General features: G+C 37.6%; 2 protein-coding genes across 2 annotated transcripts in view; both read left to right on the top strand.

Moving 5' to 3' along the window:
* Nucleotides 1–11532: 11532 nt before the first annotated feature.
* UBE2D1 (ubiquitin conjugating enzyme E2 D1) lies at nt 11533–41378 on the top strand. The gene is made up of 7 exons (XM_046654166.1): nt 11533–11776; nt 33218–33281; nt 33375–33406; nt 35478–35555; nt 36614–36719; nt 39694–39787; nt 40498–41378. Exons 1-7 carry the CDS (start codon nt 11753–11755, stop codon nt 40541–40543), a joined length of 444 nt encoding a protein of 147 aa, XP_046510122.1. The 5' UTR covers nt 11533–11752; the 3' UTR covers nt 40544–41378.
* A 23926-nt stretch (nt 41379–65304) lies between these two features.
* TFAM (transcription factor A, mitochondrial) overlaps nt 65305–72089 on the top strand; it is a 16591-nt gene continuing 9806 nt past the window's right edge. Inside the window, exons 1-5 of the mRNA XM_046654573.1 lie at nt 65305–65542; nt 66112–66230; nt 67498–67568; nt 67984–68133; nt 71559–71654. Coding sequence (XP_046510529.1) covers nt 65442–65542; nt 66112–66230; nt 67498–67568; nt 67984–68133; nt 71559–71654 — 537 coding nt within the window. The 5' untranslated portion in view covers nt 65305–65441. The remainder of the gene's footprint in view (nt 65543–66111; nt 66231–67497; nt 67569–67983; nt 68134–71558; nt 71655–72089) is intronic.

Below are 72089 nucleotides of genomic sequence, written 5' to 3'. Positions count from 1 at the left end.
GGCATTGCTACTTATTTATCTCATATGTTTTTTTGACATCTTCTTCCCACATAGATTTTAAGTTTATAGAAGGTAGGAGAAAATCTAATCTTTCTTTTGCGTAATCCTTATCACCTAGCACAGTGTAATGCCCCAAATAGAGGTAATTCTAGAGACAGAGATTGTTTATTGACAGTGTGGGCTAATGACTAGAAATCTGCATTTCTAATAAGACTTGCAGCCCTCTCCACTTCCCATAAGGTTTTGATGTACTGTTTGAGAGCAGAGATCTTATTTACTTTCTTTATCATGTGTCTTCAGTGTCTGGCATACAGTAGGTATTAAGTAATGTTTTTTAATTGATTATGTATTTGACTACAGACTACATTTTGAAACTGTGGCCTGGAAGAAAGAACAAGAGACTAAATAAAAACTTGAAACTACTATATGTTGCCTATGTACTTGCATGTTGCGAAAATACATGTGAAATGTTTTGAAAAGTTTAAAGCAATCCAAAAGTGTAAACTATCATTATAAGATGTTAAAGTAGATTTTTTTTTTAAGTGTGATTTCTCTTCTGTTGGGAGGTAAATTTGCCCTGGGAAAGACAAAAATAAACTTGTAATCTTTCTTTTTAGGTTTCTTAATATTTACAAAGAACAGAAAAATCACCTCTTTTGGTACAAATCATAGACCTTTGAGTTGGAAGGGCACCAAAAGTTTCAGCTGCATTCACTTTAAACAAATATAACATTTATTGACTTTAGTTATAAATGAGGAAATTTGGGCTTAGAGAGACTTGAGGATGTGCCTAAGGTGGAGAGTCTCTCCAAGTGTTTGTCCTCAGGCATCAAAATATCCTGGGAAGCTTGTTCAAAAGTATAGACTCCACAACTGTACTCAAGACTTACTAAATTAGACTCTTTGAAGGAATTTGCATTTTTAGAGGTGTCTTGTATATCAGTGGCTTCCAGCACGGTGCTTCTCAGACTCTAATGTTTATCTAAATCACCTAGGGATCTTATTAAACTGAAAATTCTGATGCAGCATGACTGAGTTGGGCCCTGAGATTCTTCACTTCTAACAAGTTCTCAGGTGATGCTGATGTTTCTGGTACATGGACCACATTTTGAACAGCAAAGATCCTGAGCAGCAGTTTTCAAGGTGTGGTCTCAGAACCAGCAGCATCAGCATCACCTGGGAGCTTGTTAGAAACACAACTTTTGGGCCCCCTCTTCAGACCTCCTGAGTCAAAAACTCTGATGCGTGCTAAAATTTGAGAACACATTAAAACTTGACAACCATTGATTTAAGAACTTTCATCGAAAAGCCTTTGCCGGAGCTTACCAGACAGTCTGATTTAATTACCCCTGGCTGAGACCTGGACATTGCTATATTTGGCAAGCTCCCTAGTTGATTCTAATATGAATTCAGGATTTCGCACCGTAGTTTGAGAATTCTGGCCTATCGTGACATCTGTATTTTTAGCAGGACCTAAGTCTCTTGCTTGTTGGTGACATCCTCTTTCCACCTTTTCTGTGGTTCCTAAACCTCTTTCCACCCTTTCTGTGGTTCCTAAACACAGGCTCTTCAGAATCTTGACCTGCACTCAGATGCTGCCTGAGAATCTCACCTTCCTCCCACACCCACTCATAGGGACAGAGAGTGAGAGGGGAGAGAAAGAAAGAGTTGCTTCACCCAGAGAGCTTTTTTTTTTTTTTTAAAGATTTTATTTTTCCTTTTTCTCCCCAAAGCCCCGTGGTACATAGTTGCATATTTTTAGTTGTGGGTCATTCCAGTTGTGGCATGTGGGATGCCGCCTCAGCAGGGCCTGATGGGCGGTGCCATGTCCGCGCCCAGGATTCGAACCTGCAAAACCCTGGGCCACCGAAGCAGAGCGTGCAAACCTAACCACTAAGCCACAGAGCCGGCCCTAGAGAGCTTTTTTAAGATTCAGATTTCCAGCCTGGGTTGGGGTACATAAATTTGGACTTTCTTTAAAGTTCCCTAGTTTTCAAGCACCTTGCCCTGCATGACCCTGTCTACCCCACCCGTCTTCCTTTGCACAGACTCAGATCGTTTCCCGAGCTGGGACAACTTTTCAAATAGAAAAATGCAAAGCTTGGGTTAGTTTGAGTTAATCAATAGATTAGAAAACCTAAATTCTATGGTTGTTGAACAGATTTAAAATCAAGCTATGACTTTTAGATGCTCCTTTCTGTAGGGCAGAGGCTGAGCTAAGAATGGAAAGTTATTTCTTGGTGCATCAATGGATTGAGTCCAAGTCACAAATTTACAGCTAATTGTTTGTGAGGGTGTAGTTTTATCTAGTCTCCCATTTTTGGCAATGTCCCCTCTTTACCAGCCCTACCACCATTATGCTCTCCTCTGCAAAAAAATTTTACCCTCTTTACCAGAGAAAGGATTCATAATAAATTCCTACTAATCTTATTTAGGTGGTTACTTAGTATTGTTTGGATAATTTTTTATAGTTTAATGGGGATCAAAATAATGAAGCTAGGGGCTGGCCCAGTGGCACAGTGGTTAAGTGCACATGTTCCACTTTGGAGGCCTGGGGTTCGCCAGTTCTGATCCTGAGTGCGGACCTGGCACCGCTTGGCAAGCCATGGTATGGCAGGCATCCTAGATATAAAGTAGAGGAAGATGGGCACAGACGTTAGCTCAGGGCCAGTCTTCCTCAGCAAAAAGAGGAGGATTGGTGGTAGATGTTAGCTCAGGGCTAATCTTCTTCAAAAAACAAACAAACAAAAAACCAAAACAATGAAGCTAAAATAATTAAGTTCCTATAGTAAAACTCTATGGACCAACAAGAAAGTAGGTAGGAGGTAGAAGTCTGGGAGAATGTGGGAGTTAGTGTCTGTATTAATTTTCTATTGCTGTCCTGTTTAATACCCTCGCCTTGAGCATTGGTGGGACCTGTGAATACAACAGAATAGTTGCCCTCCTGATTACTTTGTTATATAAGACTCTGTATTAGCAGATTGAAGACAGAGAGATTCTCCTGCCAACTTTGGAGAAGCTGCCAGCCTGTGAAGAACATGCGGCTAAAACTTGAGGGAGATTTCTAGGAGCTGAGAATAATACCTGACTGACAACCAGCAAAAAAATGGGAACTTCAGTCCTACAGCCACAAGGAGCTGAATTTTGCATACAACCTGAATGAGCTTAGAAGAGGACCTCAAGCTGCAGATAGAAATGCAGCCCCGCTGACACCTTGCTCTCAGTTTTTTAAGACAAAGAAAAAATGACACCAATGAAAATTCAGATTTGTATGAAGGAATTAAGAGCACCAAAATGGTAAATATGGACAAACATAAAAGACTATCTTTTTTTCTGACTATTTAATGTGAAATTATAATATGTATTGTGGGATTATAATATTTGTAGAAGTAAAATATATTACAACAATACCACAAAGAACAGGGAGGTATGCCACCATAAGCTCTTAAATTTTACATGAAGTGATGCAACGTTAACTCTGAATAGGCATTGATAAATTTAGATGCATATTTTAATCTCTAGAGCAAATACTAAATAAAAGGGAGAGAGAGATGTGGAAAGGATTAGCTAAAAATCTATTGGAGAGTTTTCCTCATTTTCTTCTTTCCCATTCTTTTCCTTCTCTTCCTGAATAATTCAGACCTAAAGACAACAAGTAGGGCCAAGCAAGGTGTCTATGCCAGAGTTGGGAGAGAAAGTGGCCCAGAGTGTGATGTCAGAGGCCAATTACGGTGAAGAGGATGTCAGCATGGGGTAAAGTTGGGGGGTTAGGAGAGTGTAGTCAGCAGAGTTCTAGCATGCCCTGGTATTAGTTTTCTAGGGCTACTATAACAAAGTATCACAAACTGCATGGCTTAAGATGACAGGAACTTATTTTCTTACAGTTCTGGAGGCCAGAAATCCAAAAGCAAGATGTTGGCAGGGTGTGTTCCTTCTGGATGCTCTGAGGGAGAAACCTTCCTGTGCTTCTCTCCTAGCTTCTGGTGGTTGCCAACAATACTTGGCTTTTCTTGGCTTGTGGCAGCATAACTTTAATCTTTGGCTCTGTTTTCACATGACCTTCTTCTCTTTCTCTGTCTCCTCTGTGTCCACATCTCCCTCTCCTTTCTTGATAAAAACACAAGTCATTGGAGTTAAGGCCCACTGTAAGTCCAGGGTGATTTCATCCTGAGATCCATAATGAATTACACCTGCAAAGACCCTATTTCCAAATAAGGTTACCTGCTGAGGTTCTGGGTCAACACGCATTTTTGGGTAAAATCATTCAACCCACTGCATCCCCCAAGACTCTCATCCCCTGGCAATTTAATAGTCTTGTGAGACCCTGAGTAGAGAATTCATCTACGCCATCCTTGGATTTCTGCCCTTCAGAAACCATGAGATAACCAAGAAGTGTTTCTTTAAGCCACTAAGACTGTGGTCATTTGTTACTCAACAATAGAAGACTAATACAGAGAGTGTCTGCAAAGGCTGGCTGGATGCAAGGTATAGGAACTTTAGTAGGGTGAGGAGGGCATCCCCATGGAAGGCATCCCAGCCTGGGGTGTTGGAATTCAAATGGAGTGAGGAGGATGTTTGTGCAGAAGGGCAGCCCAGCACAGAGTATCATAGCCAAGGCAGGTGAAGAGGGCATCAACGTAGGGGGGTAGCACTGGTCACTTGTCAGAGCCTAAGCAGGATGGAGAGGCATCCCTGTTGGAGGGAGGTGGCCCAGTATGGGGTATTGGAGCCTGAGCTGAATGAGGAGGGTGTCCACATGAGAAGGCAGACCAATGTGGGCTGTCAGACCTGAGCTAGGTGAAAAAGATATCTGTGTAAGAGGGACGCTCAGTATTTGGTGAGAGAGCCCAAGATGGGTGAGGATATCCATGCAAAAGGAGAGCCTAACTTGGATTGTCAGAGAGCAAGTGGAGTGAGCAAAGTGTCCTAGCAGGGTTGTTGCCTGGTATTGGGTATCAGAGCGAAGTGAATGAAAGATGGTATTCACATGGGGGAACACCCCAACATGAGATGCCAGGGCCTAAACACAGTAAGGAAAGTATTCATGTTGTGGGGAGAGCAACCTGATGCAGCATTTTGGAGCCTGGGTGGATAAAGAGGGCTTTCATGCAGCAAGACAGCCCAGAATAGGCAGCTGGAACAAGAATGGGATGAAAAGGGCATTCACATAGGGGTGGAGGGGTGTGGCAGCCCAGTGCAGAGTGTCAGGGCCCAAGGGGGGTAAACAGGTAATTTGCTCAGGGAATGGGGAGCAGTGGTGATAGAAGATTAATTTATCAGTGGAATAGACTAAATAAACGAACATTTTGAGTATAATAGGAGACATGGTCTCATCACCAGAGAAAAGAATTTAAAATATGGAAAGGGAAAAACTAGAATGAACCTTACAGTATTGGAACTGAATTGGAGATATTGGTGTCAATTCCTCGTTTTCAATATATCTAGATAGTTACAGAAATAACTATAAATGTAAATGTCTGTACATGTACATACACACATGCATGTATTTCCTAACTTTGTCTACCTCACAGGCCTGCAAATAACTACATCCCAAAACAATGACACACCAAATGTCCAGATTTTTGTTTCTAAATAATAGTACCATAAAAAGGAACTAGAATTCCTTGAGGAAAATGGTTAACTCAAAAGCTGGGGGATAAAAAGTAGAAGAGCCTGGAGCTGGTTTTTGTGTCAGAAAGTAAGGAAAATCTCAAAGAATGAGAAGACATGTCAAAAGGACAAAGAAGTCATCTTGAAGGGGCTATGACTGGCCAAATTTGGGACAATTTGAGCATCAAAATAAATGATGATAAGAGAATATAAACCATTGAATAAAATAGGAAACTGTGAGTTCATAGTGATATAATAAATGAATAAACTGACAGTTTGATGAGGAACAGCTTACCTAATTTCAAAGTACTTCCTCATAAAATACTTATTATTTACAAAACAAAAAAGTGTAACTTTCCTAGGAGAAGCCTCTAGACATCACCTTAATCAAGTGATCAAAGTAAACGTCATCAGTAATGGGTCAGATTGAATTTCAAATTCCTTGAGAAGTATTATAGCATTGCTTCTCCAACATTGCTGATGAACATGCATAACTTGGATCTAATCATGATAAGACATCAAATTGAGGAATATCCTACAAAGTAACTGGTCTAAAATCTTCAAAAGAATCAAGGTCAGTAAAGCTAAGGAAAGACTGAGGAATAACCCCAGCTTGAAGTTAGGCTAGAAGACATGACAACCAAAGGCAACACATGATTCTGATCTGGTCCTTTTGCTACAACGGGCATTCTTGGAACAACTGGCAAAATTTGATTGGGGTCTGAGAATTAGCTGGTAGTACATATCAACATTAATTTCCAGATCCTGACCTTTGTACGGTGGTCATGTAGAAAAATATCCTTCTTCATTGAAATTACACACTAAACTATCCATGGGTGACAAAGTGTCATGTTGGCAACTCACTCTAATATTGTTCAGGAAAAAAACTTTATACTACACTTTTAACTTTTATTTAAGCATGAGATTTTCTTTTTTTAATCATAAAATCTGAAGCCTAGTTAGTCTGCCCATATTCCAATATCAGCTCCACCATTTATGAGCCATTAGGCATCGGGCAAATCACAACTTCTATGTATCTCATTTTCCTTATCTGTGAGAGAGTGAAATTTGTACCCATTTCATAGGATTGTTAGAGGATTAAATGAAATAACCAAGTAAAGCACTTAGTGCAAAGAAAAATTATTCAAGGAATTAGAATACTAACAAATATTCAATTAATAAAAAAACCGGAAGGGAGGAACAGAGAAACAAAAGGAAAAATGGGATAAACTGAAAACAAATAGCAAAATGGTAAATCTAAACCCAATGATATCAAATACAAATGGTTTAACATTCCAGTTAAAAAGAAGAGATTGTCAGACTGATTGAAATGAAGATCCAACTATATATATCTAAAAGAAGCTCACTTTAAATATAAAGACACAAATAGTTTGAAAGTAAATGGATAGAAAAAATATACCATGTAAACAGTAAGCATCATAAGATGATGTGATTATATTAACATCATACAGTTAGACTTTAAGACAAAGTGCATAACCTAAAATAGACAGAACTTTATCAAGATGATAAAATGGTCAGTTAAGTAGACATAATAATCATAAATGTATATGCATCTAACACCAGAACTGCAAAATACATGAAGCAAAATTTGAAATAACTAAGGGGAGAAATAGACAAATCTATAATCAGTTGGAGATTTTTAACCACTCTTCTCTGGAAATTGATAGAACAACTGGACAAAAACTACTAAGGATAAAGAAGATTTGATCTGACGGATCATTCGTGAAATCTATACCCACTAGCTTTCAAAAATCACATTTTTTTCCAGTACATATGGAATGTTATCCAAGACAGATCACATGCTGGGGCATGAAATAAGACTCAAATTCAAAAGACTGAATCTTACAGAATGTGTTCTCTGACCACAAATAATTAACTTAGAAATTAGTAACAACATGATATCTAGAAAAGCCCTAAATATTTGGAAATTAAACTTTACACTTCTAAATGACCCATGGATGGGTCAAAGAGAGACCACAAATAAAAATAGAAAACACTTAAAGCCAATGAAAATGAAAATGAAACAACAAAATTTGTGAAATGCAGTACATAGAGAGAAGTCAATGGCTTTGAAGTTTTCTATCAGAAAGGAGGAAAGGTTTAAAACCATTGTGACTTTCTACCTTAAGGAGTTAGAAAATTAAGAGTAAATTAAGGCCCACTTAAAAGGTATAGGAAAGAGGTATAGAAAACTCTGTAGCCAGCTAGTCTGCCCATATTCCAATACCAGCTCCACCATTTATGAGCCATTAGGCCTTGGGCAAATCACTTAACGTCTACGTATCTCATTTTCCTTTTCTGTAAGAGCGTGAAATTTGTACCCATTTCATAGCATTGGTAGAGGAAAAAGAAAGTATAGGAATGGCTGATAGGCACATGAAAAGGTTCTCAACATCGACCATCAGGGAAATGCAAATTAAAACCACAATGAGATATCTTAAAACCCAAGAGCATAACCAAAATTAAATGATGGCCATCAAATGTTGACAAGAATTTAGAACAAACAACAGTCACACAGTGCCATTGGGACTTCAAAATTACATAACCACTTTGGAAAATTCTTTGGTGGTTTCTTACGATATTACACATACCATATCCTAGGACGCAGTACTTTCAATTCTAAGGTTTTATCTTAGAGAAATGTCAACATATGTCTACAAAAAGAGATGTATGAGAATATTCATAGCAGCTTTATTTATAATAAAGCCAAACTGGAAACAACTGAAATGCTCATCAACTTGAGAAAAGAGAAAAAAAATTACAGTATATTCATACCATGGAATACTACTCAGCAATTTAAAAGAATGAACTACTGATACACATAAAAAATGGAAGAATCTCAAAAACATGTTAAGCTAAAAAAGTCTAACACAAAAGAGTATGTATTATATTTTTCTATTTACATGACATTCAACAACAGATAAAACTAATCTATGGTGAGAGAAATCAGAGAAGTGGTTCCCTATTGGGGTGGAAAGTGACTGGAAGGGAATTTTCTGTGGTGATACAAGTGTTCTATCTTGATTGTGATGTTGTTACACAGGTACATTCATTTGTTAAAACTCATTGAATTGTACACTTGGATGTGTGATCTCACTGTGTGTATATTTTGACTCATTGAAAAAAAAAGACATTTTCCTTGTTCTTAGAATTCATGCTCTGAGATAACCAGTCATGAATAAGATACGTGCTATCCCTAAAGTATGAACATCTTACTTCTGGAATTAAAAGAATAATATAAATATTAATAAATCCACCTCAGTGAATAGGTAGAGGAGGATCTCAAATCATGTATCAGTTGAGTTGGGTTTTGAAGGATGTGTAGGAGTTTATCAGGTGAATGGTAGGAGGTCATTCTATGCAGAGAGAATGCATTGTGCAAAGGCACATGACATTAACTATAGTATGTTGGCTAAAGATGGAAAGGAGGAGTTTAGGGACGAATAGTGATGAGTGTTTTGCAGCAAGCTGAGGGATTTGGCTTCCAGGATGCAAACCTAGAGGTTTTTAAGCAATAGAGTGACATGATTAGTGTCTCTTAGTAGGATGTAGGGTATTCTGGAATAGGGAGAAATTGATACCAGTGTCTTGGGCTCTCAATGCCTTCTGAATGAAACTTCCCTGATCAAAGCCTCTGCTTGAGCATTTATTTTGTTATCTACCGAGTGATAATCGGTACTGAATGACCCTGGAGGTTTTTTTCTGAGCTTCCTGGCAATGAGCCACCTGCAACTAGTGCTTCCCCAAAGTGGTAGCTGCTGAGCAAGGCCTCACTTCTGACATGATATCCAAATGCTATCAACTTGGTAATGCAACTCCCCAAGGCGGCTGATGCCCAAGCCCAGACTGCTTCTCCCCTATTTACAAGGACACTACCATACTTGCCTATAAGAAAGAAGAGCAATGTGTGGGTAGGGGTCCACTTTCTGGAGCACAAAAATGGTGCATCAAGCCACCCCAAATACACCTCTCTGCAGGAGGATATAACATTGCTGGCATGTTTCAGAAGCCTCTTTCATCAAAAGTCCTTCAAACTTCCCACAGCTGATTGGACCATGGGTGGCCACCTAACCCAAGGGTAGTCAATCCATACTTCGTTCACGAGCTGACAATTTATAGCCTGGAGTAAAAAGATGAGTTGCATCAATGATATTCTTCCTTTTAGGGAGATGAAATAGGAAGTGCCAAAAGGCTTGGCCATTTAGCAGCAGGAGCAATTGCTGGAAGAGTGTCAAAAACTGGAGTAAGGGCAGTGCAAACGCCAGCCATGTACTAGAGGAGCTAAGGGAAAGCTGGATAAAGGAGGGTGGGCCAATGCACAGAGAGAAGTGAGCCCTCAGGACAAGGAAAGTAAGAGAGCAGCCACACTCCAAACCTGTCTTAGTTTTTTGCAGGGGAGGGGGGATCAGGAGGGTCTCCAAATTAAGTTTCAGATCCCATTAATTATTTCTATTATTCTTCCCTAACTGTTCCCCTGGACATTGTCTTTTAAGTTATATGAGTAGATTTTTGTTCCTTGCTCTTGTTAAGCTTTGAGAATGCTATGGTGGCTATTGTTTTCGGCTTACTGGAAAGCTTTCCTTCACCCTCAAGTTGTAGTAACAGACTCTGATTCCTGGCCACAGGGAAGGAAGGTGGACACGTCTATAGCCTTTTGGAAATATGAGGCTAAAACTGGGGTGAAAGTTTTGGTTGGAAAGAAAGATTTTTAAAGTCATCATCATAAAGATAAAAACAAGGAAATAATTTTTATAGAGCACTTTCAACGTATTTGGTACTGTGTTTGGCACATTATATATATATATATATATACCAGTTAATTCTTACAATGATACATCCAGAGATTATTATCTCTGTGGACAGATGAGGAAACTGAGGCTTAGAGAGTTGAAGTGGCTTAGCCAGGTCACACAGTGAGTGTAAACCAGGCTGGGATTCCATCTCACGACAGTGGTCAGTCTACAAGGCCTATGCTCCTCCAGCCAAGCTGGGCGGCCTCCCAGTTCATGGGAGGGCAGAGGGTCTATCTTGCAGGAAGATATTGACGGTGAGAGATTAAGGCTTGGAATTCCGGGGCACTCCAACTCTTGAGAAGAGGAGCTAGCGAAAGAAAACGAGAAGACCCAGCTACCACGGTGCTATGGAAGCCAGAGGCGGTGAGCGTTTTGAAAAGCAAAAGCATGGCCAGCAATCAACTGGTTCAAAAACATCGCGGAGGATAAGGAGTGAATTGGATTCGGTAATTAGAAGCTCAAGTGTGACCTTGGTGAAAACCGATTCTGTTTGTGCTGAAAGCAGAAGCCAAGTTTTCACGAGCACACAGATGATAAGAATTGAGAGAATGAGGAGTGCGGACGGACTATGTTGTGCAGGTACTGTCAGTGGATGGAAAGGGCCGATAGTGAGGATGGAGCTCAGAATTTGGAGTTCGAAGAAGAAGCAGACGAGCGGGATTAGCAGTTGGATAGAGGAGGCGCCTTTTGAAATAGGAAGTAAGGAGGTAAGGAGTCATAATAGGTCTGAGTCTGTCCACGTGTGAGAAATTGAGGCAATTCGTATATTTCAGAAGAGTAAAATCTGTAAAGGCAAAAATAACAAGAGCAGCTGTGGCACATACTAGAAATTCCTCTAAGTGCTTCACGAGCTAATCTGTTGTCCCCATTTTACAGACTGGGAACTCCAGGTTCAGTACTTTCATTAAAAACCAATCTGCAGAGACCAACTCCAGACCCTGGCAGCTCTAAGCGCAGGCAGCCGGGGCGAGGTCCGCGCCCGGGGGCCGGCGGCCGAGCAGAGGGTTGGAACTACACTTCCCAGCATGCCAGGCGGAGCGGGGCGGGGCGGGGAGGGCGCAGGCTCCTTCCCAGAAGCAAAAGCGGAAACAAAAGAGTCTCGCCGGCGTCCCCCCCTGCACACTCGCGCACACTCGCGCTCGGGCGCACACGGAACAGGCACCGGCTCCCGGAGCGAGCCAGCGAGCGGCGAGCCGGGGACCCACCGGGCTGAGCCAGCCGAGCAGCCAGCGAGCTGAGCCACTAGCCGCCGAGCCCGCGACGACCGCACGCCCCAGAGCCCGCAGCCGCCTCCCCCCGGCCGGTGTCCCCGCCGCCCGCCCTGACCCATGGCGCTGAAGCGGATTCAGAAAGTGAGTGCCGGGGCCAGGCCTGGGGCGGCGGGGCGAGCTTCGGCCCCCTGCCCACGCTGACCCGGGAGGAGGTCCCGAGAGACGCGCCAGGAGGACATGGGGTGGGAGGGTGGGCCGTGTGGGGACCAGGGCCAGAGATGCCGGCCGGGCCAGCGGGCACGGGACAGGTGAGGTGGGAGCAGGGGCAGGTCCCGGGGGGCTGGAGGTGCTGGGAGGCAGGGGGCCCGCTGCGCGCTCGCGCCGGAGCTGCGCCCGGAGCCGTCGGGTGGCGATCCTCCTCCGTCTCCAGACCTGCCCGAAATCTGTGCTTCACGGGTCACAGCTGGATTTTGCCCTACACCGGGCTAGTTTTGGCCCCTGTCATGCTGTGATTTCTCCACGCCGTGTCTTAAGCCATCTTCTTTTATGTTCTTGCTTCTCCGGGCTCCCGGGGAGGGCAGGGAAGGTGTGGTGGGCCTGCAGCCTTTCTCCTCGGAGCGGTCGGGTTTGTTCTTTCTCTCCTCTGCGGTTGGCTCTTGCTCAGATGCCCGAATGGGCTGGAGAAGCTCATTTGGGACCGAGAAGCCTCCTGCTCCTTCTATTTTGGTGCCTCTGCTGCTGCCACTTCAGGTCACATAGCTGTAGTGAAAACATAGTTGCTGATACACAACAAGATGACCTCCTGGCTGTGATTCATGGTGAGTCAAGCCAAACAGGTTTTTTTCCCCCTCGTAATAAACTTATATGTAAAGTTCGAGACAACAGAAACTGCCACAAATTAAAATGTTTGATGCTTTGACACATGGGTATAGAATGAGGAAGAAATGTATGCTGTATTCATTCAACAAATATTTATCCATCCCAAGTCCGTGTAAGGAGTTGTCTTCTCTTGCGTGATATTTATTGCTACTGTTTCAAATGTGAACATCTTACAGTATTGAGGTTGGGGCCTTTCGTTCTGTTCACTTTTATTTCTTGTTGGCTTTTGGTCTGTTCACTGACAGAAGTTTTAGGTTCTACAGTTTTACTTCACGTGGAGAACTTTAAGAATTTGTTTTTTAAGTGGGGAGTGTGTTCAGCAGGTTAAGCCAACAATGGGCAGCATGTTTTGGTAAATGATTTCAGAAGAAACCTATGCGTACCAAAAATTTTTAATCAGCTTTTTCCGGCGTGAATCAGTAGAGCAGTTATAGAGATGTATACATTGTATTCTCATCACCACTGGTGGTATCTTCTGGTACAGAGGACAGCAACTTTCAGACCCAGCCAATTTCTTTTTTTTTTATTTTTGGTTCAAAAATACTAAATCTGTGGGTCAGGGTTAACTTTCTTGCCCTTTAAGGGTTCTCTCACTATAAGATAGATAGCTAATAATCAGCATTTACTGGTTAATATGTTTTCTGATTTGAACACACTGCAACTTCACGTTCTTTTCATATGGATAATCCTAACGTTGAAGCCCTAGTCAGCATCTTTGCCGTGCCTTGGATGCTTATTAATGATGATGTAATACTGGCTCACACTTGAATTAAACACCACACATTTTCCAAGGAAGTTTTAAAATTCCATTTCCTTCTTTCCTAGTTGTGATAATTTATCACGAGACTTTGCACATACAATAGCTTTTAAATAATGTAGAATTTGTCCACAGTAAGTAGATATTCAAAGAAAATGAACACTTTGTAAATACCATACTGGGCAATTGTCAATCACCATGCTGAGCCAATGTATTTGGCTTATATTTATAATTATAATGTGGCATATGCCTAAACCATATTTTTAGTAGCTATTAGTTAATTATTAGTTTATAACAGAGTTGTCTGATTAAAAAAATCACCTGCATAGAATTTATGTCAGACTTGTAACAGATTGATATTTGGGAGAAGAAGTTGGGGATCCCATAACATGACATCTCTGTGTGTCAATCTTTGTCTTTCCTTTTCTGTTATCAGAAAAGTTGACCTGCAGAAATCTTCTTTCCGTTAATCCCAGGTTCAAACCATTCCCTCAAACTTTAGAGAGTATCATCTGTTTGATTCCCCACTTTTCCTCCTTCTTTACCCACCTCCTTGATTAGAAGCCAGTTCCAGGTAAGGTGTGCTATTTGCTATATGAGTAGTTACAAAGCCCTCTTTGAAATCATCAGTATACAAATTCTTATTTGAGTCTTGCATGCTCTAACAAAAGAAAATGCATATTAACTTTTGGCCTGCCTTTTTAAGTTTGTTAACACTGTCAGATACCTTCCAGGTCATTGGGTTGTGACTTTCCTGTACCTAAAGTGGCAGGCTTTAGAACTGTGTGGAACCTCAAAGAACTCTGCAGTAGAGGAGTGGGAACAGGGCAGAGCTTCTGGGGTAGTGTCTCAGAATCTCCTGTGGGACATTTTCAGACTGTCCCCATAGCTGTAAATGGAGAGATGTTGAATCTCTCACATGGCCTGAAGTGAAAAGAAGGTTGAGACCACTGGTGTTCTGGTCTACTCTCCTTGTTATTCAAAGTAGGAATGTGAGGCCTGGAGTGGAGGAGTGCTTTGTCCAAGTTAATCTCTTAAGAAGTGATTTGGCATATTTGAGAATGTTAAAAGTTCATGACTTCACGTTTCTTCATATAAAAAGATTAAAGATGTTTATGTATAATGTATATACAAGGCATGTGGATATCAATGCTTAAAATATATTTTTATATGAGAGTGTGCTAAATGATTTAATACTCAAATTTAGACATCCAGTGCCAGTTTTGCATTTCAGCTCATAAATTTACAGACCTGTGCCCTATTTTTAGATGCAGTGGAAGATGTTATCACAGTCACCTAAATCACTAAAGAAAGGGAAAAAGTTTGAAAAAAGTCTGAAGAAAGATGACTAAAACATGTCTGAAAAAAGAGGGCAGGTTTTTAGCTGAGCATTTACTATCTGCTAGAATTAATTTCTGAGTGGTTCTCTTATCAATACTATTTTCAGCTCTCAAACTTTTTTTGGAAATCAATTTTAAAATTGTGAATGTTATATCACAATACTGAATGTTTTGAAAACCAGAAGGAAAAAAAAGGGAAATCCTAATACAGTCATTGGCATCTTCTTAGTATATTTCCTTCTAGATTTTTTTTACTTGATAAGGAAATTGAAGTAATGATCATCGTACTAACATGATGTGATATGATAGGCTTGTTGCCTTTTTGGTCTATCTTTTGAAAAGTGAAACAAGAGTTTTGTTTTGCAAGTATAGCAACACAACTGTTCCTTAGTGTACAGTTCTGTCCCCAAAGTGGAATATATTTTTTAAATAATTTAGCCTAAAATGTATATATAAACATAGATTAAAATACAACTTTATAAGTGTTTTGAGCTGCTGAATGTTTTGATTTGTATCATTAAACAGTTTATGTCAGTCTGTAAAACCTTAGGATACTTAAAAACAGAAACAACCCAGCCCTCTGTGGATGGAGCATCAACTGGGAGAAGAAGATCTGGTTTCTATTCCTGGCTCTGTGACTTACTGGCTGGGTTCCCTGTCCATACAGTGATGCCACTGCTAAGTACAACCAGCATGTTCTAAGTGCTTGACATGTGTTAGTTGATTTCATCCTTGGTGGACCCATGAGGTAGACATGATTATTATCCCCATTTTACAGATGATGAAACTGAGGCACAGAGATGCTAAGTAACGTACTCAGAATCACACACCTAGTAAGTGGCAGTACTAGGATCCCAAACTAGGCAGTTGCCTCCAGTTTCTATGCTCTTAACCATTTCAGTATGTAGCTTCTCTTATCCAGATGGATGTAAATCCATTTACATCTTACATCTGTTGTACTTAAATTAAAGGACATAGAGAATTAAGTGAGTTTCTGGATGTAAGTGCTTTGCAAAGTGGAAATTCTATACAAATGTAAAGTGGTGTTATAGTTAAGACCTTGGCATATTTAATCATTTTCACTGATGCATCACTCTGTGTGTTAATTATGTGTTGTAAATCTCTGCTCTAAAGTAATGTACACCGGATCGTTTAACATGGTAAATGAATAATATAACTTTGTTCATCTTTGTTACATCACTTAAAATTTTTTTTCTCCAAAAGGATTTAGAAAACTTGATTGTAATTCATAAATATTTTGTCAAGAGTATCATTTCATTATGGAGTTTTCATTTGCAAAAACTGTTTATGAATTGAATAGATGTTTAGTTCCTATAGTGACTTTGAATAGTAGTCAGCTGTTCATATTGCACAGATATGTTAGAAAGACTTTCGGATTACAAGGTTAAATCTAAGACTCCAGGTTCTTTCAATAAAGAAGGATATAACTTTTAAAAAATAAAAAGAGCAACATAGTATTTATGCTTCTTGGTAGATAAATGGTTTACTTTGAAATGAAAGGAAGACAGTGTTTTTTTTCTAAAAAGCCACCATGTGAATTTTTCTGCTTTTAAATCTGTAATTAAGCTCAGTCTTCCTTCTGCTCCCAGTATCATGTATTTTTCTTTCTTCATCACAACAAAGGCATAAAAAGACAAGATAACCTATTATAGTTAAAAAGTTCGAAGGTTCCTTCTCTGTGGAAATAAATGGCATAGATCTAAATAAGGCTGTTTATGCCTATTTTAGGAAGCCAGGCATATATATAAACCAAACCTAGCAAGATGTGGGATTGTCTCCAGTAAAGCAGAGTAACATCCTTACTTGCTTTAGTTGCCTGAAATATACATAGAAAATGTATTTAATGTGCTGCTAATCAAAATGATAAGCCTAATACTTTTCATCAAACTGAATTACAAGTTGTCTACAGTGTGTTAGCTCCCCTCCCCTACCATTTTTTAACAGTGGACGAAATAATACTACATTTAATTAAAAACAGCTATTGAGGGCTGGCCCCTTGGCCCAGTGGTTAGGTTCATGCACTCCGCTTTGGCAGCCCAGGGTTTTGCCACTTCCGATCCAGGGTGCAGACATGGCACTGCTCATTGGGCCATGCTGAGGCGGCATCCCACATGCCACAACTGGAAGGACCCACAACTAAAAATACACAACTGTGTACTGGGGGGCTTTGGGGAGAAAAAGGAAAAATAAAATCTTTAAAAAAAAAAAAGTCTATTGAGATAACTTGTGCTGTCTCTTCTTACCCTTGTGAAATGCTGGAATAAAAGATAGTAGAATATAATAACCCAGATTTGCAGGGTTTGGGGATTGGAACCTCAGGCTGCCTCAGAACATCTGTCTGAAGGCAAAACAGGTTCTATTTCTGGCCTGTCTTGCTCTAGATGTCCTCTAAGAAGCTGAGGTTTTTCTGTATTTAATTTGGTTCTGGGATGTATCTGCGAAGGTTCCATTATACACATTAGACAGCAGTAAGAGGCACCTGTGTTGCAGAAGTTGTCCTTAGTGTGGGGAGGAAGCTGCTATCCTGAAGCACGCAGTCTGGTGCTGTTCATCTTATCACCATCACGCTCTGCAGCTTCCTGTGTTGCGTCTTTCTGGATGTTTCCTCCACTGCTCTCTATTCGTATTATCCTGTGTGTGGCTGTCCTCCTTCAGTGACACCACATTGCTTATTAGATTCCTAGACTCCTTTCAGATTTCGGAAAGCCTTTCCAACTTTTCTAGGTGAGGTGGTTATTGCTTCTTTCACCTTTAACTTTCTTAGTAGTGAAAATAATCTGATGGTTCTCACTCCAGGCAGCCACCCTCCTTATGTGAGCAGAGTGTGGATTGCTCTAGAGGGAATCAAGCAGACCCAGTGAATGGCCTGGGCTCATTGTTCTTCTCTAAGCCAGTAAAGCTCTGGCCTGTGTTTTTGCTTCCCCACAATGTTTATGTGTTGTATTTTCGTTTTCATTTAGTTGAACCTATTTTCTGATTTCCCTCTTGATTTCTTCTTGAGTTATTCTTTGTCCTTTGAGTTATTTAGAAGTATATTATTTATTTTCCAAATATTTGGGATTTAACAGATAACTTTCTGTTAGGGATTTCTAATTTAATTCCATTGTGATCAGAGAACATGTGTTATTTTTTTGACTCCTTTTAAATTTTTGAGACTGTTTTATGGCCCAGAATATGGGCTGTATTTTTTTTTTTTAAAGATTTTATTTTATTTTTTTTTTTCCTTTTTCTCCCCAAAGCCCCCCGGTACATAGTTGTATATTCTTCGTTGTGGGTCCTTCTAGTTGTGGCATGTGGGACGCTGCCTCAGCGTGGTTTGATGAGCGGTGTCATGTCTGCGCCCAGGATTCGAACCAACGAAACACTGGGCCGCCTGCAGCGGAGCGCGCGAACTTAACCACTCAGCCACGGGGCCAGCCCCTGGGCTGTATTTTTTACTTGCACAATAATACCACCCTTCAGGTACTCAACATAGCTTTTGTGTGAACAGTGTTTCATGATTTCTAGACTTCACTTTGCCGGTTTCTGGTGAGTGTCTGTTGAGCCTAGGTTATTTCTGTGGAATGAGTGCCCAACTAAGGTTTTCACCTTCCCAGTGTCTTCTTGCACTTTTACTAGCTTCCAGAACAGGGGTGACAAAATTAGTTTAGTGGATCACAAATAGCATTTTTTAAAATGGAATAGAAAATATTGGTGCTTTGGGTGTTGTTTCATGAAACTTTTTGTTTAGGTTACGTCTGTGTGTTCATGTGCGTGTGTGTACTAGGTTGTGTTAGGTATAATGTTTTGCTTATTATGCATTGCTGTAAGGAAAGTTTAAAATCACTGTTCCATAGCATAAGGTCCTTAGGTAAAATCAGTAAGGTGAAAAATACAAGCCATATGTTCATACATATACATATATGTGTGTATGTGTATACCGAGAGCAGACATACATACACACATACACATATATAGCTACACATACATATAATGTAAAATGTTCTAGCCTTGGAAACATTTCTATTTGATACAAACTGTCAATGCTGATTGTTTTCTACTACAAGTAGCAGCATTTTCTACTACGAGTAGCAGCATTTTGTAGTCAGTGATGTACAGCTACAGTATTCAGATACTAAGAGAGATTAATTTATTATGCAAATACTTATTAAGTGCCTACTATATGCCAGTTGTTAGGGATAGAACTGTAAGGAATGATACTTAATAATAAATATTTGGTAAATACTGGTATGCTTGTGTTTTAAATAGGTTTTAAGAAATAGGCTGCTAGGTTTTTTTCTTTTGTCTTTTTTTTTCCTCCTCCCCCCCTTCCCTAGCACCATCTTTCTTGGTTACTCTGAAGTAAATAGTACCTTTTGATAACGTAGCATTCAAAATGCTCTATGTTGCATGTTCTATTATGTGTCAAAATGCTATTATGTATTTTGAAAAGTTGTATGTAATTTTCTATCCTGTTTTTCTTGCCTCTCAGAATGTCTTTGAACATGAACACTCTCCTCAAAGCTCATGAAGTAGGATTCATTCTCAACTTTTTGTAAGATATAAGGCTCCTGGGAAAAATAAAAAGAATTTCTTTTCATTCCTTCACTTGTCACACTTTTGTTTCTCTTGAGCATGGCTGCAAATGTGCAAATGGCCTTAATTCAGTACTGGAGCATTTTTGGGTCCAATGTTGATTGAGAATAATGTGCTCTAGTTTTTACAGCCTTGAGGTGAGTATTGTTTGGGGGTGGGAAGAGTGCTGGAGTGAAAGTCGGATAGTCTGAGCCTTTGTTGTACCTTTGGCTTTGCGACCTTGGCCAAGAAACTCAGTCTTTTATTTTTTTTATCTAGAGATTTAATCGGTTGAACTAGATAATTTCTATGATCCTTTATGATTGATAATTTTAGGCACACCTAAATGATGTTATTAGTGTGTTCAGCAAACAGCAGAAATGGTCATAGAAATAGATGTTGAGCAGTGGCACTGTGCTCTGCTGCTGTGTGAAACTAGAGTTAAAATTCTGTTTGCTTTGAATTGTCAGAATTGACATAAATGTTAGCATCTTAATGTATAATATAAGATTAGTGAGTCTCTTAAGGTGTATTACTCTTTGATTAAAGAGCAACTGTTTGTGATGCAAATAAGGTATATTTCTGTTTTTGTACTGGTTAGCATAACATGCTTTTCTAATTCCATTTAGCTTCCATCTGTTTCACAGGTGTCTTTTGTACTTTGAAGATGGTTTTATTCACATATTTAGACAATTGCCTTACATGTAGTCGATTCTTTTAGATTTAAGTTAATGCATTTATGGAGCACCTTCTGTATATAAGGCATGTACGAAATGCAATAGGAGATATATAGAAAAGTAAGGTATAACCAGCGTTATCTAAGAAACTTAAAACTAGTAAGGATGAGAAAAGTACCATAACGATCGGATAGATTTAGCAAAGTGCCATAAGGAAAATAGAACATATTTGAGCAGAAGGTCAGAGGTGGGAGAGGCCAAATTTATTTGGGGAAAGTCAGGAAAAATTCTGTGGAGAAGATGGAATTTGATATAGGTTTGGAAGAATGAGCAGGGTTTTTAAAGACAAGCCAGGTTCATAGAGGAAGCGACAGAAATGAAGGCACTAGAAAGTATGTGGCTTATTTGGGAAGGAACAGATAATCCTGCTTTTGGGAATCGTTCAGGGAATAGTAGACCATAAAAATTCACACTGTGGAGGGCCTTGAAGACCCATGCTGAGAAGTGTGTATTTAATGCAGAAGTTTGGGGAAGCCATCGAAGTAAGGAAGTAACATTCTTAATCCTAGTGCTAGGTGTGTATTCTATGCCCTCATAGAACACAAGATTCTTGACCACTTGTAGTTATAAATATGATCAATGTCATGAAAAGGAAAGGATAGAGTACTCTGGGAATATAGCAAGGATCCTTTGAAGGGTTCAAGGAAGACTTCCTTAAGGAAATGGTGTTTAAGATGAGGCATGAATGTAAAAGTAAAGTGGGTAAAGTGAATGAGTGAGAGTGTGTATGTGTGTGTGTGTGGTTGGGGGAGGTGATTAGGAGTCTTCTGTCTAAAAGGAAATAATGTTCGAAACTAGAAGCAAGATAGCATTTTGGGGAATTGAAAATCATTATGACTGTTGCAGAAAGCATTGGGGGAAAGTGGTTGCAGATATGAGGAGTCAGGTCCTGGAAGGTCTGGTAAGCCATTTTAAGAATTTATAAATCTTATATTAAGGCTAATGAAAAACATTGAAAAGGTTTGATATAGAACTTTAAGAAGATGATTTTGACAGCAGTGTGTCAGTAAAGAAATAGAAGGACAACCAGGTCAGTTAAGAGATCGTTGCACTTGTTCAAGTGAGATCTTGGGAGGGTCTGAGCTAAGTTAGTAGCAGAGGACATTTGGCAAGAGGAATATGTGAGAAAAATTTGTATTTGTACCACCCAACCTTTTTGGGTTGGTCTGACCCACCAATGCCTACGCCTCTATGGCCCTTCAAGTCAGGTCTCAAAGGCTCAGTAGTCTAGGCAATCTCTTCAGTCTCCTCCTCCTGCTACCCAGTCTGTTCCAGTTCTTTGATAGTGTCTCCCTAGTTCAAACCTTTGGTTTCTTATCCTGAAATGTCTCTGCTCTAGCTTTTCTCACTCTTCTGCACTTTGGACCTCTGGTTTTCTATATGATGGGCCTACTTCTGGGATGCTTTCAGTGGCAGGGATCTGGACTGAAGGAGAATCTAAACAACTTGGTACTGATTAATGTGAGGGAGTGGGGGGTGGGGTGGGATATGAAGGGAAGAAGGAATCAGATGGTGATTCCAAGGTTTAGATTTTGGGTTACTGGAATAAGTTCATTTTTACCATAATACTACATAAAGTAGGCTTAAATACCATTTTTACTGGGAGTACCTTGGATTTGTATGAGATGTAATTTTATTTATGTAATTCCTATGATGGAAATATTATATTAAAAAGGGAGGTAATGGAAAGTCTTCTTTTAAAAGGTAGCAATGTTTTAAACCAGAGGCAAGATAGTATCTTGGGAAATTGAAAGTCATTATGGCTGCTGTAGGATCACTGGGGGAAAGTGGTTGCAGATCTGAGGCATTAGGTAGATAATGTCCCTAATCCTGACCGCAAATGCTTATTCTAAATTGTACTCTTTTTGTTCCAATTCAGTAAATACTGCTTTGATGCGGCAAAGTCAATAGCATCATTGCTTTCTTCTTCTTCTTCCTTTTGTGTGAAAATTACTATTATTTTTATTAGCCTTTGCCGGAGAAACCTGATCCAGAGACAGAAAAGCAGCCAGGACCAGTTTGTTGAAGGGAGTTTGGTTCTTATAACTTAATTAATTGAATGTCATCAGCATTTTGAAGTCTTCAGGAAGAATCTATGTGGTTTAAAATAAAGACGTTCTTTAATTCAAAGGCTTGAACAAGTTCTCTATTCAGAGACATTTCTGACAATTGTTTGACATCTCTCTGTTGAAATAGCTGTAGTCAACTGGATAAGGAGATCAGAGCCTGAACTGTAAGCCCATGAAATGTTTATTTACAGACAAACCAAATATAGCTCATATATCCCTTTAGAGACGACATCAAAAACGCAATCCAGTAAGAATCACTGTCTTGTTTTAGGAGTTTTGAGATAAAGATGGCTGTGTCACATTAATTAATTGCCTGTTGAGCCGGGATTTTTGAAATAATGCTTTCACATGCTTTGGATTCAGTAATTTGGATTTTGAACTGTAAATCAGTCCCTATGCACGAGCTGTTTAATGTTCTTTACACACACCCAGTGGGGTATATAGTATATCTATTATGGAGATTTAGACCTTCTGAATATTGAGGCTAGAGAACAACAAAGCATTTTCAGTCTGGTCAGCATAATTTTTTAGAGAATATTTACTGCATGGTGTCATATTAAGTCTGATGGTAAATAAGGCAGCTCTGACTTGTTAGCTTTCATTCTCCACTGTTCAGATTGGACTGTTACCCTTCTGGGAGCTGAGAGATTAATGCAGGCCTCTCTTCTCTTACATTCCCTTCTTTGTTTCCTTTTATTTGTTTACTCTCTTTGAATTAGGCTGCCTCATCTACTTTTAGATTTTAAGTCCCCTAGAGGCAGGGACTGTGTCTAGGTTGGTTTTATGGAGAACACTCAGCGTATTGTGGGGGTGTTATAAACATACCATCTGTGCCAATTTAAAATTCAGTTCAGACCTCTCAGTACTTTTCTTTGTGTCTGGTTGGTTATGGAAATCTGAACTAGAATAGAGGTGCTTAGGTACACATCCATTAGGTACACATTTTTGTGGACTCCTACTGCTTTTATATCCAGTCATAATATAGGGACAATATCTTGTAATCTGCCTTTTATTACTATATCTTATATTTTTATTTTTATTATATATCTTATATTTTTATTTTGAAATTTAGATACCCTAATTAGTTTTTATTTGAATGTTAATCACATCAGAATAGAAAAATGCTTCATTGGCACAGACTGCCTAAGTCTAGGGCATACTTTCACCAGTTTGATGGTATTTATTGCTTGATCTGTGTTTAGGTATAAGGTTGTTTATTTTAAGCTTACTTTGTCTCAAAGAAGAAGAAAATTGGATCAGCTATGTATTTCAATTTTTGATTTGAAGTCACTGGAAATTGAAAGATATACACACACACACAATATATATGTATACACATGGTGTTTACTATAATGAGTTCTTTTTATATATGGATTTATAACTAGTCTTATTATTTGACAGCTATCTTTTGCATTATATGATTTCTCTACATTTCTGTTGGGTATATACCGGGCAGTAGGGTTGCTGGGTCGTTCAGTATTCCTGTGTTCACCTTTAGCGGTTACTGGTCAGTCTTTTTGTTTTCCACCAGCGGAGTAGGAGAGTTCCAGTTGCTTCACATCTTTGTCAACACTTGTGCTTTCTTCTGGCTTTTTCATTTTAACCATTCTGTTGGGCGTGTAGTGGCATCGCTTTTTGGGTTTAAGTTGCACTTGCCTGATGACTAATGAAGCTGAAGCCCTTCCCATGTGTGTATTCGCTATTTGGATAGCCTCTCGTCTAGTACCTTTTCAAGTCTGCCTTTTGAAAATTGATCTGGAGGAGTATTTCTTACATATTCTGGATGTGAGTCTTTTGGCAGATATATGTATTACAAGTATCTTCTCCTATTTGATGGCTTGCCTTTCACACTTTTAATGTGGCTTTTGATCAACAGATGTTCTTGATTTTAATCGAGTCCACATTTTCCGTTTTTTCCTCTTATGGTTAGTGCTCTTTGTGTCCTGTTTAAAAAATCTCTGCCTCCCCCAAGTGTCATGAAGACATTTTATGTTTTCTTTTAAGAGTGTTATTATTTTGCCTTTCACATTTAAACTATGATCGATTTAGCATTGATTTTTGTGTGTGGTTCAAAATGGGAGAAGTCAAGTTTTATTTTTTTTCCATATGGATACCTACTTAACATCATCTATTGAAGAAATTTTTCCTTTCTCTACTAGAATGTTGCTGTCTTTACTTTTAATTTTTAAATTCCAAGTTTGCCATTGTTTGCTTTCCAATTTCAGCATATTGGTGGAAGAAAGTTAAAATAAGTGCTCATGGTTCCACTCAGATATCAAACACCATCACTTTTGCTTCTACATCAGAAGTGTTATTTGTTTATCCAAAACAGCAATAATATCCTGAGTTTCAAGGATATGTTGTCCATTTCTTTTGCATGCAGCTTTCTGTAATGAAGCTTTGTAGAGCCTCAGGTGCGTACCGCTCACATTGAAGTCTGTGTGAATTGCACCCCTGGAGTTGGTGTGCCTGGAATGCATCACAAAATGCAGCAGCTGAATGCTATTTGTAATTACTGGCAAATAAAAATAAATTATTAACTTTTTTGTGCTCCAGAAGCCCACCTTTTAATAAATAAGGTTTATTTATATTTAAGTACAGTATTGTAGTGTGCCACAAGTTTAAAGAGGTGGAGTAGGAAGTAAACTCTGAGGCAGTCCATGTGGCTTTTCAGAATTTATTAGATCTTATAACCTTACTTTTTAAGGTTTCACATTTCAGTGTTTATTTTTGATTTAGAAGGTAGTTTGTGTCAATCAAGATATTTTATATGAGTTCCTTACTAGATCACACTTCTGGCCTAGGAGAAACTTTCTTTCTAGGACTCCCTGGAGTGTTCTAAACTTTGACTAACACATTCAGAAGGTGACCCTTGAGACTTAGAGCTACTCTTATGTGTACTTTCTTGGAGTTTCAGCCACTTTTAAGTTTCTAAGAATCCAGAGGACCTTTTTCTATACCTTTTAAACAACATCTTGCGAAGTTATTTTTTTTCCACAAATCAGTTCTCCTTGAATGTCATGCCCTAATTTAATCATCAGCAAATGTGCCTGACCAGTGACTTGTGAGGATTTTTATTAGCATCATAATCTGACACCATTAAAGTAAATCTTTAAAATGTTGGGAGAGTAGAGTTGGAATGAGAATATAAAATCAGAGTCATGAGCCCTGTTAGAAAAGATGTGGAAGTGCTTAATGAACTTCTGCTATAATTAGTCCAGCTGGTTAAATTGAGCATGGAACAAATAAAAAAAAAACACCTCTGTCCATGCCGCAAACTGCAACTCTGTCTATGGGCAGCTCTATCACCAAACATTGCCAGTGGTTGGAAGATGACTTATTTCGAGACTGGGTCAGCTCAGCACAAAGCCCTGACTCCTCTTGGAAAAGCAACCGAAAGCTATATCCTGAAAGTAGGTCAGCAGCATCCTAAGTAAACAATAAGGATGGAATATTTAGAGTCTTGAGGTCTTCTAAACCAGGAAAACCAAAACAAAAATTTCTAACAAGAATTTTGTGTGGCCTTGGACACAGCTAGAATATCATACATTCTGTAAATTGAAAATAGTTGTGGCAGTGGCATGTGCTTTTAATGCCTTAATGATTAATATTCTTTTGAGATTCATTTTTAGGTGTTGTTATATGTTGTTTAAAAGGCCACTGCAGTGTTTTTAAGTGACCTGCACTATTTTCTCTGAACATCTGTTATTATGATATTCTTTTTATTGTATGTAATCTACATATCTACATAAGGGAGTCATTGATTCTGATTCTGTTGCCAAATCTAATCATTTGTGTTACTAAAAGATAATAGTATTTGAGATGTTTATGTTCTGCTGACACGTTATTCCTTAAATTTTATTGCTTCACTCAAATAATATCAAACACTTAATATGAAAGGTATTGTGCAAGTGTTGTGAAGGAATCCGTGAATAAAATGCATAAAGCCCTGGTTTTAAAAAATACATTCAGGTAGAAGAGGAAAGGGAGGGAGGAAATTAATATTTATTAAGCATCTGTTATATATACCAGCTATTAACCCAGGTACTTTACTTATGTGTTTTCATTTAATTCTCCATATAGGCCTTCAGTGTTACTAGTGATATCCCTAAATGAAGAACTTCAGACTCAAAGAGGTTAAGTAAGTTGCCCAGGGTCACACAGCTGGTAAGGGTCAGTAGCAAGGCCAGATTTGATCCAGGTCTGACTCCAAAACTCATGTTTTTTTAAAGTGGCCATTAAAAAGACAGCCACTGTTAAGAAGAATGGGTAAAATTTGAGCATGGGGAGATAAAAGGAAGGTTATTTTAGGAGAAGGAAAATTAGGAAGGCCAGAAAATTTATCCATATACAGGGAATATCAGAGTAGTGAGGCTAGACCCATGATTCTCAAATTTGTTGGTCTCAGGATTGCTTTTTTTAAAATATTGAGGGCCCCAAAGAACTTTTGTTTATGTGGGTTTTATCTATTAATATTTACCATTTGAGAAACTAAAACGGGAAATTAAAAATTTAGTAAGTAATTCAAATTTAATAATTTTGAAATAACAATAATCCCATTGCATATTCACATAAATAACATTTTTTTGACATAACATTTTATTGGTTTCACGTGTGTATATGCTATTTTTTTCTATTTTATTTTTTATTGAGATTATGATAGTTTACAGCCTTGTGAAATTTCAATTGTATGTTATTAGTGTCAGTCATATTGTAGGTGCACCACTTCACCCTTTGTGCTCACCCTGCACCACTCCTCCTTCCCCTGGTAACCACTAATCTGTCCTCTTTGTCCATGTGTTTATCTTCCACATATGAGTAGAGTCATACAGAGATTGTCTTTCTCTATCTGGCTTATTTCACTTAACATAATACCCTCAAGGTCCATCCATGTTATTGTGAATGGGGTGCTTTAATCCTTTTTTATGGCTAAGTAGTATTCCATTGTATATTTATACCATATCTTCTTTCTCCAATCATCAGTCACTGGGCACTTAGGTTGCTTCCATGTCTTGGCTATTGTGAATAATGCTGCAATGAACATAGGACTGCACGGGTCTCTTTGAATTGCTGATTTCAAGTTCTTTGGATAGATACCCAGTAGTGGGATGGCTGGGTCATATGGTATTTCTGTTTTTAATTTTATGAGAAATCTCCATACTGTTTTCCATAGTGGCTGCACCAGTTTGCATTCCCCACATAAATAACATTTTTATTAAAAATAACTATATTTTCCAAAACAAAAAGTTCGAGTGGCTTTGTTTGTACGTGTTCAGATCTCATGATAGTCAGGCTTATAGATGACAGTTGAATTCTCACATCTGCCTATGTGTTCAGTCTGTTAGACTATCACATGTCGTTAAACTGGAAAACTGTACTGTATACTCATGAGATATTGAGAGTGAAAAAGGCAAATAACATCTGAGTTTTATTATGAAGTTAATTTTGACCTCACAGACCTGAAAGTGTTTTAGAAAACCCAAGGGTATTCTTTGGAGAATTACTAGGCAAGGTTATAAAGGGAAACTCAATTGAAAGTAGATAGTGAAAAGACCTTCATTGGTTGAGTTTGGTATTTAATAAGCGATGGGGAGCCACTGAAATTTTCTGAGGAGAAGAATGAAGTAAACATAGCTATGTTTTTAGAAGATGATTATGCAAGTAATGCATAGAGTAATGGGAAGCAATTATAGTTGAACTGTAATTGATTGTTGAGGTAGCTGTGGTAAGCAATGTAATGGGCATTGAGGTAGAATATATTGTACTCTTCATCTGACGATATATGAAGGACGAGACAAAAACAGAAACGTCAAAACACTGCTGAGAGTTTGAGCCTGGTGACTGGGAGACTAATATTACATTAACAGATAAAGGGAACACAGAAAAGAAGTAAGCTTGGGAAAGAAAATAGTGAATTAAGTTTTGGAATAAATAAAATAAAAATGTTTATATTACTTTTTTATTTTGAAATAATTTTAGTTTTGCAGAAAAGTTGCAAAAGTAATACCGAAAGTTCACATATAACCTTCACCTAATTTCCCCTAATAGTTACAGCTTACATAACCATAGTACAGTTATCAAACTGAGGAAAGTAACATTGGTACAATACCATAAACTTAACAGACCTGATTCAGATTTCACCAGTTTTTCCACTGTCTTTTTCCTGTTCAATCATCCAATCTGGGATCCCACACTGAGTTTAGTAGTTGTGTCTCCTCAGAATATTTATCCTCTAATCCGTGACAATTCCTCAGTCTTTCCTTGTCTTATGAAAAGTTTTTAGTGAAAAGAAAAGATGCTTATAATATATGTAGTAGAAAAAAAGTCATTTCATTTATTTTAAAACACATAAAAACCTGAATAAAAATCATTATTTCCTCTTTAAAAGTTACAGAAGTACTGTGAAAAACTGAAACAATGTAAAAGCTAAAAATAAAAAGTGACAACCCACTCCCAGAGGTGACTACTGCTAATACTTTGTGTATTCTTTTATTATTTTCTATGCATGTATATAGTATGTGTATATACTATAGAATCTAATAGGCATATTCTTCTGCAACTTCTATTTTTCACTTGAAAACTATATTATAGTCACACAACATCCTTTAGTATTGTGTTTATATGGATCTCTCATTCTTTTTAATGGATGCACAATATTTCATAATATGGCTGTGTCATGAAACCACAATCTGTTATTGATGGACCTTTAGGTTCTAAATTTTTTATAATTATACAGAATACTTCACTGAGCATCCTGGACATATTCGGACAATTATTACTATGAAGTGAAATTACTGGGTCAGAGACCGTATGCATTTTCCACTTTCACAGTTATTACCAAATTGCCTTCCAAAAGGTTCAGAGGGTTGTATCTCAGCTTACAGTCTCTCCCACAGCGAGCGACATGCTTATTTCCCACCAAAGCTGTGAATGGAAGTATTCTAATAGGTTGACGTTTTGGTTTGGGTATTGGTCTGTTGGGTATTTGACTATACATTGTTCTGTGTTTTCCCTACAAAGTACTGTTTTGCTTTTGTAACACACACACACACACAGATATAATACTTAATTAAAAATGGGTTTAAATGCTTTGTCTTTGAGACCTTTTACTTTTAATCAGCATAGGATAAAAGCATGGCTGTGAAGAGGTCTAGGCAAGAGGCCTGAGGGGCTTATGAAACACTTTTGGAGGCTACCTATAGGGTGCAGCCGGATTTCAGGGTAGTGGTGGAGTAGGAAGAAGCGTTCAAGAAGTGAGAGGGTCATGAACTGTAGTACTTCCGAGGGCCTTCCATTTGCAGTGAGAAATGTGGAGTTAAGCCTTGGCTCTTAGAGGATCCTATGCACTTGAGCAATTTGTATAATTCAGTGTTAATTCTTATGGAGAGAGTAGAGAGAGGAGCAAAGGAAGAGATTAGTAATCCTAGCATTTCCTTTTCGAATGACATAAGAATCACGAAATTATTTTTAATGCTTCATATGTGGCTGTGATGCTAAGAGTAGATAAATAAGAATGCCAGTTATAGCAGAGAAAGCATAAATCAGACAATAAAGCGATTTCCAAAAAAATTGGAGTAAACTAAATCAAAAGGGATAATTTAATAAGTATAAGTGGCCCTTAATTTCTTGTATCTAAAAGTACACGGGCTGCTGAATAGACTAAGAGCAAAAAGGAGTTTTGGTTCCTTTGGTTGTAGTCTTCGTTTGTTTTGTATTTTCACCTCCTTAGCACATCTCAGAATTGTTCATTTTTCTTTTTTCAAATTGAAGATCTGTATTTTTGTGGGTGAGGGAAGCTGTACCTTTTGTTTTCTGTTGGCCATTCTGTCTGTACATATGCACCATAATTTTGTTTACATATTTCCAAACAAAGTAACAGAACATATTGCCAGACACATGGCTTGACAAAGGGATAGAATACTAGAAATTTAGACCCTCCTAAAAAGTCTAGGATGTGTAAGTCTCCTCACCAAAACATTAGTGTCATTATTAGTAGTAAGTAATGATCAACGTGACTGTTAAGAATGTTTGGATCGTCAGCTGCCTCTTTCCTATAATAAGTGAGCTTTAAATAGACAACTTAAGAACCTGGCCTTTGCGGGAGTTCACTTGTTAGATTTACTCTCTCTGCTCCTTAGCTCTAACTTCTCCTAACAGAGGAGGTAGAGTCAGGGCACAAAAATATGAAAACAAGATAACCTCTATTTTTCTATAATATTTTAAAAGGATTTGAAGAACAGTCTCACATTTGAAATTTGAAGATGATTCAAGGCTATTCCAAGTAAAATATGGCTTCGGGTTTTTAAACAAAATAAATTTGTATGTGTTTACGTATATGTGTGATTTATTCACATATACATTATCTCTGTGTAAAATATATACATGTAAAAATCATTAACATTTTGTTTAACCACAGAGACTGTCATTTTCTAATTAACTAGTTTTCTAGCTAAAATAAGGGCAAAGAAGTCCCATTTACACTAATGTTTAGAAAACTCAACATGTTGAATTTTTTCAGAAGCAGTCTCTTAAAAGCCCAAATTAGAAAACTGTTAAATAAAGCACAGTCCTAAAATGAGGCTGTGACTTGGGAACTGCTCTTCCCCCAGTCTCTCAAACTGTTTAAATAATTGTATTCTGCTAGAGAATTGGATGTTTGTTATGAATTCCATATTATCTTAACACTGGTGTGAATGCTTACAGTGTGCCGGAGACTGCTGTACACTTCACATGTATCATTTCACTTGTTCCTCATAGAAGCTATGGATGAAAGTGGTAATACCTAAAGAAAACTAAGGAGGCCAGCCCTGTGGCCAAGTGGTTAAGTTTGTGCGCTCCACTTCGGTGGCCCAGGGTTTCACCGGTTTGGATCCAGGGCGTGGACATGGCACCACTCATCAGGGCATGTTGAGGCGCATCCCACTGCCACAACGAGAAGGACCCACAACTAGAATATATACAACTATGCACTGGGGGGCTTTGGGAAGAAGAAGGAAAAATAAAAATTAAATCTTTAAAGTGCTTTACAAAAAAAAAGAAAAGTAAGGTTTGGAGAGGAAAAAAAATGATTTGCCTAAGATCATGTGGCAAATGAGGGTGGCACGTGGACTTGAACTTCGAAGCTTTGCTTTTTAACCGCTGTCACTAAGTCTAAGACTGAAATCTCCCTCCTAATTGCTTAACTATCCCAGGAGCGAAGAAGCTGCTAACTCTCTTAATTCTCGTCAGGAAGAGAAGCACAGCACTAGCTGTGAAAAAAACAGCAGCAAAAACAAAAATGAAAGCACCAAGGTGTACTGGGAAAGACTGGAAGACTCGGAAGAGGAGACCTGAGTTTGCGCTTGGCTCAGTTACTAAGCTCATATATCATCTTCTTAGGGAGGCCTTTCCCTGGCATGTCCTCTTCCTTGTTTGTCTCTTTTAGAACGCTGAACTCATTGCTATAATTACCGTACTGCAATGACGCTAAGGTGCACATCTTTTTCATTTTAACATTTCTAAAATCTGGATTCATCTTATAATTGATGGTGTCTTAAAATTAATTGGCAGCATTTCTCCTTAATTTTACCATTGATGGCATCTTAGATTCGATGAAATGCATTATTTGTTTATGTTTGTTCCCATGAAAATGTTTACATCGTTCCCACGCTTTTAAGTACCAGGTATATACACTGATTTTCCGATTTCTAGTCCTCTTTTAAGTTCTAAACCTGTTTGTTGAACTAAATTTTTCTTTGATATCACAGAGATCACAGATTCAATATGTATACTTTCCCAATCAATTTGTCTTCTAGTGTTCCGCCATTTCAGTAAATGGCATCCACATTTATACATTTAGCTGTGGAGCTAAAAAGCTAGGAGTTCGACTGCCAAGGTTTGAATCCCAGTTCCACCCGATACTAGTTATGTAAGCACACAGTGAAGCCTGTCACCTTTATTCTTTGTCTGTAATATAGGGAGCATAAAAACACCTACCTCTGAGGATTATTAGGACCATAAAACATTGAGTAAATGTTAGCTGCCACTAATCTGCGCCATACTTATCTGTGACCTCTCTCCTTACTCTGTGCGTATAATTCCTCATCTAATCCTGTGATAGGGGCCGGCCCAGTGGCGCAGCAGTTAATTGTGCACGTTCCACTTCGGTGGCACAGGGTTCGCCAGTTGGGATCCCGAGTGTGGACATGGCACCGCTTGGCAAGCCATGCTGTGGTAGATGTCCCAGATATACAGTAGAGGAAGATGGGCACAGATGTTAGCTCAGGGCCAGTCTTCCTCAGCAAAAAGAGGAGGATTAACAGCAGTTAGCTCAGGACTAATCTTCCTCAAAAGAAAAAAAATCCTGTGATAAGTTGGCCCTTCAAAGTATCTCAGATCCATCCACTTTTATCTCATTGCCATTTCTCCAGTCCAAGCCCCTGTTTTACTTGACTGTAGTAACTAATCTTGTAGCTTCTCCTCTTTCTCATCTCTAATCCATTCAATACATAGACCAGAGCCATCTTTTAAATCAGATCATGCCACTTCTTAAAACTTCTCCCGATGCACTTGCTATAAAACTCCAAATCCTTAATATGGTGTATATTGTTTTCATTTTTCTGCCTGGACTCCGCCTACTCATGCCAACCTCATCTTATGCCACTCTGCCTTACAGTGTCACTCATTTTTCCCAAACTGCCTTCCACTCATCCTTTAGATTTCAGCTTAAATGTCTCTTCCTCAAAGACAATCCCTGATCTTCCAAACTAAATTCGGTCCTTCAGTCCTAATATGTAGTCCTTTATATTGAGTTTATATACCTTTCGTATTTGAACTTCCTTCCCAGGTGAGAGTAAGGAAGCTAAGTAATTTCCCCAAGGTCCTAGAGCTAGATATGGTAGAGTTGGGCTGCCATGGCAGGACTAGCCAGCTCTAAAGCTGTGTCATTGCCATGATCCTTCCTTTGCTTCCTTGAGAGCAGAAAACAGTGTATCAATCAGTGTGCTGGGCTTCAAAATATGGCCTGACTGCTCTCCTTTCTTTCCATTTAACATTCAGGTTGTTCCTCAAATATCCCTCTCTCCGTGACCTAATTCCGTATTCTTCTACCAATCAGTGATGAGTGCATTCTATGTCTTCATATTTTGAATAGAACTGTCTAAAGTGATTTTAAGGTGAAGTTACTAGTTTATGTCTTCATGGATTATCATAAAGAGTTAACCTGAAGTACTTTTGCTTTGCTTCAGGAGTTAAGTGACCTGCAGCGTGACCCGCCTGCTCACTGTTCAGCTGGACCTGTGGGAGATGACTGTAAGCTTTGCTCTGTTGCTAGGATTTTGCTGCCATTAATGATAGAGGTTTGAACATTTGTTAATGACTCCAAAACTCCTTTGTTTGTTTCAGTGTTCCACTGGCAAGCAACTATTATGGGGCCTGTAAGTATGATTCGTATATATGCAATTAATCCCCTCAGCCATGCTTCATTTTTGCCATTTCACCTTTGATCAGATGTTTGTAGCTAAGGTTGAATTTTCTTATACTCTGAATCACTCAGGAAGCAAAATATGATTAAAGGATTTATGATGATTTTCTAGAGCACTAGTGGCAAATACTTGCTAGGATCACCGTGATGTTTTCCTTTGCCAGATCCTTGATCATTACACACAGTAGTGGATCACCCACAATTTGCAGCCAGGCTGTGTGTTTAATTTTTTTTTAAACACAAAAAGTCAGTTGTTCAGAGCTAAGCATAGTGATTCTCACAGCAACAGTTTCAGTAGGTTAGAAATAAGTCTGATTAACCCAATAATGGAATTTCTACAAGTAACGAGCACCAATTTGCAGTAAGTTTCATTGCTGTTCTTGTGTGTGAGAGAGAGAACTGATAAAATACTGCAGTGGGTTTGTCTTTGCCACCTCATGAATTTGCTGCGTTTAGTTTTGTTGCATTGTCCTGAACTCAAAATTACCTGCTGTTTTATATCTGGCTTCTCTTAACAGTTATTATTACCTTTGTTAAGATTATTTCTTTCTACACCTGAGAAGCACTTATGACTTGAAACAGGCTTTTCTTTCTATGAGCAAAAACCTAATTGTATAAGTGAGCACTGAGCTAAATCTACTTTCCGAGTGAGAGAATATACTGAACATCATTCTCTCCTTCCTCCCCTGAAAGAGCTTTATCTAGTAAGCCATAGAGTTTTTAATCATATTGCCTTGTGTTTAACTGAAAAAAAATAGCAGCAACAACAATTGTTGAATTTTCAGACCAGGGGTCCTGGGCAAGTGACTCAAATTACTAAATTGTTATAAGTTAGTTTTTTAAAGGGTAAAATTCAACATATTTATTTGAATAACAGTTTTCAATAAGAATCTAATTATTTGTCTGTTTTTCATTGCTTACTAAAAACGTTCAAAATACTATCGTTTAAAGGCTCATCCTTACCATTTGAATTATAGCTCTTCAGAAATATTCTGTGAATCGCATGTAGCAAATGATTACAATTATGTTACTCATACCCCTTTTATTGTAGTAATGTAAACATGCCACTTATAATATCACTTGAATATCTAAGCAGACCATATCTGTTGATTGTAATTTACTTACGTTTTCTACATTCCTTATAATTTTTGATGAACTAGACTTCAACAATATATATAGTAAGAATAATTATACAGCACAGTCCTCTAATGTGTATGCAGAAACTTGAGGAAGTAATTACTTGATAGTCTTGTTGTTATTACCAAAATGTTAATATAACATGATAAATTTAATTATAAAGGAATTAAAGTAGAATTTTGGGTATTTTTGCTACTTTTTTCTCTTTTTTTTATAGTTTTTTTTTCCTTGCTTGTAACAGATATTTTCTAATTACCATAAAGAAACATGGCCAAATTTAAATTCCTCTTGTCAAGTTGAATCCTAATTTGATAATTCTATGAATATTGAATTTATCTAGTTTTGTTTTGGGCCTTTTTGCATTTTCCACATTATTTTCTAAACCATTACTAAGTGAAGAATTGAGGTCTAAATTGTGTGACAGTGTCACTTAGCCTTTCTGTTTCATAGCTTGGTCTTTTCCATTCACCTCAGTCTTGACTCTTAAAGGGCCACCAGAACTTAAGTTTTATAGAGAGAAGGTAAATACTAGCCCCAACCCTTTTTTCTGAACTAATTACTGCTGTAGAAAATTGGTTTTTTCTCACAACAGTCTTGTGTGTGTACTGGTCTTTAAAAATCTATACTCCTAAACAGATTTGTTTGGGCAAGTCACACCACTGTGTATGTCCTATTTTTGTGTTACTTTAAATTTTGTGATGTTGACATGATTATTGGAAAGTCCTCCTTCATACCTGCGAAGGGAAACCTGTTTTCAAGGTAAATGGTTTGGGCTTATGACAAAATGATGACACTTTTTTCAAACTGATATATTTAGGGAGAAATCATTGTAGGTTACTAGGTAAATACAGTAATCAAACACTGATGCAAATGTTTTGTAATTTCAGCCTGATAGCGCGTATCAAGGTGGAGTCTTCTTTCTCACCGTGCATTTCCCAACAGACTATCCTTTTAAACCACCAAAGGTATTTTTATTTTTATGATTGATGTGATTCCTTTGTCAGGGATTTTACTCTCTATCCAGAGATATTTTCGTGATGTCAAAGACCGTGGGTATGTTAGTGTGTTCAGACTGTTCCGTAAAACCACTGAATTTGTAATATGCTTTCTTTCTCAAATATTTTTATGTTTGTAAAACAAAAGACAGTATCTGTTATGCTATAAATTAGTTTCCTTACCTTTCTTTCCCTCCTCATTAGATATGTGTAGTTTAGAAGGTTTTGTATGGTCAGGAATCAGACTTTTCAGTTCAGGGGATTATCTTTCCAAAGTTGACCCTTGTTTCTCAATTTTTAAGTATTCAGCAAACGTTTATTGAGCACCTGCTGTGTTCTGTTACACTGGGGAATACAAGCGTAAATATGACACAGTCCCTTCATTTAGTGTGGTAGGAACGATACAAGCATGTTCTTATTAAATTAAATTTAGATTAGCTCTACAGAGGAGACCAACAATGCGAATATCAAGGAGGGAGAAAATCGTTAACAAATTCTGTCACTCAAGAAATAATTATTTCAGATTTTGAAAAGCATCTGATTGTATATGTGAAACAATACAACAACAAGTCTTGTGCAAGGTTAGGATTCTTGGTGGATTTCTGAGGACAAATGACAAGCTGAGGCCCCTCAACGTTCCTCTGGAACAGGCTCAGCATCCCATTTTTAGATCCAAGTGTCACTTCCAGGTATCACTGATAATCAAATTAAGAAAAGGATTACGTTGAGGGATGATGAAAGCCGTGGTTAATTACTTCAGGTGCTACTCAACCAGTCATACCAGCTATTATATTTATTACACTCTCCAAAATACTACTCAGTTCCTTAGGGGGGAAAGCAGGAAACAGACTTTATTTGCTTTCACATTCCCAGTAGCTAAAACTACATGTGCACAAAGTGGAAGTTCATTCAATTTCTGTTGAATATATTTCTAAGGTCACATGAAATTGAGTGCATTTTACCCTAAAGCAAGTTGGTTCTGTTTTGTTCATAGTTCATGGACTGTCTTATTTTTGTTTTGTGTTTAGATTGCTTTCACAACAAAAATTTACCATCCAAACATAAACAGTAATGGAAGTATTTGTCTTGATATCCTGAGGTCACAGTGGTCGCCAGCTCTGACTGTATCAAAAGGTAACTCATTTATCGGATTTATAACAGTTGGTAGCAGTGAGATAGGAAAAATACAGCAGAAATATCTAGGGACCAAAGTTTTAAAAAACCAGTCTACTGTGTTTTCTTCTGCTTTGATTTTGCTTTGCTTTCATAGCTCTTACATTATTTTTTCGCTTTTAGCAGTTAGCTTGTGGGGTTGATGGGCAAATCTAAATGATGAAATGGGAGAAATTTTAAATGTTAGAGCTAGAAATTTGGGGATAAGCCTGTTGATGTTTTACCCCTTTGATTTGGTCTTTGTCTTTAAAGAGAGAGAAAGAACTAAAAATAAGATTTTAGGACCAGTTGTCCTATTCATTGTATGGAATTACTGACATAATGAGTCAAGTTTTACGTCTCTCTTAGTTCAGCTAAGAAGAAATACCAGATTAGGCTGATAAAGTAAATGACTTTAAGTGAAAGGCATGTTTCACACTTTAGAATAATGCAGTACATATAGCATGTTAGTCTAAACTTTGAGTGATAATAGCATCGTTGTAATGATTGATACATAATCCATGTGGGTTCTCAACTTTCACAGGTGTACAGCATTGTTCTTTCTAAATTATCAGATGTGTACATAGGCCATCTGAAGCCATTTTTGTTTCATTAGCCAGTACTTTTTGCTCTGCCAGCCCTCTTAACTCATGTCCTGCTTCTCTGACAGAAGAGAACTTGACAGTTGGAAAATGCTCTTTTGAGTTAGAAGCATCTGCCCCTGAAGTAACTTGGTAGTTTTCTCGTTTTATAAAATTTAATAAAATTGTTTCTCTTTAAGGATTCAGGGGAGGAATCCATGGTCATTTAAAAGAAAATTAAATAAACGCTACCTGAATATATAACTTGTTTCTAAAGTGATAAGATTTGTAGGAAGCAGGGTCCACAGCCATAATTATTTCAAGTGTTAGATAAGTAATAGCCCCTCAGTTCAGTTAGTTAGTTATGAATGGCAGTTTTTCTGATCTAAAATGTTTGTATAAAACGTTCATGGAGATTCTAGTGTCTTTTTAAAAATCTTTCACATATTATACCTCTTATGCCCTAGATGCAGCAAATATGCTGTGTCAAAGGGTTATACAAATTAATACACTCTTTCCTGGAATGGTATCACAAAATGAAATTCATTTGGCATAAGCAGTTAAGCACTTACATATGCTATAAAAGCAACGGCAGACTGCCAGATGTTGAGCACTCATCTTCTGACATTGGTAACTGTTTATAAAGAATAATTAGTATCATTGGCTTCTGGAAACTGTCCTTTAAGAGCAGTTTCAAACAGCCTCAGTTTCCCCATATGTAAAATGAGGATTATAACAGTATAACCATATAGGATCACTGTGCACCTGGCACATAGTAAGCACTCGAATGTTAACTATTATTACCTTTTTCCAGTCTTAAAATGTTTGATTTTTGTGCGTAATAGTGAGATCCGGGCCCATGGCTCTCGGCAGCAGGAGTGGGGAGATGAGGAACTTCATTCTCACTTATTTTATAGATAGCTTATACTTTGCTCATTTGTTTGTACATTTTTCACTTTTCTGTACTTTAAATGTCTTATTTTGATTTTTATCGTAAGTTTAGTCTGGAAACCTCCTGGAGAGATTAGCTCAGATAGTCTACCCTGTTGGTTTAATATACAAGGCTTGAAATTTCTTTGGGCAGATGGAAGATGAAGAAAATGTTAGTTTCTTCATTAGCTCTTAGCACCCCCTTCCCATGTCATTTAAGAATAAACTCTGCTTTATAAGTTCATCTTTGGATTTGTAAGAGTAGGAAAAGAGAAAGGAACATAGTAGAGGAGGGTGGAGGTGAAATGTAATTTCAAAGACTCCACGTACCCCTGTAGAAGTGGTGGCATGCATTTGAAGCAGACATAAGGAACCAGAGAGTCCTTGTTCCCTCCTCTTTCAGATACTTAGATTTTTTTTTTAAGCATAACTGTTTGCATTAGTATTTTGATGAAATTTGGCAAGAAACAACTACGTTTTCACTTATATTTTAAAATATACAGGTTATGTAATGCTAACTGTTCACATTATTTTATCTTAAAATGCGTAAGATACAAATAATGTACTTGGAATAAAAGATTCATTGGAGGGGCTGGCCCCCTGGCCGAGTGGTTAAGTCTGTGCACTCCGCTGCAGGCGGCCCAGTGTTTCGTTGGTTCGGATCCTGGGCGCGGACATGGCACTGCTCATCGAACCACACTGAGGCGGCGTCCCACATGCTACAGCTAGAAGGACCCACAGCGAAGAATATACAACTATGTACTGGGGGGCTTTGGGGAGAAAAAGGAAAAAATAAAATCTTTAAAAAAAATTAAAAAAAAAAGATTCATTGGAAAAATCTCAGAAATCTTCCTTCTTTGTAGACAATCTGTAGCACTAAGCCAAAGTGAAAAAGTGCGTAAACATGATGTCCAAAATGGTTGGGACTGTTAACTGTAATTTGATTGCCTTACCTTGAATTGATTCAAGCATAGATTTTCTGCATTAAAATAGAATACAAAATGGACAGTTTTCTCATTAAAGTAGAAAATTATGTCTAAGAGACATCTAAAGTTAGGACGCTATTCTAAACATTTTTTGGTTATGTACCATTTGGGGTGTGTATGTTTTACCTAAAGATATTTTTCTAGAAAACTCTTGAGTTTAAAGGTTGTTAATAGCTGCTTTGGAAGTTCACATTTTTTAAATACATAGAAATTCAAATAGAATTTAAAACTTCAAAAGGTATATTAATTTTGTATTATATATATTGTATGGTAATTTCATGATTTTAAAAATTAAAAATATTCGCTATCAACCAAAGTTAGTCTCAAAGGTAATTTAATGTGTTCCTTTTATTTTGTTTTCCTTATAAGTTCCTTGTTTTCAGTAAAATCATTTTCACATATGTAATTGTATAAAGTAGAAAGACCATTATCTAATATGATGTTCTCTTTTAAATCTAGTTTTATTGTCCATATGTTCTCTACTTTGTGATCCTAATCCAGATGACCCCTTAGTACCAGATATTGCACAAATCTATAAATCAGACAAAGAAAAGTAAGTTTTTACTTATATTAGTTTCTGTTTGAGTGCGTTTCTATGTAGTCTGCCAAAACAGAAGTATTATCAATATATTTAAGTACAATTATATTAAGTTTATGTTTCTAATGGAGTAAACCTTTCTACCTAAACTCTTATTAGTCTTTTTGCAAAAAATCTTGGTCCTTCCCATATACTGTTTAATCCTTTACTATCCAATAGTACGTCTTCTGCATTTGGACAGTATGTCGTGTTTTTTGATAGGAAAGAACTATATATAATTCTAAGTAGTAAAGATAGTTAATTTGATAATTGTAAAGTATTGAATCTTCTCCCAGGAAGTGGTTAGCCCTAAACTGCCCCCCCACCCCCCCTAAACTGACCTAATTTTAAAGCTGCTTCATCTTGCTTGCACCATTGATTCATTTGCAATTTGTGGATAATGCCCATTCAGGGTTGGCTTTTAGAGATTTCTATTAGAAATTGGTTTCTTCATTTTGTTGTTTATAATTTAGGTTTTCATATAGGTTATAGAGAAATCCATCAGTTAAAAAATCACTTAGGTTTTCTGTTTTATTTATGCATGACCCTCAGTCACATTTACCCAATAATTGGTATATGTATGATTATTGCAGTTAAGCATAAGAAGTTATAGCATTTTATATAGATAGATCTTCTGAAAGATTCAATTTGTATGTTTTTACTATCTCCCTTTTGTATGCCTACAGATACAACAGACACGCAAGAGAATGGACTCAGAAATATGCAATGTAGAATCAAAAAGTTTTCGTATATACCAGAGTACTGTAAAATCTAGGTTTTTTTCAACATTAGCAGTAAATTGAGCACTGTTTACTGTTTCATTGTACCATGAAATCCTTTGATTTTTACCCATTTTAAATGTATTTCTGAAGCAAGACAAAACAAACTTCCAAAAATATCCTTAAGACTGTGATGAGAGCATTTATCATTTTGTATGCATTGAGAAAGACATTTATTATGGTTTTTAAGATACTTGGACATCTACATCTTCAGCTTACAAGATCTACAGTGCATCTGAAAAGCAACCAAATTATTTTTTGCTGAAACTAGATGTTTTTACATGAGAAATACTGTATGTGTTGTCTAAGATGTTGTCAGTTTTATAAATCTGTATTCAGATTTCATTCTTTGTTAGCTCACTTTATAATTTGTATTTTTTTACTGTATAGACTAAATATATTCTATTTACATGTATGTCAACTCATTACTTTTTCCTGTGAACAGTATTGAAAAAACCCCCAACACCTGATAATTAAATGAATTAACTGTCTGTCTGCCTTGTCTTAGGGTGTTCTGTAGATCGATTGCCGATTTCTTAAACCTGAAATGATCTTTACACTGTAATTCTCAGTATACTGATTATGAAGAAACACTTGTTTTGATTTTGTTATACTTGACTTAACTTTATTGCAATGTGAATTAATTGCACTGCTAAGTAGGAAGATGTGTAACTTTTATTTGTTGCTATTCACATTTGAATTTTTTTCTGTATAGGCAATATTATATTGACACCTTTTACAGATCTTAATGTAGCTTTTTCCATATAAATAAAATGCTTTTTCTACTATTTGTCTTGATTACTTAAAAAGATAAAAATTTACTTTACCTATAAGTAAGGATGAAAACTCGATGTAAAAGTTTGCATGAAAATTAATTCCAAATTGTGAGAATGAGATCTGTTATATTTGACATTAATCACCATTAATTTTACAGATTTTATTGCTTTAGGTTTGTGTCTGTTTACTAAATTGTCAATCTAAAGGATGATAAACATTGGTCCCTTGTTATAGAAAATAATTTAGAGTAAGTTGGGGTTTGTATTGTGTCTAAAATAAATTATTTACTAAAGTACCAAGATAAGTATAAGGCAGTTGTCACCCACACTGAAGAAGTCTTTATAGATCTGAAAAATAATTAGGTTAATTCATTAAAATGCCCCTCTAAATGTAACTCACATTGTATTTCTTAACATTTTAAAATGTAGAATTTCTAAAATAGAATTTTAGTGCCATCACAGTTTAAAAGAAGACATCCATTTTTTACTATGGAAGTTATTAAGAAAATTCTAAAGTGATCCTTTCCTCTGTTTTTATAAATTACCAGTTAAAAGTGATTTAAATACCAGGTTACTTTGCAGATTTTAAAGAAAGCTAGGAAGTTTTAATGTTTTAAGTTGGAGAAAATACATCTCTAATTATTAGCATGCTTACCAAATGAGTGAGTGTCATTTTTAAGAAGAGTTGTAGCTCTTCTGATTATCACAGTAGCTGTATAAGTGTGCAAGAATCTGTGATGGGTGTAGTCATTAGCAAAGCATTTAAATCACTTAAGTATTTTACCATGGTTCATTATTATTAAAGCACAAAATAACCCATTGTTAGAAAACGTGTTTTTATTAATGAATGTAAAATAATTAAATGAATTGTGAAATGGATGTTTAAGAAGATATAGTTTTAAAAACTAACTATATTAAGTGATGTCTTGAAACAGCCATATCATGAAAAACACTACTTCACTAGCTATATTATTATGAGCTGCTTTCGCCCAGAATTGAATACTCAACATCGTTAGATTTAAGTATTTAGTATATTTTGATACTAAAGGGTTTTGTTTCATTAATATCTTTCACTTTTTTAAACTTTCGTTTGTGTGGCATTTATTTTTGGAAGTGTCTTTTTTTTTTGTTTATTAAAGTTTTTGAAACTTGCCTACTTCTTGTTTTCCTTTGCTTACATCTGAATTGTACAACCAGACTCCTGAGGAGTGAGCACAAGTTCTCGTAATTAATTAAAAAATCTTAAGAGTTCAACAGTGGCGTAATAATCAGTCAGATCACCATTTGGGGTATTTTTTTTTTTTTTTTTTTTGCTTAATTCTAACAAAGGGTACCTCAGTTACCTTTTATAACTGTAAGTCTGAAGCCAGGGGTCTTCCTCTGTAGATTAACATTTAATGTGAGGACCTCCTTGGAGTGAGGTGAATGGGTCTTTTGGAGATTTAGATCCTGCCTCTTGAAATCCTGGATGCTTTGAGACGTAGCTGGAAATCGTGCTCAAATTGGATTCTGGGCACTTGTAACTTCCCTTACAATAAATTAGTAGTACAGGTTTTAAAGGCAAGCTTGCCCTCATCCCCCAACTATCTTGAAAGCATATGATTCCTGAACTGCAGGCTTTACGCTTGCCTCAGTAAACCATGTGTAATTATTCATTTTTGCTTTAGGTTATTCCCCCCACCTGTGAACTCTGTCAGGGAAAATTAAAAATTTACTTTGTGAATCAACTACTTATCAATTTCAAAGAATCAAAAAGTATTAGGTGAGAAACAAGCACAGAGCATAAGGGCAACTCTAAGAGTTAATATTCAAAAGTAACTTTTTGACCTAATAAAAACAGTAGCACATATAGTTTTTCATTTCTCTTATTTAATCACAATGATCAGTTTATCTTTGTACATACTCAGTCATTGATGTTCCACAGGATCCTGCTCTCTCACAGTTCTGTATTTTTAAGATGGAAAGATTGGGGAAATTAATTTTCCTCTTGGATTAAAAGAGATTCTTGGTCATGAAGCTATTTATATCATGTCTATTTATTGGTAGTCATTTTGAACTGGGCTCAAAGTCTAGCCCAGGCAATGATGTTTTAAAATTTGACTTTTGCAGTAGAGTTATTAGTTCTGTTGCTCATTCTTATTAGGACCAGGCATGGAAAATGTGATTAATGCTTTAGCCATGGCCATATAAATAGACCTTCAGTGTATTCAAATTGTTGAATTTGCTCTGGTAAGATACAACAGAGTACTGCTTATCTTTCCAGTCTGTTTAAATCTTTTGAGTGATTATTAATATAATAACAAAAAGTTCCATTCTATCACTCTATCAACTGTAAACAAAGACTTCCAAAAAGTTTTTCCTTAAACCAGAGGTTTAATTGCAATTTAATAGCTCTAAAATATAATGCAGGTTATTTGTGAAAGTTCTCATTTTTTATAGTGCTTCCTTCTACTGTTCTAACAGTTGTACAAATAAGGCAGCAGGTGGGGATTCATCTAATGTCACTTGTAAAAATTGCCATGTAAAGAAAACTAGTCACTTCTACTCTTTTTTTGTTTTTTGGTGTTTTTTTGTACTGAGTGATGTCTGCAAACTCTTCTTAAACTGTGTGATTGATATGTTTTCACCAGGAGTTTTTTCAGTAGTGGTGATAACTGAAAATTTGTGGGCAGCTGATGTTTTTGGTGGTAGAAGTAATTTGTAATGCAGTTGCATCTTGGTGTCAACCTGATAGTGTTATCTCACTTACTGGTAGTATATTACATTTAAATCTCTGCTCCCATTATCCTATTATATATAAGAATGTGGTTTTAAATTATAAATGAACTAATAGGAAGAGGTTAATATTCACCTAAAAGTATTAGCTTTTGGGGTCATTTTTGTAAAATATACAGTTCTTTAAAAATTTAACACTCTCGGGTTCTACTCTTGGAGAGAGAAGGATGTGCCTTTTTTACCTCAGGAGGAAGTTGCTTTTGTTACACTGGCACATATATAAGTTCTGAGCTATGCTTTCCCTAGATAATTTACTTGATTGTGTTAAGATCTCTTTAGTGCAAAAGATCACTATGAATTGTGTATGAAATATTTAATTGTAAACTCAATATACTTATTGTGGGGCGAGGTTGTGACACCACTTATGTTAGCATTGCTGATACACTCATTTTAGCAGGGCCACGACCACCCACGCATTCAATATGTCAATAGAAGAATTCACAAGACAGCATATGCTCATACAGCTGAGATTTATTATAGCAAAACAACAAAGATATGCAGCTGGATGAGAAAGGGGAAAAGACAGATCAGGCAGAATCTGGAGGAATCCACGTGCGGGCTTCCTATGCTCTCCGTGAAGGGGTCACGCAGAGTGCACTCTCCAACAGTGAAATGCAATGACTTGGGCACCAGTGTTTCTGCCCAGAGAAGCCTGTTTGAAACTCAAAGTCTAGGGTTTTAATTAGAGGCTAAATCACGTAGGCACCCTTTGCCCACCAAAATTCTAGTCTCTCAGAAGAAAAGCAGATGTTCATCATAAATCACACCATATATTTAAAAATTCTAGTCAGGCTAACATAGCAGACACAAGCTTATCACACAGGGCAAGTTTCAAAAGCCAAATTCCTAGATGCCAGCCGAGGGCCAAGCTGGTAAGCAAGACCTTCTAAAGAGCAGGCCTGCACCATTTGTTGCAAAGACTGTTCTTTCCCCTTGAATGGTCTTGGTACCCTTGTTGAAAACCAACTGACCATAAAGGTTTATTTCTGGACTCTCAATTCTATTCTGCTGATCTATATGCCTTATGCCAGTACCACACTATATTGATTACTGTAGGTTTGTAGTGATTTTTGAAATTGGGAAGTGTGGGTCTTCCCACTTTGTTCTCTTACAATATTGTTTTGACTATTCACGTCGCTTGTGATTCCAAATGCATTTTAGGATCACCTTTTCCATTTTTCCAGCTGAGACATGAATTGGGATTGTATTGAACCTATAGAGCAATTTTGGTAAAGTTGCTAACCTTTGTTCTGGTCATCACTGAATGACAAACGACTCTAGACTAAGTGGTGTAAAAGAACAGCCATTTTATTATGCTCATGGATCCTGTTGGGTGAGGAATTGGGATGGGGCACAGTAGAGACGGCTTGTCTATTCCGTGACACTTAGAGCCTCAGCGGGGGGGTGACTCAAATGGCTGGGAGCTGAAATCATTAGGAGGCTTCTTCACTCAGATATGGGCACCTGTACAAATACTGTCTCCTAGAGCACTTACTAAAAGCCTTTCTATGTGGCTTGTCCTTGTAACATGGCAGCTCAGTTCCAAAAGTGAGCATCTGGAGAGGAAGTGTTCCAAGAGAACACTGGAGGAGAAAGCTTTGTGACCTTTTATGACCTAGCCTTTGAAATCATATGGTGTCACTTCTGCTGTAGTTTATTGGTTAAAGCAGTCACAAGCCCTCTCAAACTCAAGGGAAGGCGACGTAGAACCCCACCTTTCCATGAGAAAGAAGTGGGGCTCGCCACCACATCTTCTTCCATTCCCTGAGTATGTATATCACTCAATCTATTTAGGTTGTCTTTAATTTCTGATTCTTTAATCGTTTTGTAGTTTTCTGTGTAGAGATCTTGCATAGTATTCATTGGATTTATTCCTAAGTATTTAACTTTTTAAACCTGTTATGCAAGTTCTTTTTTATCTGATTTTCTATTTGCATGTTCTTACTGTATAGAAAAACAATTTGTAGTATTCGCCTGTATCCTGCAGCCTTGTTAAATTCACTTTTGAAAAGTTTGTAGAATTTTAAGGTTTTTTGCACTTAGGTTACCTGCAAAGTGATAATTTCCTCATTTCCAATCTGTATGCTTCTTATTTCTTTGTCCTTGTTGCGTTAGCTATGACCTCCAGGATCATGTTGAATAAAAATAGTGTTAGCAAGCATCCTTTCTTAATTTCTGAGGGAAAGCTTTCATTATTTTAATATTAAATACGGTGTTTGCTTTGTACTACTAAGTTCCCTTCTATTCCTAGTTTATTTAGCACGTTTACCAACTAAGTTATATGTTGAATTTTATTGAATGCTTTTGCTATATCTATCAAGATTATTGTTGTGATTTTTATCCTTTTTCCCTGTTAATGTAGTATGAATTACATTAACTGACGTTCATGTGGGGAAATTGTCCTTACATTTCTGGACTAAAACCCACTTGAGATATATTATCCTCTTTAAAAATCATTGGAATCTATTTGATAATATTTTGTTGAGAATTTTTGCATGTATGATCATGAGAGAAGTTGGTCCATAATTTCCTTTCTTGAATATCTTTGTTAAATTTGATACTTCACATTATGCTGGCCTTATGAAAAGAGTTGGACAGTATTCCCTCTTTATCTTCTGGAAGGATTTGTGTGGTTTATGCTATTTTTTCCTTAGATATTTTAAAGAATATTCTGAAGCCATCTGGGCCTAAAGTTTTCTTTGTGGGAAGATTTTAATAACAGATTCTATCTGTTTAATGTGTGTAGGACTAGACACGTTTTCTGTTTGTTATTCTCAATTTTAAGTTGTGTTTTTCAATGAGTTTGTGCATTCTATCTAAATTGTCAGTCTAGTTGGTATAAAGTTCATGATATCCTCTTATGTAATCATATCTCTTAATTTTATATTTTCTTTTTTCTTGATTATTGTTAGAGGATTATCAATTTTATTAATCTTTCAAAGAATCAATGTTTGATTTTTAAATTTTTCTCTCATACATTTCTTTGTCATTTCATTGATTTCTACTTATTACTTCCTTTATTTCCTTAGTTTTGATTATTTTCATTTGATTTTTTTTAGCTTCTTGAGATTAAAATATAATTTAATCCTGTCTTCTTTTCTAATATATGCATTTAAGACTATATATTTCCCCCTACCACTTTTGCTGCATCCTACGAGTTTTGAAATAGTGTGCTTTCATTATCATTCAGTTAAAAATATTTTCTAAGTCATGTTTTGATTTTTCTACTTACCCTTGAGTTATAGAAATGTAATGTCTAATTTCCAGGCAATTGGGTGTTTTTAGTTATATTTTTGCTACTGATTTCTAGTTTAATTTCTCCATGGCCAGAAAATATAATCTGGATTATTTCAATTCTTTGAAATTTGTCGAAGCTTGCTTTAAATTTTGATAAATGCTCTGATTGCATTTGAAAAGAGTGTGAATCTGTTATGATTAGGTGTAGTGTTTATATATGTGCCAATTAGATCAAGTTTCTTAATTGTGTTCACAATATTTATTTGCTTGTTCTCACAGCCATTTGGGTGATGTGTTAGTTTACCCTTTATGATTGTGAAATTGTCTATTAGTTTATTTTTCTTAAAGATTATGAAGTCAAATTATTGGATACACACACACAATACACTCACATAAAATCGTGATGTCTTACTGGCGGAGCAACCCCTTTCACATTAAGAAATGGCTCTCTATCTCTATCAATGCTTTTGCCTTAAAGTCTACTTTAATGTTAATATAGCTTTCTTTTTGGCTAGTATTTGCAGTGTATGTCTTTTTCTTTCTTTAACTTTGGATCTTTCTGTGTCTTTTTTATAAATGTGTGTCTCCTGTACTCATCATATAGTTGGGTTTTATTTGATTTGGTTTGTCCAATATGACAATTCTAGTCTTTTAACTGGAGTATTTAGTCCTTTGCATTTAATGGAATTACTGATGTAGTTGGGTTTCTACATACTATGTTTCCGGGGTTTTTTTAAAACCATGTTTTACTTTTTTCCTCTATTCTTGCCTTCTTTGGGATGAATCTATTTTTGTAATAGTCCTATTTTTTTCCCTGTGATAATTTGTTAGTGAAGACATTCTTTTATGTGTGTATGATTACCCTAAATTAAAAGATCCATCTTTGTCTTATTGCAGTGTAATATAAATTATTACTTTTACCATTTTCCCGGTAATGTAAGAATCTTACACTACTTGGACTCCGTTACCCCTTTCCCACCTTTTGCATTATTATTCTCATATATTTTAATTCTAGATATATGTTAAATTCCACGAGACATTAATATTCTTATTGATATGTCATTGCCAGTATACCTACCTCCATATTTACTTTTTCCAGTGCTGTTCATTGCTTCTTGCATTTCATCCTTCCATCTGAGATCATTTGCCTTCTGACTAAAGAACGCCTTTTAGTATTCCTTTTAGCACAAAGTTGCTGGTGAAAAATACTCCTTTTTTTCTGAAATGTTTTTATTTTGCTATCATTTTTATAGAATATTTTCACCAGGGATAGAATTCAGCCGTTAGCTTTATTGTTGCTGCTTTAAAAATAATACGCCTATTTTCTCTGACTGCTTTTAAGATTATCCTTTTATTTGTAGCAGTTTTACTGTGATGTTTCAAGGTGTAGTTTTCTTTGTCTTTATTCTGCTTGGGCTTCACAGAGCTTCTTGAATCTGTAGGTTGCTACATTTTCATCAGTTTTGGAAAATCTCAGCCATTGTCTCATCACATATGCATCTGTTCCATTCTATTTCTCTCCTTTAGGACTCCCATATAAAATATATTAGAACTTTTGACTGTATCTCCCATAGTGCCTAATCTATTTTCTCTGTTTTCCTTTTTTTCTTTCTTCCTTTGTGCTTCAGTTTGGAAATTTTGTATTGACCTTTTTCCCAGTTCACTAACCCCATCTTCTATGTTCAATCTGCTCTTAAACCCTTCCACTCAATTTCAGATATTGTAGTTAATTTCAGATGTATTTTTCAGTTCTAGAACTACCATTCGATTTTTTTTCACATTTTTCAGTTTTCTGTTGAGTTCCTACGTTGTTTATTTTCTCCATGTTTTTCTATTTTTTGAAGTCCTTAATCATGGTTATTTTAAAGTCTTTCTCTGCTGACTTCAATAAACTGAATCACCTGTGGGTGTGCTTTTACTGAAAGGCAGAGATTGTGTATAAAAACTGTAGAGACTCTAGGTGATATTATCTTCCACCAGAGAGGGCTCGCCCTCCCCTCAGCTAGACAGAATAATGTGTGAAGATTATCGCTGTAAGGCAATCAGGATCTACGCTTAGTTGGGGCTTATTTGCAGTTTTATCACATTCAATCCGTGTCTGGTTCACCCTTGTTCATAGTGCACAGTCCTCTCAGTCCATCTTTGTTTGCTCAGTACAGAGAGACTGCAGGAAATTCCACTCTGCTTTTCAATATTTTTGATTCACAGTTTTAGTTTCTTGCTTCTTGGAGCTGCAGAATTTGGCAAATATCTTGAAGGGGAACTAAACACTTGTTTGAAGCCTTTTAGATCTGCCGTTTTGTCACTTTTGATCTGTGCAACCACCAACTACTGGTTTTTCTGTTGTGAACAGTCACGCTCTGGCGGAGATCAAGCCAGAATTCTCAGGCTTTCGCCACAACCAAATCAACAAGTGCCCCAGGGAAAGGAGGACTGTAGATCATCAGGGTCAGTTCCCCACTTCAGTCTTCTAACTCCTAGTGGGTTCATTGGGGTCTCTTTCCTCGGTAGGCCTTTGTCTTCTCAACACTGTGAGACTGCAGGAAATGACACTATGTTTTCAAAAGTCGAGTTCTTTAACTTTCTGACCAGCATAGCTTAAGACTCTGGCACATATCTTGAGGAGACAACTAATTGCATGTTGAGGCCCCTTACGTCTCCACTGTGCACTCCAGCACTGTGCAATCACAAAAGGCTCTGCTACTTTCTCTGCGCCCAGCAGTAGCCTACTGCCTGTGCTAAGCCCAAATTCTCAGCCTCCAGCCTGTACTCGAGGAGAATGACTGCAAATACTGAGCGTACCTCTGAGAATCTCATGGCTTCTACAGCAATCTCATACCTCTTCAATTATAATTTTTATATTTCATACAGTTCTGATTCTCAGTAGGACCATCTATCTGGAAACAGAAATCCCTACCTCTTCACTTTTTGAACGCACCACTACTACAACCTCCTATCTTTTCCCCTACCCTCGGACTGCCCTCAAATTCATTCATCATCATAATGTCAAAGAATTCCATCTAACCCAAATCTGATTTTGTGGGTTATCAGCTTTAACATTTTTAAATAGCTCCCCACAGCCGCAGCAGTGGTTTTTCAGAGGGACCTGGGAAAGAAAGAAGGGAAATGCTAAGGAGTTAGCCTTAGAATCCTACACTTCTACTTCAAACAGTGAAGTTCACTTTCATCTAATTTATATATTGGGGTCCTGTGAGTTCTCAGGTTTGTTCCTTTTGTTTAAATCATCAACCAGCAGAATAAGGAACTAAGTAGTTAAGACTCTCGTGATCTGACCTGGCTTGCTTCTCAAGACTTAGCTTCCACTCCCTGCCTCCCACCAAACTTCTGCAGTTCATCTTGGCTCCCGACCTCTCCCACTTCCAGTATAGAATGGTGCTTCTCATTCTCAGACTTCGGTCAAACTGTTCATCCTTCCTAAACGGCCCTGTTCTCCAATCCTTTGAATCTCTAATTCCATGTTACTTCTTCCTTCCTTACCTGTTGAGGAAGTGTGTAGTCCTCATTGGTGCTGCCATAATACTCAGTGTGCATCTTTTTTTTCCTTCAGCTTTATTGAGATACAAGTAACATATAACATACGTAAGTCTCAGGCATGCAACACATTGATTTATATACTTACATATTGTGAAATGATTACCACAGTAGGGTTAGTTAACACTTTGTTACCTCACACGATTACTATTTCTTTTTTGTGGTGAGAACATTTAAGATCTATTTTCTTAGCAACTTCGAATACATTATACAGTATTGTTAACTGTGATCACCATGCTGTACATTGGATCCACAGAACTTATTCATCTTATAGCTGGAAGTTTGTAACCTTTGACCAACGTCTCCCCATTTCCCACCCAGCACCCCTCCCCCAACACACATCCCCTCTGGAAACCACCATTCTATTCTCTGTTTCTATGAGTTTGCCTTTTTAAAATTCCACATAGAAGTGACATACAGTATTTGTCTTTCTCTGTCGGACTTATCTCATTTAGCATAATGCCCTCAAGGTCCATCCATCTTGTTGCAAATGGCAGGATTTCCTTCCTTCTTTCTCAAGGCTGAATAATATCTCCTTGTGTGTGTGTGTGTGTGTGTGTATACACACCACACCTTCTTTATTATATGTATTATATATACGCATATATATTATATATGTATTATATATGTGTGTGTATATATATATATATATATACAAACCACACCTTCCTTATTAATTCTTCCCTCAGTAGACACTTGGGCTGTTTCCATATCATTGCTGTTATGAATAACGCTGCAATGAATATGGGAGTGCAGATTCTCTTTGATATCCTGTTTCATTTCCTTTGGATGTGCATTCAGAAGCAGGACTGCTGGATTATATGGTAGCTCTATTTTTATTTTTTTTCTTTTTTTTTTAAGATTTTATTTTTTCCTTTTTCTCCCCAAAGCCTTCCGGTACATAGTTGTATGTTCTTAGTTGTGGGTCCTTCTAGTTGTGGCATGTGGGACGCCACCTCAGCATGGCTCGACGAGCAGTGCCATGTCTGTGCCCAGGATTCGAACCAACAAAACACTGGGCCGCCTGCAGCAGAGCGCATGAACTTAACCACCCGGCCACGGGGCCAGCCCCCACTATTTTTAAATTTTTGAGGAACCTCCATGCTGTTTTCCTTTGTGGCTGCACCAACTTACATTCTCATCAACAATGGACAAGAGTTCCCTTTTTTCCGCATCTTCACCAACATTTGTTATCTCATGTTTTTTTGATGACAGCCATTCTAATAGGTGTGAGGTGATATCTCATTATAGTTTTGATTTTCATTTTCCTAATGATGAGCGATGTTGAGCATCTCTTCATATACCTGTTGGCCATTTGTCTGTCTTCTTTGGAAAAATGTCTATTCAGATCCTCTGCCCATTTTTTAATTGGATTGTTTGGGTTTTTTTGCTATTGAGTTGTATAAGTTCCTTATATATTTTAGATATTAACTCTTTATCAGATATATGAGTTGCAAATACTTTTTCCCATTCTATAGATTCCCTTTTTCACTTTGTTGATTGTTTCTTTTGCTGTGTGGAAGCTTTTTAGTTTGATGTAGTCCCACTTATTTATTTTTGCTTTCATTGCTTGTGCTTTTGGTGTCATATCCAAAAAACCATTTGTAAGACCAAACTCGAGGAGCTTTTTTCTGTGTTTTTCTGGGAGTTTTATGCTTCAAGTTTAAGACTTTAATCCATTTTGAGTTAATTTCTGTGAGTGGTGTAAGTATAGGGGTCCAATTTCATTCTTCTGTATATGATTTTCCATTTTTCCCAGTACCATTTATTGAAGAGACTCTCCTTTCCCCACTGAGTATTCTTGGCTCCCTTGCCAAATATTAGTTGATTATATATGCAAATATTCATTTCTGGGCTCTTGATTCTGTTCCATTGGTTTATGTATCTATTTTTATGCCAGAACCATACTGTTTTGATTAATATTGCTTTGCAGTATAGTTTGAAATCAGAAAGTATGATGCCTCCAGCTTTGTTTTTTCTCAGGATTACTTTGCCTATTCAGGGTCTTTTGTGGTTCCATAGGAATTTTAGGATTACTTTTTCTATTTCTATGAAAAATGACATTGGAATTTTGATAGAGATTGCATTCAATGTATATAGATGTCTTAGGGTAGTATGAACATTTTAACAGTATTAATTCTTCCAATCCATAAACACAGGATATCTTTCTACTTATTTGTGTCTTCAATTTCTTTCATCAGCCTATAGTTTTAGGCTTTTACCTCCTTGATTAAATTTGTTCCTAAATATTTTATTGTTTTTGATGCTATTGTGAATGAGATTGTTTCCTTTATTTCTTTTTCAGATATTTTGTTTTAGTGTATAGAAATGCAACGATTTCTGTATTTGATTTTGTATCCTGCAACTTTACGGTATTTGTTGATTGGTCTAACAGTTTTTTGGTGGCGTCTGTAGGATTTTCTATGTATAAGATCATATTGTCTGCAAACAAAGACAGTTTTACTTCTTTTCTGATTTGGAAGTCTTTTATTTCTTTTTCTTGCCTAACTTCTCTGAGTGGGACTTCCAGAAGTGTGTCGAATAGGAGGGGTGAGAGTGGATATCCTTGTCTTGTTCCTGATCTTAGAGGAAAAGATTTCAACCTTTCACTGTTGAGTATGATGTTAGCTGAGGGTTTGTCATATATGGCCTTTCTTATGTTGAGATATATTCCTTCTATACTCGATATTTTGATAGCTTTTATCTTGAAAGGATATTGTATTTTGTTAGGTGCTTTTTCTGCATCAGTTGGGAAGATCATAGGATTTTCATCTTTTGTTCTATTAATTTGGTGTTTCACATTTATTGACTTGCATATGTTGAACCATTCTTGCATCCCAGGGATAAATCTCACTTGATCATGGTGTATAATCCTTTTAACATGCTGTTGAATTCAGTTTGCTAATATTTTGTTCAGGATTTTTGCATCTATATTCATCAGGGATATTGGCCTGTAGTTTTCTTTTCTTGTAGTTTCCTTATTTGGATTTGGTATCAGGGTACAGCTGGCCTCATAAAATGAGTTTTGGGGTGGTCCATCTTCAAGTTTTTGGAAGACTTTAAAAAGGATTGCTAATAATTCTTCTTTAAATACTTGGTAGAATTCACCAGGGAAACCATCTGGTCCTGGGCATTTCTTTGATGGGGAATTTTGGGTTACTGATTCAATCTCCATATTATTAGTATGTTCTAATTTTCTGTTTCTTTATGATTCAGTCTTGGCAGATTGTATGTTTCTAGAAATTTGTCTGTTTCTTCAAGGTTATCCAATTTGTTGTTGTATAATTGTTCATAGTAGTCTTTCATGATCCTTTGTATTTCTGTGGTTTCAGTTATAATGTCTCCTCTTCCATATCTGATTTTATTTACTTGAGTCTTCCCTCTGTTTTTTTAGTCTGGCCAGAAGTTCATCAATCTTGTTTTTCTTTTCAAAAAGTCAGCTCTTAGGGGCTGGCCCCGTGGCCGAGTGGTTAAGTTCGTGCGCTCCGCTGCGGGCGGCCCAGTGTTTCGTTGGTTCGAATCCTGGGCGCGGACATGGCACTGCTCGTCAGACCACGCTGAGGCAGCGTCCCACATACTACAACTAGAAGAACCCACAACGAGAAATATACAACTATGTACTGGGGGGCTTTGGGGAGAAAAAGGAAAAAATAAAATCTTTGAAAAAAAAAAGTCAGCTCTTAGTTTCATTCATCTTTTATTTATTTATTTTTTTTGTGGTCTCTATTATTTCTGGTCTGATGTTTGTTATTTTCTTCCATCTGCTAACTTTGAGCTTAGTTTGTTCCTCTTTTTGTAGTTCCTTGAGGTGTAAAGTTAGGTTGTTTATTTGAAAATCTATTTTCTTAATGTAAATGTTTATCACTAGAAACTTCTCCCTCAGAACTGCTTTTGCTGCATCCAATAAGTTTTAGTATGTTGTTTCCATTTTTCATTTGCTTCAAGATACTTTTTTATTTCCTTTTTGTTTTCTTCTTTGGCCCATTGGTTATTCAAGAGTGTGTTGTTTAATTTCCACATATTTTTGAATTTTCCAGCTTTCCTCCTGTTATTGATTTCTAGTTTCATACTGTGGGATAAAAAGATCGTTGGTATGATTTTAGTCTTCTTAAATTTGCTAAGATTTGTTTTGTAACCTATTATCAGATCCATCCTGGAGAATGTTGTGAGTGCTGTTAAGAAGATTGTGGGTGCTGGCCCCGTGGCCAAGTGGTTAAGTTCATGAGCTCCACTGCAGCGGCCCAGGGTTTCGCCGGTTCAGATCCTGGGCGCAGACATGGCACTGCTCATCAGGCCACATTGAGGTGGCATCCCACATGCCACAACTAGAAGGACCTGCAACTAACATATACAACTATGTACGGGGCGGAGTGGGCAGGGCTTGGGGAGATAAAGCAGAAAAAAAAATACAAAAAAAAAAAGAAGATCGTGTACTCTGGTGCTGTTGGACAGAATGTTTTGTATTTGTCCATTAGGTCCATTTGGTCATAAAGTATAGTTGAAGTCCAACATTTTCTTATGAATTTTCTGTCTGGATGATCTATCCATTGTTGAAAGTGGTGTTTTGAAGTCCCCTACCATATTGTGTTATTGTGTATCTCTCCCTTCAGATCTGTTAGAATTTGTTTAGTTTGCTCCAATGTTGAGTGCATATATATTTAAGATTGTTATACCATCTTGATAAATTGATCCCTTTATCACTATGTAACAACCTTCTTTGTCTCTTGTTACAGTTTTTGGCTTCAGGTCTATTCTGTATGATATAAGTACAGCTACCCCTGCTCTCTTTTGCTTTCCACTTGCATGGACTATCTTCCTCCATTCCTTCACTTTGAGCCTAATCTATGTGTGTTCTTAAGCCTGAAGTGAGTCTCTTATAGGCAGCATATAGTTAAGTGTCGTTTTTGTGTGTGTGTGTTTTTATGCATCCAGACACTCTTTGCCTTTTGATTGGATAATTTAATCCATTTATATTTAATTATTGATAGGTAGTGACTTACTAATGCCATCTTCTTTATTCTTTTCTGGCTGTTTTGTAGTTCCCTTGTTCTTTTCTTTCTCACTTGCTGCCTTCCTTTGTGAACTGCTGATTTTCCATAGTGGTATGCTTTGGTTCCCTTCTCTTTATCTTTTCTGAATCTATTGTAAATTTTTGCTTGTGGTTGCCATGAGGCTTACATGAAACATCTTACAGGTATAGCCATCTATTTTATGCTGATAACATCTTAACTTTGATTACTTACAAAAAGTCTACCCTTTTACTCCCCCCACCCTTTATGTTTTTGATATTACCATTTATGTCTTTTTATATTGTGTATTCATTAACAAATTATTGTCACTATAGTTATTTTTAGTACTCTTGTCCTTTACCATTTATACTAGAGTTAAATGGTTAACACACCACCATATAAAAGTATAAGGGTATTTGACTATATATTTACCTTACCAGTGTATTGTATATTTTCATATGTTGTTGTGTTACTAATTAGTGTCTTATATGTTTCAGCTTGAAGAACTCCTTTCAGCATTTCTTGTAAGGCAGGTCTACTGGAGATGAACCCGCTCAGCTTTTGTTTGTCTAGGAAAGTCTATTTCTCCTTCATTTCTGAAGGACAGCTTTGCTGGATAGAGTATTTTTGGTAGGTATTTTTTTTCTTTCAGAACTTTGACAATATCATCTTACTTTCTCCTGGTCTGTATGGTTTCCCTGAAAAATCTGCTGGTAGTTTTATTGGGGCTCTCTTTTTAGTAACAAGATTCTTTTCTCTTTCTGCTTTTAAGATTCTCTCTCTTTGATATTTGACAGTTTTATTATAATATGCCTGGGACATATCTTTTTAAGTTGAGTTTGTTTGGTGATCTATGAGATTGATGAACTTGGATATCCAAATGTTTCCCCAGATGTAGAAAATTCTCAGCAATTATTTCTTTAAATATGTTTTCTGTCCCCTTCTCCTTCTCTTCTCCTCTGGAACTTCAATAAATTGCAAATTTTTTTCTTTTTATGGTATCCCACATGTCACATAGGCTTTCTTCACTCTTGCATTCTTTTGTTGTTTTTGTTTTCTTCTGACTGGATAATATCAAAGTTCTTGTCTTCTAGCTCACATTCTTTCTTCTTGTTCCATTGTGCTGTTGATGCTTTCTATTGCATTTTCATTTCATTCATTGAATTCTTCAGCTCCAGAATTTGTTTTAGGCTTTTTTATGATTTGTATCTCTTTGTTAAACTTCTCACTTTTTTCATGTATTGTTTTCCTGATTTCATTGAATTGTCTTTCTGTGTTTTCTTGTAGCTCATTGATTTTCTTAAAACAGCTCTTTTGAATTTTTTATCAGGTACATAGCAAATGTCAATGTTTGAAGGATCAGTTCCTGGAAGATCATTGTGATCCTTTGATGGCATCATGTTTCCTTGATTTTTCATGTTCCTTGCAGTTATGCATTGCCATCTTCACATTTCAAGTAGCACCTCCTCCAGTCTTTACTAAATGCCTTCAGGAGAGAAATAACTTCCATCAGCCCTGCTAGGGATTCTGAGGCTTTCTCAGACCTTCTACAGATACATCTGCTACACATTTCTTGCTCCCTTTTGTGGCAGAATTCTTAAGCTTGTATGCCTTCTCTTGATCCTATAACATACCAGGTTGAGTGCTGACAGCTTCTCTTTTGTTTACCCAAGTGGCATTAAAGCTCAAGTTTGTGGTTTCTCTCTGGCCTGCAGATTCTTGCTGGCTTTCTGTGCATGCTCACTAGCCATAAGCCAAAGCTGGCTCTCACTGCTGTTATCAGAAGTGTGCACAAGAAGTTGTACACAGGGTGGCTTTGTGTGTATGTGTATGTGAGGTGCAGTGAGCACTGAAGGTGCCTGTGGGCCAGTTGGGTAGATCCATAAAGCATCCCCAGCACCTCGTGGGCTGGCTTCTTGATGGAGTCCACAACAGTTAGTATGATTTATCTCCCTGTACTGCTCTTGGAGAATCCTAGCTGGTGCGTTCCCAGCTTCTTCCCAGTCCCCAGTCCTAAAGTTCATGATTCAGTATTCTGGATGGGCTGAAAGAGAAATGAGCTCCTTTCACAATGTTCACCACAGTTGGGGGAGCCAGGTGTTCACGTGCTGTCACTTTCCCTCACTGGAGAAATCACAGGCTCAGAAGATCTCTCTTGACCCTAAGCTGTGCAGTCTTGGGAGGGGGGTGATGAAGATAAAGTCAAACTGATCCTCCTACCTTCTCCACTGTGTCCAAGTCCATATTTTTTTACTTTATCATTGTCCTGGAAGTTCTCTGCTGGAAACCTGGACTTCCACAATGGCTCTTTCATCCATAAGTGATTGTCTAAGAAAGTGTTTTGCAAAGGGGCTTCGGGACTGTAGCTGAGAGAGGCTGGAGCCAGCTCATGGGCCGCTGCAGGGTCCACAGCTGGGACTAAGGTCTATTTGCATATTGCCCAATGCACAGGTTGGTGGGACTCCTTTCAGGTCCCTTGGCATATGGTGCTGGATCCCACAGCTCTTACAAGGCACTTTTGTCCATGGATGGATGCCAAATTATTGTTGGTGGGGAGCACGAACAAGGGACGTCTTATTCAGCCAGAATGCTGACATCACTCTACTCCCAGTGTGTATCTTTATAATCGCCCTTATCATGCTGTAGTATGGGTATCATTAACTGTGAGATCCTTGGTGTTTCCCATTATTAACTCGCTGGGACTTAGCACAGTATCTGGCACACAAGAACTCAAATATTTATTGACTAAATAAATTAATAAACTAGGCCTCAGAAGATATGTAGGATTTTAAATGTCATATTTAACTGAGGAAGCCATTAATTAAAATAAGAGAAACCAAACAAAGATAAAGTGAAAATGGCCCTGGTAGGTCTGTGTGCATTAATGAGAAAAAAAAAATTAGATGGAGAAGGCAGATCTACAGGATGTGAAACCTTGATTAGAAAGCCTGGAAGAAGTCAGTTTAACTTTTTAACCAGCAAAGTGATGTAATAAAAGCATTTGTTTAGGGATATGTATTTACCAGAGTATAGAATTTGAAATGGGATAATCTGTCATACTAGAATCCTCAAAGTCATTCTTGGCTTCCATATGCTTAACTGGTCAATGAAGTCCCACTGATTGTACCTAGAAATGCCTTTGGAGTGTGAACCACAGCTGTACCTTAGTTCAGAATCTCAACCTCTCTTTCCTGGATTATAGCGATAGCCTCCTAACTCATCTCCTTCTTTACAGTCTCCTCACTTCCAACACTCTCTGTGCTCCTACCAAAGAGATTTTTCTAAAAACAAGTTTAACCTGCCTAAAAAGTTATTTGTCTATCTTTTGCTAGCAAGCTCCTTAGCATATTATACACAGCCCTTCACAACCTAATGCCACCCAACCTCTTTGGATTTCTCTCATACCACTCCTTTTTACATATATTTTGGTTTTTTTAAGTACACCATGCTCTCATGTGTATATGTGGCTTACACATACTGTTTCCTTTTTCTGGAAAGCACCTCCACCCTTCCCCACTTGAAAAAACAGTTCAAGTGTCACCTACTCTATGAAGCCATAACCTACTCTCCCAGGCAGATTTAAACAGATGGATCATGCCTTAGTCATCTTTGTATTTTTAGAACTTACTGCAGTATCTGGCATAGCACTGACTTCTACTAGGAACTGAGCTTAAAAACAATCATTACAAAAGATGAATATTACTGTTTATTTTGGGTAAAAATATAAAAATACAGACCTATATAAACTAAAAAGTGAGTACCATCTACTCACTCCTGCAATACTCAGGTATAATCACTATTAAACCCAATTTTGTGTGTACTATTTCGCACACTTATTATGCATGCACATTCATGCATATGTGTGTGTAATTTTTTTAAACTCAAGCTTTTTTTTGAATGACTGACTGAATGAATAAAGGAACTTAAGATGTTATTTTAACAATCCACTCATTAGTTAAAGAAGTCAAGAAAGAGTCTTTATGGGTTGGAAAAGAAACAGTAGAATGTGAGGGAATGTTGGGGAAAAAACTACTGCAACTTCATGACTAATTTGCCCATATTGTGCTTACATAGAGTCAAATATAAATTCAAAGCTGCAAACTGTGGATTCATAGGTGGAAATTTTTAATAGGACGAAACAAGGAAGGTAATCCTTCCTATATATATCTCTCTCTGAATACCAGTTTTCATACCTGTACAACGGAAATAATTCCATCTTGCAGGATTTAAGAAAGGATTAGAGATAACATATTAAAATGCTTGGCATGTAGTTAAGCAATAAATTACAATTATCATTTGTATTGATCAGATGTTTTACAAGAATGTGAGGGCAAACACTGTAGGTTATCCTGTTTATTAATAGCATTATTCCACCAATGTAATCATTCTGGATTTCTTCCACCCTTTAAATCAGCTTGCATGGATATCCAGCAATATGAATTTGGATTTCAAGAATTTGCATAAAATTATAGCTATCCTTTTTTGCTTGTCCTACCTCCTGCTGACTCATAAAATCAGCTTTAAAATAGAAAAGCTATATTTATTATGCATAATGCTGCTACAGCAATGGCTAAAAATAACTCCAATATGCTCTTAATAATTAAGGATGCATGAAGATTTTGTTCTAATTGTGAAATAATTCATAAACTAATTTGGATATCTGGGAACTATTAACATGCAATAGATCTTTCTTATTTTTTTCTCCTTCCATCCTTTTGTATACTGAGTTTAAAGGCAAACTCCAGTGAAGTGATAACAGACCCTAAGTGAATGAAAACAGTTTGAAGGAAAAAATTATACATGTAGTTTCCTACATGTATAATTTATTAAAATCTTGATTTATGAGAAAGCTATACTAGGAGATTTTCAGATTATAAATTTTTTCTCATATTGTTGCAATTAATTGTTATACATTTTTTAATACTTTGTTTCCCCAGTCAGTTGTAACCTCTTTGGGACAGGAACAATGTCTCACCCTTTTTGTGCCACTTCCAATGCCTATCACAGAGCTATTTAATTGCTGATGAGTAAATTATCTTTAAATGTGGTGTTTATAGTATAATCTTATTTCTAGAAATATATTTTACTTATGAGTTAAGAATCACATCTATTCCTTGTGCTAAACTTATTAGGTGATTGCTCCTATTATAGCTGAATTATTTATCCATTATAACTACAAAAGCAAGACTGCTTTCTCTTAGGAATATTTTTTCTTCGAGGGATATCTATGTATCTCACTCCAATATTCAGCAGGGAATTATCTTGGTCTCTGACTACTGCTGCTATTTATTGATGCTACCTTTAGCTTTACCAATGTGCAAGTATCAATAAACCATGATCATTACTTTCATATGTACATTCTAAAATTTTACATTGTTCCCATCTCCACACAAAACTGTCCTCTCTATCAGCAAATGACATTTCTAACAGGTAGTTGCTGTCTTCTATAGGGCCAACTTTGTATATAAATAATTTGTGCAGATACTAATTTTTTCACATTTTCTTTCTCTTTCTCTCTCTCTTTCTGTCTCTCTCTCTCTCTCCTTCCCTCCATCCATCTGTCATGATCAATGTACTATGCTAGGTACTATAAGGGATAGAAAGAAGTATAAGACTTAGTCTTGTCCTCAAGCAGCTTACCATCTATTGAGGAAAAAAATACGTACATACACAAAAAGGTTAAAAACCAGAGTGGTATATGATATGTCACAGGTAAATAATACAAGCTCACACACTATAGAAGATCCCAGAAAGACATTTTGGGCTAGAATGATGTGGTATCTTGACAGAGTTTCAGGGATGGTTTGCTATAACAGGAAAAGCACAAGACAATGAATTGGAAGACCAGATTTTTATCTCCACAACTTACTATTGTAACCTTATGAGTTGGGCTTTCTGAACTTAATTTTTCTTGCCTGTAAATTGGGAACCATGATCATGATAATAACTTCTCTGTCTACTTCTTCAATTTGTGAATCATACAATCAAATAAAACTACATAAAAATGTTCTGAAAACATTAAAGTATGGTTCTAACCCAAGGGTGTGTTGTTTTAATTTTTCATCACCTACCATAGTGTTTATGCTCAAACATCTCTAATTTAAGAAATATTAAAAGTTCAATAGGAAGAGAGGAGCAATGCTGGTATATAATATGTATACATGTTATTTAATAGTAAATAACAGGGATAATAATAATTAGCCTAATAACAATAATCTAGATGCTAATAATAATTGTTATGAATAACATAAAGACAATTATAGCTACTATTTATTGAGTCTTTACTATGTGCCAGGGACTCTATTAAGAACTTTTGATACATTTTCTAATTTAATTTTTCCAACAATCCTAAGAATCAACCATCATTGTCCCCATTTCACAGATGGAAAAACTCTGGGTCAGAGAGGTTGTCATTTGTCAAGGTCACACAGCTAGTAAGTAACAAGAACAGGATTTGAATCTAGATCTAACTTCCAAGCCTTTCTTATCCAGTAATTTCCATAACTTTGACATATAACACAAAATGCAATGGTAAACTTAGAGCCAAATGAAGTGGTTTGATGTATTTATTAACTCAGAAGAAGAAATAGGTATTTAAGTAATAAATTAATTCAAGCAAAGGTGAAGTGAGGAATGAAGCTATAGAGGAAACAAGCCAGTTCATGGACAACTTGTATGCCATGTATAAGAATCTAAACTTGATTCTGTGGGTAATCAGGAGCCACTGAAGGCTCCAAGTACAGAAATGTGATCACTGCCTGCCTGGCATAGAGTTGGTGCTCCAAACATACTCAATGAACAAATGAGTAAATGGGATTTGCCTTTTAGAAAGATTGACCTGGGGACAGTGTGGAATACAGTTTGGAGGAAAGTAAGAGTGAAAGTTGGGAAACTACTGTTAAGAGTTTGGGAAAAGACGGCAGCGCCTGAACCAGTGGCCCACAGGAGCTGGTTGGTCCTGGCTTGGAGAGCCAGTTATGTATCTCTTCCCAACTTCAGGTTCAGTGACATCAAGTTGGTTTGAAATCATCCACAGTGGAAATATTTACATCATAGATCTCAGCAAATGCTACAAATCAGAGCTTTCTTTTTGGAGAGTTGACTTACCAACCTGCTACTGGCCTGAACAAAAGCAACAGCAATGGGGCTGGAGAGGAGCGAACACTTACTAAGGGGTTAATGAGGGAGAATCAGCAATACTTATCATCAGTGGATTGAGGAGGAGGAGTGTCAATGGGGGAGATTATAAGATGATTTATCAAGTTATCGGCTTGGATGATTCAAATGGGATACTGGTGCTTCTTACCAAGAGAAGGAGCTCAAGATAAGAAAAAGAGAGTGAATTCTGTTCAGGGAAAATTGAAATACCTGTGGGATATTATGGTAAAGATGTCAGAAGAGAGTGGTTATAAGGATATGGGACTAAAAGGAAAAGTCTAGATTTAACATGACATATAGGAATCATGAGACTATAACTGATAGGTGAAGTCATGGGAGTAGATGAACTTTTAAAACAAAGGGACAGAAGCCTGGGAAAGGCTATGGTAAATCTCCATGTTTTATAAAGTAAATATAAAGGAAAACTTGCCTTTCTGTTCTAAGACAGGTTAAGTAGATAGAATTATATTTTCTTTGTAAATACTACATTTGGAATAAAATCACTGCAATGTAAACGTGTTTTAAGAAATATTGGTATCTGATGAAAACCAATGTTATTGATCTGATTTATAAGAGCTTTATAGCAAGATTTATCAAAATGACACTTTAAAACAACAAAAAGATTTTTTAAATATCCAAAAGAATTTAATTTTGTATATCAAAAATTTGAAGGAACAAAAACAGTGTAGAAAAATATAGAGAAAACAAATTATTTCAGAAGTCAGCTAAAATCTAATTATAAGGAATTCTATGCTATCCTTACCTCTATCTTGGCACTGTATTGTAATTGTTTATTTCTTTGCCTCTGCCACTACACTTTCCAGGGGGTAGGAGGAATGGTGTGTCTTTCATCCATGTTTGGGGCTTCGTACATAGTATGCATTCAGGAAAAAAAGAAACCCTGTTTCTTCCATGACAAGATGGGAGGTTTGAATAGATCACCTAGAAGGTCCCTTTCAATCCTGAGAGTCTATGAAAAGGGAAGTGGTGATAGTTGCTTACCACTTAAAAGAGGAAGTGGGCTTTGTCCTCGGTGGCACCAAAGGGCCAATGTTTCCAAGCTACAGAAAGACCGTGGACTCATCTCAATAGGTTTTACACCGCTAAGGCTTTTCTAACAATCACAGCTATCCACCAGAGGAAGGCTGTCTCAGGAGGTGCCTATCTTTGCAATAACTGGAGTGAAAAAGCTGAAAGGGCCTTACGTATCTTTAGTTTGGGTCTTCCCAATCTTTTTCACGCCATTTCTACACAGAAAATGGTTGTACAGCACGTCAATCAATATCTCAAGGCGTACTTGTCACGCGTTCTCAGAGCTTTGGTTGGGAAAACTCTGATCTGGTGCAACATCCTCATCTGCAGTGTGGGAAAGTGAATCCCAGAGAGGGGATGCGACATTCCCGGATCAAGAGGGTTAACCTTAATGCTGGTGCTAGAACTCGAGTCGCCGGACAACTAGCTAGCCAAAGACTCCTCCCCACGGATTAAGCAGGGTTGGATGCCAGCCTTGAAGACTGGGGTCAGCGATAGTGGCTGTGGATGGGACGATGGTCTCGGTCAGTATTGCTTTAAACGTGCTCCTATGACCACTGGCATTAGAACTTAAACCTTGAGGAACTTAAAACGCAGATTCATGGGCCCCACACAGACATACTGAATCAGGCTCTGCGGCAATGCCCGGAAAGCTGCGTTTTTAGGTTTGAAAATACGCCCCCCCCCCCCCCCCCCCGCCCTCCGCCCTCCGCCCTCGGCAGCAGTTTTGGACTCAGCTCCAGCTCCGGCTTGAACGGAGGGCTCTGCCAGGCTTGCAGCCCCCGCCTGCCTGACCTCAGAGCAGCGCGGGCCGCACCGCTAGCCCGTGTCCTGGAGGTGAACTGTCTGTTACGCACCGGCCCTTCCGGCCGTCACAGGCGGACGCCAGCCAGTGCCCAGTCGGGGTGAGGCCGCCGCCGCGTCTCCACCAGCCTCCCGGCTCAAGAGAGGAACCAACAGCGGAGGGTGGCGGCCGGGGGCAGACGCGGCTCAGCAGCGCCCCCGGCAGGGCCAGGACCTTCCGCAGCCGAGCTGGGTCGCGGATTCCCTTCCCCGCCCCGGAGCTCCTCCTCCTTCTCCGCAGTCCCGCCCACCGGGGAGGCCACTACGACGCCTGCGCCAATTCTGCCTTGCCCCGCCCCCTATCTACCAGCCGGGTATTATCCGATTTCCCATAGTGCCTCGCGAGTGGCGGGCATGATAGCAAAATCAGGAGGGTCGCACGCGGGTTCAAGTTGTCTGGGTTGGGGTTGCTCTGTTGTGCAAGGGGGCTCTACGAGGTGGCCCGGTCACCGCCTTGTCGGCGCGTGCAATGGCGCTTCTCCGGGGCGTGTGGGGCGTGCTGAGCGGCCTGAGCAAGTCCGGAGCGGACCTGTGCGCGAGCTGTGGAAGTCGGCTGCGCTCTCCCTTCAGGTAGGACCGCTCGCCTGCGCTTCACCGGGCGGCGGGGCTCAGGACGCGCTGGGGTCGGGCTGTGGACGCTTTCCCCCACTTTCTGTCCCTTCTAGGAGGTCAGGGCCACCTTGGCCTTCTGACTCAGACCTCGACCTTGCTGAGGGGATGATGGCTTTGAGTCCAGGCCTTCCTGCCGGAGTACCCCCCCCCTTGCTTCCGGCCATCCTCCTCCTTCCCCCTTCCTCCCAGCTGTCCAGCCTTGGAGCACACGTTCAGTGTCCTCTGCGAAGTCGCGCCAAAAGTCTCCCGCCATCATCTAGGTGTTGAGGAGGCGGGGCCCGGGAGCTGGACTGTAGGTGCTTTCCGCCCCTCTGCCCTTCCTAGGAGGTGAGGGTTTTGAGACTCAGTTTTGAGGCTCTTCCCTCTGCTTAGCACAGGATTTTAAATGTCACTAGCTTTCTTGTCGGAGGTGCCGGATGCTAGATAGTATCTTGATGACATGTTATTTGAGAGTCTGTATTCATATACATATAAATATTGGCACTTAAATATTTGACGTTGGTTACTTTCTTCTTATTTCTATGTAGTTTTGCGTATATGCCGAGGTGGTTTTCGTCCGCCTTGGGTAGTTATCCAAAGAAGCCTATGACTTCATACGTTCGATTTTCTAAAGAACAGCTACCCATATTTAAAGCTCAGAACCCAGGTAAGGAGTTTTGGGGCTTGTACTCTATTCTGATGTAACAAAGAGGCCACTAAGCAGTTAACTTGATTTGCACTACAAAAGCATCCAGTGACTGCAGAAACCTAACCATTCGGTTTGATAGGCTGTGAAATAGGAGGTATGACGTATTTTTTACCAAATAGAAATGCTTTAAATATAATTGGGAAATGATGAAAGGTATTTTAGAAATAGCAGCATGTAGAGTGAAAAGCCCCCGGGGAAGAGGATGGAAAACTTGAATTTTGGTCTAGTTGCCATTGCCTTAGAGGACCACTGAAGAGTCCTTTAATCTCTTGCTTAGCTCCTTCTGCCTCAGGGAATTGTTAATGAAGTTGCAAAGAAATAACTTCTCTGGAAGTGTTCTGTAAACTGTAAAGCCCTATGCAAATTACTGTTAATTTCGAGAGCTTTTTCACTGAAAATTGGTTCTTGTCTTGGGTTCCTGAAGAAAGTTTTCCAGGTAGGATGTTTGTTGCCTCCCTAGAAAGGCTGTGGGGCCTTCATTTGTGGTTATAGTGTAAAGATAATAACTAAATTAACAATAGCTAACCTTTGCTTATGATTTCTAAAGGCCTTTCACATGCAGTAATCACAGGGCACTTGTGGAAATCAAATGAGCTATAATAAAAATTCTCACATTATAAAGAGTTGGTGTAAGAGGCATGCTTAAGTACTCACATCTTCTAAAACGTAGGAGTTGAAACTAACAAGTGATTTGTTAAATCATTTACACCCTCTCATTCCAGTTAAGATGAAGGAAAAAATGGGGAATAGTGAATTGATTTTAGAATAGTTTGTTTGCAAATGGTATTTCTGTAATTGAAATATAAAGTGGTGTTATATGAATCCAGATTATATTTTGTTGTTAGGTTTTATGAACTAATAATTCCTGAAAGACTTGAAAAAAATGTTTTGATTGTAATATGAAGTAAAAGACTTGAATAAATTGATTACCCTACTTCTTAAGCTAGTAATCAGTTTCTGAGGACCATTTTGATCGTATGTGATATATTCCTTAATTATTAGATAACAGACTTTAACAATGTTGGATAAAGTATTAAATAGTATTATATTTAAATTGGTTGGTTAAAGAAAAGCTGAACCTTTGTATTAAGTTGTGTGTGGTAGAGAAGTGTCTAATAAAACTTAACTTTTAGAGCTAATGGATAATGCTTTCCTGGAAGTTTTTAGAAATTAATCCTTAGACATAAAATTGTGACATCTTTTTTCATTTTATTCTAATTTATAGATGCGAAAAACTCAGAACTAATTAAAAAAATCGCCCAGGTATGGAGGGAACTTCCTGATTCAGAGAAAAAAGTAAGCATATAGATTTTCAACAATGCTGACCAGTTATTCTGTGGTTAAGAGCAATTGTCATGGCCTTTAAGGGACCAGATGACCCAGAGGTTTTTTTAAACATCCATTATGTACAAAGGAGCTTCATACCTTCTGATCCACATAAATGATGAGAATATGGATGTGTAGGGGTGGTGATGAGGGATTGGCAGCAATTTGAAATTGAAAGCTAATTGCTAGACTCTCACCTTGGTTAGCATGTATATGAAAAATACATGTTTTAATCCATATAAGTGTGATCTCAGAGCACATTTCCACTTGGTGGTTTAGTCTGTCTTTATCCGAAGTCATGCACTTATTTTTCCCTGGCAGATGTGCTGTGTATAATTTGCCAGCAACAGTTTATTGACTTTTTATTTGGGTTTTTTATTTATAGATATATGAAGATGCTTACAGGGCAGACTGGCAGGCATACAAAGAAGAGATAAACAGACTTCAAGAACAGCTAACTCCAAGTCAGATGGTATCTTTGGAAAAAGAAATCACACAAAAACGTTTAAAAAAGAAAGCATTAATAAAAAAGAGAGTGAGTATCATTGAAATATTCTTTTCCTTTGGCAAAGAACTGAAATTTATGTAACTATGAGTATTGGTAGTTTTCTCTTATTTTTATTGTGTCTATGTGGTAGAATGTCATCAGGTGCACTCCAGTTAGGAAAAAATGGGGTAGCTCTCTTCTGCCACTAGGACCTCTTGCTGTCGAGTCTATCTTGGAAACCCTTGTTGCTACTTTCAGATGTATCCGAATTTAAGGTATGTAGTTAGGACTGGCATGAAGGCTGTGGGAACAGAATTATGAGACAGCCAAATCAAGAATAGCAAGAACTTTTGCTTCTGGATCTTGTCTAGGATAACCTACTGATTTGAATGGTTATATAGGTAATGGTGAGTTTCATTCTGAATATTGCTGAATAGACTGAATTCATTAACACATCAAGGAAAAGTGCCTATTGTATCTTATCAAATAAGAAGTCCCTTTAGGGGGAAATCCTACTTTTCCTCATTAAAAACTCCACATGGTTCAGATTTTATAGTTCCCAGCTTAAGGAATTAATCCCGTAAATTCCATTGTTGGAAAGTGAGACTATTTTTTGTAGAACCAGTATTAGGTGTGAGATGGTCAGCTTACTGGTCCAGTACATACACTATAGAAAATGGTCATCAGAGTTAAAGCTATTTCTCTGAAAAAGCAGATTCCAGCCTTTAATGTGAGTTGCCAAGATATCTTTCCCTGCCCCTGATGTCTTAAGCCCTCCTAGCCCTAGGGTTGAGGACTCACCTAGTTTCAAGACAATGTTGGTAATCTAAGGCTGCTGATCCAATTAGTAAAAGCAAGCCAGAAAAGATACTAAGAGTGAGAAATACAGTCTCTGCACGGGGTAGTATTTGGGGTAGTATTTGGCGAGGTGAGTACTAAAGCTTGCTCTCCCTTCCTCCTCAGTGCACCCAGCCAGTGCTAAGAGTGGAGGACCAGAAATGGGAATTGGCAGATATAAGGGGTTTCCGTTTTCAAACACTTCTGTTCTTTCCTCTCTCCTCCTGGTGTTCCCATTATGTGTTCATTAAACTTATGGTAGTTGTCCCATAGTCCTTGGATATTCTTTTTTTTTCAAGTCTTTGTTCTCTTTGCTTTTGAGTTTTCAAGGATTCTATTAATATGTCCTCTAGCTCAGAGATTCTTTCCTCAGCCTTATCTAGTCTACCTATAAGCCCATCAAAGGCATTCTTGATTTTTGTTATAGGGTTTTTGATCTCTCACATTTCTTTTTGGTTCTTTCTTAGGATGTCCATCTCTGCTTACATTGCCCATCTGTTCGGGCATGGTGACTAGAGCCCTTAGCATGTTAATCATATTTGTTTTAAATTCCTCATCTGATAATCCCACATTCCTGCCATGTCTGGTTCTGATGCTTGCTTTGTCTTCAAATTATGTTTTTTGTGTTTAAGTGTGCCTTGGAATTTTTCCTTAATAGCTAGAGATAATGTACTAGGTAAAAGGAACTGCTGTAAATAGCACTTAGTAGTGTGGTGGTGAGGTGTGGGAGCAAGGGAAGCATTCTATAGTCCTATGATTAGGTCCTGGACTTTTAGGGAGCCTGTGCTTTGGTGTGTGAACTTCGCAAGTGTTTCTCAGTTTTTTCTTTCCCCCTTAGGTGAGACAGGATGTCTAGAGTGGGTGGAGTTGGGTATTTCCCTTCACTCAGGTCAGTTAGGCTCTGATAATACTGTAGCAGATTAGGCTCTGGTTAACAGTTCCCCCTGAGGGCAGGCTTCTTAAGAATAATAGAGTGCTCAGACATTTCAAAATGGTTCCTTTTCCTCTCCCGCTTTGGGAAGCAGGAGATTTTTCTCAACATTTACTGTGGCAATCTGGTTGAGCTCCTGGAGGTAAATCTCACAATATTGTGAGCGCCCTAGTATGAGTGGGTCCCTTGGGATTTTTTAAACTCCCAGAGTTGTCCACATGGAGCCTCCAGCAATTCCTTACTTACAGTTTGGATTTTCCTACCCTGGCACCGGTTCCTGCACTGCTTTCCACTCCTGAGTCGCTGCTCCCGTAAGCCCCGGCTCCATATGTTCACCTGTGTGTCTCTCCAATTTTGGGGGAACAGTTTGCCCTGTGTCCTCTTCTCTCTTACGAATCTAAGAAGAGTTGTTGATTTTTCAGTCTCTTCAGCTTTATACTCTTGTTAGGATGGAGTGGTGACTCCCAAGCTTCTTATCTGTAGAACCGGAAACCTGAAGCCTGAGAGTTTTTTCCCTGACTTCCATTCTCACTCCCTGTCGGAATTTTTCTTCCCATTAAAGATTCCCGGTACCAACTAGTTAGAGATCAGGTGAGAAATGTGGGAATCAAGAAGTTGAAAATGAAGTACCTAAGAGAGAAATCCCTAGCAGTAGTTCTAGAAGCAGAAGGGGACGGGGCCGGCCCTGTGGCTGAGTGGTTAAGTTCACAGGCTCTGCTTCAGCAGCCTAGGGTTTCACCAGTTCGAATCCTGGCACCACTCATCAAGCCACGCTGAGGGGGCATCCCACATGCCACAACTAGAAGGGCCTACAACTAAAAATACAAACTATGTACCGGGGAGGCTCTGGGGAGAAAAAGGAAAAATGAATCTTAAAAAAAAAAAAAGAGAAAAGAAAAAGAAGGGAAAATAGTGAAGTTGTAGAGTGTCTGGAGTCTACAGTAGTTTAATGACTGAAAGGTTCAAAAGAAGGAAGTGGTCTCTAGATGTAAATCAGAGGAGCCCTCCTTTTACTTATGAATAAAAGTTGAGTTTGTTACTGACTATAATCAAATTGCCATTAAAAGCCACATAATTTTATAAATTATAGGTGCTAGTCTCTATCCAAATTCAGAAACTAAATAGGTTAGGATAATTCAATATCCCTCATTCTCTGAATCTAAATTTATATAGCAAGGGATACTGGGTATTCTTTTCCGTCTTTTCTTCCCCTCCTTTTGATACCTAGTAACACATGTATTGAGGTTTAAAGGTTGAGAGACATGCAGAGAAGGAAGTGAAATGATGGATGATTAAACAGATACTCCAGTGGTCATGAGTTGTGGTAGAGGCATGTAGTGATTTGGCTAAAGAGATGGTAGTGTCCTGTAAGGATGAAACTGAGATTGTTTTGTCTTTTTAAAAAAGATTTTGTACATTTGTGCTCAGTTTTTTAGTTTGTGGAGAACACAAAAATAATATTTAAAGGAAATAACTCATAAAATCTATTATAATTTTCAAAAGTTAGTGTTATCAAAAAATTCTGACCCCAAGAGGGAATAATCACATGCTAAATATAAGAATCGTAACTTTCACTTTAAGGAACATTCTGTAATGCATAGTGAATAAAGTGAATAAGTGAATGTAGTGAATAAAGTTTCTCTAGGTAAAATTAAGTCTCATAAAGGTTAAAACTGTATCTAACTCTTCTATTTTTATTACTCAGGAGTTAACAATGCTTGGAAAACCAAAAAGACCTCGCTCAGCTTATAACATTTTTATATCTGAATGCTTCCAGGAAGCTAAGGATGGTCCATCACAGGTAAAACAGAGTTGCATTTGTTTTTTAAGTTTTTGTTTATTTTAATTTTTAAAATATTTAGACGGGAAATTTTAGGGGTGCTGTATGTCACATGGTGAGGAAAAGTATTAAGTTACTATAAACAAGTGCTATATATAAATAAGCCCCTCTTTTTGTATCTCTTTTATAAAAGAATCTTGTTTCTTACCACACAATTAATTTGAGTATGTAGTTGCCAATGTATATACTGTGAACTTTTTTTTTTTATTGAGTTATTGATAGGTTACAATCTTGTGAAGTTTCAATTGTACATTAATGTTTTGTCAGTCATGTTGTAGGTTGTCAACTTTTTTTAATTTTAAAAAACGTATACAATTTTCAAGTTTATAGAGGTGTTAAAGTTCTGGAGACTTTTCTTATCCAGCACTTCTTAACTGTTTTGCAATCACTGGGAAA

Source organism: Equus quagga, chromosome 2 (genome assembly GCF_021613505.1).
Source record: "Equus quagga isolate Etosha38 chromosome 2, UCLA_HA_Equagga_1.0, whole genome shotgun sequence".
Taxonomy (NCBI): Eukaryota; Metazoa; Chordata; class Mammalia; order Perissodactyla; family Equidae; genus Equus; species Equus quagga.
This window is presented reverse-complemented; position numbering and strand designations above follow the sequence as displayed.

What these genes read in the sequence shown, in the direction of transcription:
- UBE2D1 (XM_046654166.1), top strand. Translation starts at nt 11,753, where the DNA reads ATGGCGCTGAAGCGGATTCAGAAA. An exon ending in CGCTGAAGCGGATTCAGAAA is followed by an intron (nt 11,777 to 33,217) that starts GTGAGTGCCGGG and finishes GCTTTGCTTCAG; the next exon opens with GAGTTAAGTGACCTGCAGCG. An exon ending in TGGACCTGTGGGAGATGACT is followed by an intron (nt 33,282 to 33,374) that starts GTAAGCTTTGCT and finishes TGTTTGTTTCAG; the next exon opens with TGTTCCACTGGCAAGCAACT.